We start from the raw sequence: 72,089 nt of genomic DNA on the forward strand, positions 1-72,089 counted from the left end.
ATGTTTACCCTACTATTCTAGGAGGGGTATTCCAATCATCATAGGAGAGTGGTGTTTGATTCCAATCCACATGTGAGTCTGATGATCTCAGTGTCATTATGTAGGTGCCACCATGAGTTTGGCATCACTGCCATTTTCCACTAGTGGTTGTCTAGACAAACTAAACCTATAGATTGACATTCCACTACATAGAAGAATGCACATTACCACTAGCGGAGAATGGCAGTAGGATAATGGCAAAAGTGCCAATGCACATGTGAGATTGGCACCATTGCCATTCTCCACTAGTGGCATTCTCCACAGAGATTGACACAATTCCATGTGATCTCTGCACATGTGAATTTAGGCTTCTCAATGCCATTTCTTAGGGCCTAATAAGAGATTGGCACCACTGCCATTCTCCACTTGTACAAATGTTTACCCTACTATTCTAGGAGGGGTATTCCAGTGATCATAGGAGAGTGGTGTCCTATTCCATTCCACATGTGAGTTTGATGATCTCAGTGTCATAGTGTAGTTGCAAGCATGAGATTGGCATCACTGCCATTCTCCGCTAGTGGTAATCTAGACAAACTGAACCTATAGATTGACATTCCACTACATTGAAGAATGCACATTACTACTAGCGGAGAATGGCAGTAGGATAATGGCAAAAGTGCTAATGCACATGTGAGTTTAGGATTCCTTGTGCATGTTTTCAGGTCATGGTATGAGATTGGCACCACTGCCATTCTCCTTTGGTGGCATCCTCCACAGAGATTGACACAAATCTATATGATCTCTACACAGTGGAGAGAGTGATCACTACATAGAAGAATGCACATTACCACTAGCGGAGAATGGCAGTAGGATAATGGAAAAAGTGCCAATGCACATGTGAGTTTAGGATTCCTTGTGCATGTTTTCAGGTCATGGTATGAGATTGGCACCACTACCATTCTCCACTGGTGGCATTCTCCACAGAGATTGGCACAATTCCATATGATCTCTGCACATGTGAGTTTAGGCTTCTCAATGACATTTCTTAGGCCTAATAAGAGATTGGCACCACTGCCATTCTTCACTTGTACAAATGTTTACCCTACTATTCTAGGAGGGGTATTCTCTGCACATGAGAGTTTAGGCTTGTCAATGCCATTTCTTAGGGCCTAATAAGAGATTGGCACCACTGCCATTCTCCACTTGTACAAATGTTTAGCCTACTATTCTAGGAGGGGTATTCCAGTGATCATAGGAGAGTGGTTTCCTATTCCATTCCACATGTGAGTTTGATGATCTCAGAGTCATTATGTAGTTGCAAGCATGAGATTGGCACCACTGCCATTCTCCGCTAGTAGTAGTCTAGACAAACTGAACCTATAGATTGACATTCCACTAATTTTATTGGCTGCAGTAGGATAATGGCAAAAGTGCCAATGCACATGTGAGTTTAGGATTCCTTGTGCATGTTTTCAGGTCATGGTATGAGATTGGCACCGCTGCCATTCTCCACTGGTGGCATTCTCCATAGAGATTGACACAATTCCATATGATCTCTACACAGCGGAGACAGTGATGACTACATAGAAGGATGCACATGTGAGTTTAGGCTTCTCAATGCCATTTCTTAGGCCCTAATAAGAGATTGGCACCACTGCTATTCTCCACTTGTACAAATGTTTACCCTTCTATTCTAGTAGGGGTATTCCAATCATCATAGGAGAGTGGTGTCCGATTCCAATCCACATGTGAGTCTGAGGATCTCAGTATCATTATGTAGGTGCCACCATGAGTTTGGGATCACTGCCATTCTCCACTAGTGGTTGTCTAGACAAACTAAATCTATAGATTGACATTCCAAGGCCTAATAAGAGATTGACACAATTCCATATGATCTCTACAGAGCGGAGACAGTGATCTCTACATAGAAGAATGCACATGTGATTTTAGGATTCCTTGTGCATGTTTGCAGGTCATGTTATGAGATTGGCACCACTACCATTCTCCATTGGTGGCATTCTCCACAGAGATTGACACAATTCCATATGATCTCTACACAACGGAGACAGTGATCACTACATAGAAGAATGCACATTACCACTAGCGGACAATGGTACTAGGATAATGGCGAAAGTGCCAATGCACATGTGAGTTTAGGATTCCTTGTGCATGTTTTCAGGTCATGGTATGAGATTGGCACCGCTACATAGAAGAATGCACATGTGAGTTTAGGATTCCTTGTGCATGTTTTCAGGTAATGGTATGATATTGGCACCACTGCAATTCTCCACTGGTGGCATTCTCCACAGAGATTGGCACAATTCCATATGATCTTTGCACATGTGAGTTTAGGCTTGTCAATGCCATTTCTTAGGGCCTAATAAGAGATTGGCACCACTGCCATTCTCCACATGTACAAATGTTTAGCCTACTATTCTAGGAGGGGTATTCCAGTGATCATAGGAGAGTGGTGTCCTATTCCATTCCATGTGTGAGTTTGATGATCTCAGTGTCATTATGTAGTTGCAAGCATGAGATTGGCACCACTGCCATTCTTCGCTAGTAGTAGTCTAGACAAACTGAACCTATAGATTGACATTCCACTAATTTTATTGGCTGCAGTAGGATAATGGCAAAAGTGCCAATGCACATGTGAGTTTAGGATTCCTTGTGCATGTTTTCAGGTCATGGTATGAGATTGGCACCACTGCCATTCTCCACTGGTGGTATTCTCCACAGAGATTGACACAATTCCATATGATCTCTACATAGCGGAGACAGTGATGACTACATAGAAGGATGCACATGTGAGTTTAGGCTTCTCAATGCCATTTCTTAGGCCCTAATAAGAGATTGGCACCACTGCTATTCTCCACTTGTACAAATGTTTACCCTACTATTCTAGGAGGGGTATTCCAATCATCATAGGAGAGTGGTGTTCGATTCCAATCCACATGTAAGTCTGATGATCTCAGTGTCATTATGTAGGTGCCACCATGAGTTTGGCAAAAGTGCCAATGCACATGTGAGATTGGCACCACTGCCATTCTCCACTGGTGGCATTCTCCACACAGATTGACACAATTCCATGTGATCTCTGCACATGTGAGTTTAGGCTTCTCAATGCCATTTCTTAGGGCCTAATAAGAGATTGGCACCACTGCCATTCTCTATTGAGATATCGAGCTCCACTCGCGATATGCCAGGGTGACTGTTGTGCATTTATGTCACCGACTTGTTAGCTGGAGATGCGGTTGGTACACCACCCACGAATAATAGCTGGATGACAGCTATCCTTATCTATTCTAGTTTGTGGCTCAGTTAGTATGCCACCTTAGTTAGTTGAGTTTGGTTTGAGACCCACATATAGGGTTCTTCTATTTCTTTGTACTAGAGTTCTTTTGGCTTTCACAACTAAGAAGAGGAAAACTGTTTTCAGCCTCCACCTTTGTGTGTACTCCCCCATTGTGCATGCGAGAAAGCCGCAAGTGAGACTCCTTCCCTCTCTCCCACTATCTTCACATGGTATCAGAGCCTTGTTCGTGGTAAGGAGCTCAAGAAAGCAAACCAAGTTCACAGTGTCCTGGTAAGAGGACCAGTGTTGCTTTCCTTTTTCGAGTTTGGGAGCAAATCTCTGTAGGTAGCACAGTTGGAAGTGCAAGAGTGCACTGTCTCAGATTGAGACGCCCTTCGCGGTGTGGCGAGAGGGCATTATATGTTGCAGGCGAGGGCGAGGCCCTCGGTGACTTTATTTTTCTGATTCGAGTCATTTCGGGGCCCATTTTGGAGGCGGAAGTTCTTCGCGGGCACTGAGAAAAAGGCCCTGTTTTTGCTGTGCGAGTGACTGTTCTGCAGGTCGGTGAAAAGTTGCTGCAGAAATTGCATCGTATGCCTGTGCGCAGAGATATTGGGAGTTGCAGATTCATGCTTGTTGCCTGTTGATGCAAAATCGTCACTAGGAAGTGACTGTGTGGTGAAATACCACTTTCGTCAGTTTTGCAGATCTGCCCGTGTGAGGCAAAAGCTGTGTTTTTTGCAGTGACTGAATATTTTGTAGTGTTCTGTAATGGCATCTGATTCTCTTTCACAGATTGTCACTGAAAAGCTTGATAAGAACAACTTCCAGGCATGGAAGTTTAGAATGATGAATTTCTTGATGGGAAAAGGCTTTGGGAGTTACAGGAAATGAAGAAGAACCTGTTCTTCCTAATGTTCCCAATCAACAGGAAATGCAGGCATTCAAAGGATGGCATGAGAGAGCCAAGAAAGTTATGTACTGGCTGTCTATCAGTATTTCGGACTCCATGATTGTGCATATTCAGGACGCAAGTATGCCAAAGGAGGCATGGGATACTTTGGCAAAAATGTACAACACAAATATGAAAGCCAGGAAAATGCAGCTCAAACAGGAGTTGCACAATGTGCAGAGAGAAAATTTGAGCATAAATGACTATCACATGAAGGTGAAGAAAATTGCAGATGCACTTGCTTCCATTGGGTCGCCAGTGGAAGATGATGATCTAGTTTCTGTGACCTTGAATGGTTTAGGAAAGGATTATGCACAGTTCCAGACATCCATTGCCGTCCGTGAAAAATTTACTGATTTTGAAGAGTTGTTTGCTCTTCTAATTTCTGAAGAGCAGAGAAATGGGGGTGCATCTTCTTCAGTAGGAACTTCAAAAGAAAGTGTCTTCTACTCAAATGCTAGCAGAGGTAGAGGCAGAGGTAGAGGAGGCTGATCTGCAGGCTGTGGTAGAAATCAGATTATGCAGTAAATTCAAGAAAACCAGTCCTATGCAGGAGGACATGGTAACTCTATAGGCAGGAGGAGCCAAAGAGGCCGTGGTGGATGGCAGAGAGGCCAAAATGCAAACAGCAATGTTGAATGCTACTATTGTAGCAAAATGGGTCATATGGCTAAGGACTACTATAGAAAGCAGAATGACATTATGAATGGAAAATTGCAGCAAGGCAATTATGCATCTTCTAGTAGGCAGGGTGATGACAGAAATGAGCATCTATTTATGGTGCAGCATATGACCAATTCTGTGACAAGTGTAGAAGAACGAAATGATGTGTGGTATGTTGACTCAGGTGCATCAAACCACATGAGGTCATGCAGAATGGATGCAAGATGCAAGGAAAATGGAAAAGCCAGGATTTGTGGAGACTGGTGATGATACTGCACATCCTATTGTGCAGATTGGTAAAATTCCTTTGTCTATGCAGGATGGGAAAAAGAAATACCTGTCCAATGTATTTCATGTCCCGAACATCACCAAGAACCTGGTTTTTGTTGGTCAAATGGTTGAGCAGGGCTTGCAGGTTAGATTTAATCCTCATGGATGCTTTGTTGAGGATATGAAAAATAACGGTCGCTTGATAGCAAAAGGAAAGAAGAAAGGCAGGATGTTTACGATGGATGCAGACATGCCTGAATTGAGTGCAGCAATGTTTGCACACGGGACCGGTGTAGTTGCAGATATTGATATCTGGCACAAACGCATTGGTCATGTTAATGTACAGCGACTTAAATCAATGCAGGCCCAAAATATTATTGCAGGATTGCCTAAATTCAAGGTTGCAGAAATGCACAAGGTTTGTGAAGCCTGTCAATTTGGGAAACAGGCAAGGAAACCTTTTCCTGGCATGTTCAAGAGAGTAAAAAGCCATTGGAATTAATCCACTCTGATGTGTGGACTACTAAAGCTGCATCTATTGGTGGCTGTCACTATTTTGTCACATTTATTGATGACTTCAGCAGAAAACTTTGGGTGTATTTTATGAAAAAGAAAAGTGAAGTGTTTGGGCACTTCAAAGCTTTCAAAGCTATGGTTAAAAAAGAAACAGGCCTGCAAATAAAATGCCTAAGGTCAGATGGAGGGGGAGAGTACCTCTCAAATGAGTTTGCAAGGTTCTTGCAGGAGCATGGTATAAAGTAGCAATATTCATGCAGTCATACCCCACAGCAAAATGGAATTGCAGAAAGGAAAAACAGGCATATTGGAGAGGTATCTCGGGCTATGCTAAATGAAAAAGATCTACCAGATTATTATTGGGTTGAAGCAGTTGCTACAACAGTGTATATAATGAACAGGACTCCCACTGCAGCAATACATGGCATGACGCGAGAGGAGATGTATACTGGTAGGAAACCAGATATTTCTCATTTGAAAATTTTTGGTTGCATTGCCTATGTCCATGTGCCAGATGAGTTGAGGTCCAAGTTGGATCCAAAAGCTAAGAAGTGCATCTTTATTGGTTATTCTCTGCAGTAGAAAGGGTATAGATGCTATAACCCTTCTACACGTAAGTTCACAGTGAGCAGAGATGTTGTTTTTGATGAGATGAGCAGCTGGTATAAACCAGTAAATGTGATGATTGATGTAGATGCACAAAATGGTAATGCTGCACAGAATTCACAGCAACAATCACAAAACATCAGTGGACCTGGAGTGTCCTCTAGCAGTGGTTCACATACTTTGCCATGGACAGGCAGATTGAGATCAAGAGAATCTCCTCAAAGCAATGCAGAGAGTGGTATGCAGGTATCACAAAAAGGAAAAGAGAAGGTAGATCAGCCCATGTTTGATGTGAATGAAGGTCACTCTTATGTGGATGGTGAATCCAGTGGCTCAGAACAAAGCATTGATGATGAGTTGGGTATTCCTTCTGTTGTTACACCTGGAGTAAGGAAGACCAGGGATGTTTTGAGAGCACCTAGAAGTGAGCCTATTTTGCGTAGGTCTACCAGGGTTAGGTATCCTATGGATAGGCTGAAATATGATGGATTTACAGCCATTCACTATGCCTATATGGTCAAAGTGATACAGGAACCAGAACCCACTTCTTTTGAGCAAGCCATGGGAAATGAAAAATGGGAGAAAGCCATGGATGAAGAAATGGATGCCTTGGATGCTAATGCTACATGGGAATTGGTGCCTTTGCTAAAGACAAGAATGCAATTGGCTGTAAGTGGGTTTATAAGATCAAGCACAATGCAGATGGTTCTGTGAATAGATACAAGGCAAGATTAGTTGTCAAGGGGTATGCACAGACATATGGCATTGATTATGAAGAAACTTTCAGTCCGGTTGCAAGGATGGCAACTGTAAGAGCTGCCATTGCTATGGCTGCATCAAAGGGATGGTCTTTACATCAGATGGATGTAAAGAATGCCTTCTTGCATGGTGATTTGCAAGAAGAGGTCTTTATGGAGCAGCCATCAGGTTATGTTCATGCTATTCATCCTGAGTTTGTTTGCAGGTTGAAGAAAGCCTTGTATGGCTTGAAGCAAGCACCTAGAGCATGGTCTGACAAGATAGGATAGTATCTTGTCACTATTGGCTTTCAGATTTCCAAGGCAGATTTCTCACTCTATGTGAGAAAAACAGAGAAAGGGATTATGCTGCTTGTCATTTATGTTGATGATTTGATCATCACAGGTGATAGCGATGAAGATATCCTTCATGTGAAAATGCTATTAAGGTAGAAGTTTGAGATGAAGGATTTGGGAGAGCTGCGTTATTTCTTGGGCATTGAGGTGATTAGATCACCAAGTGGGATACAGCTCTTGCAGAGGCTGTATGGACTGGACATGCTGTCCAAATATGGGATGACGGGCTGTAAGCCTATTTCAGTTCCTTTGGAGCAGAATGTGAAGATGAGCACAGATGCAGGTGAGCTTCCGGAAGACCCTACTATGTACAGACGCATAGTGGAAAGTTTGATTTACATGACTATTACCAGGCCAGATTTGAGCTATGCTGTTGGGTTGGTAAGTCAGTTTATGCACGCTCCAAGGATACCGCATTTGGATGCGGCTAGATGCATACTCAGGTATGTGAAGTCCACATTGCAGTATGGACTATTTTATGAGGCTGGGGTTCAGATACAGTTGCATGGATACACTGATGCTGATTGGGCTAGTAGTATTTCTGATAGACGATCTACCAGTGGATATGTGTTCTCTTTTGGGAGTGCTGCAGTCACTTGGAGCAGCAAGAAATAGCCTACAGTTGCCTTGTCGAGCATAGAGGCTGAGTACAGGGGTGCAGCAATGGCTGCATGTGAGGTAGCTTGGTTGCATAAGCTACTCTATGATATGCATCAGTCTACAGATGGGCCAGTTGTCATTTATTGTGACAACATGAGCAGCATATACACTTGGCAAAGAACCCAGTCTTTCATGCTAGAACAAAGCACATTGAGGTGCATTATCACTATGTGCGGGAGAAGGTTTTACTAGGTCTTATTGATCTAGTTCATGTCAGCACAGAGGATCAGGTAGCTGACATATTCACGAAATCATTGGGCATAGAGAAGCTGCGCAAATTCAGAGACCTGCTTGGTGTGCAGGAATTGGGATTGAGCTCGAGGGGGAGTGTTGAGATATCGAGCTCCACTCGCGATATGCCAGGGTGACTGTTGTGCATTTATGTCACCGACTTGTTAGCTGGAGATGCAGTTGGTTCACCGCCCACGAATAATAGCTAGATGACAGCTATCCTTATCTATTCTAGTTTGTGGCTCAATTAGTATGCCACCTTAGTTAGTTGAGTTTGGTTTGAGACCCACATATAGGGTTCTTCTATTTCTTTGTAGTAGAGTTCTTTTGGCTTTCACAACTAAGAAGAGGAAAACTGTTTTCAGCCTCCACCTTTGTGTGTATTCCCCCATTGTGCATGTGAGAAAGCCGCAAGTGAGACTCCTTCCCTCTCTCCCACCATCTTCACATTCTCCACTTATATAAATGTTTACCCTACTATTCTAGGAGGGGTATTCTAGTGATCATAGGAGAGTGGTGTCCTATTCCATTCCACATGTGAGTTGGGACTTTAGCAGACAGTGCTAGAGCAATGCTTAGTGAAAAGCATCTTCCGAATCAGTATTGGGCAGAAGCAATAGCTACAGCTAACTACTTGCTTAATCGGCTTCCTACCGAACCGATACAAGGTATGACTCCTTAAGAAGCATTCACTGGACACAAGCCACGCATTGGGCATCTCCGCATATTTGGTTGCATAGCATATGCCCACATACATGATGATCATCACAGGAAATTGGATGCAAAGTCACACAAATGCATCATGGTTGGCTACAGTGAAGAAAGCAAAGCATACAAATTGTATGATCCCATCAACCGCAAAGTCATTATCTCCAGAGATGTAATCTTCGATGAGTAATCAGAATGGAAAACCTCACCTACACAGGAGATAGAAGCATCGACTTCACAGTCACCTACAGACCAGGTTGATGAAGAAGAGCAAGAATTGCCAGCAACACCCCAAGCAGTGCCACAGCAACTCAGACGGTCTACTAGGGAAAGCAGACCACCAGCCAGATTGACATATGCTCAGAAAGGCAAAGCAATTCAGGTGGAAACCACCAACTATGCTCTTATGACTACCATCATGGCTACAGAAGAGCCAGTGTACTTCGAAGACGCAGTAGATAAGCCAGAATGGCAAACTGCTATGAATGAAGAAATGGATGCTTTGTATAAAAATAACACTTGGGAATTATGCGACCTTCCACCAGGAAAGAAGGCCATAGCCAACAAATGGGTATACAAAGTGAAGTACAATCCAGATGGCAGTATTCAGAGATACAAAGCCAGATTAGTTGCAAAAGGATTTGCACAACAATATGGTCAAGATTATGATGAGACTTATGCTCCAGTAGCAAAGATGGATTCCATACGGTTCTTGATATCACTAGCGACACTCAGTAAATGGAATGTGTATCAGCGCGATGTCAAGAATGCATTTCTCAATGGTTATCTAGACGAGGAAGTCTACATGCAACAACCAGCCGATTATGTTGAACCAGGACAAGAGAACAAGGTTTGCCATCTCAAGAAAAGTCTCTACGGCTTAAAGCAAGCACCCAGAAGTTGGTACAGCAGAATTGACAAGTATTTTGCTGATCTGGGATACATGAAGTCCAATGCAGATCATACTCTCTACTACAAAGTTCAAGGGGAAGATATTACTATTGCACTTTTGTACGTAGATGATCTCATTGTGACAGGAAGCAAGGATAGCTTCATCAGAAAGCTAAAACAAGACTTATCTGCAGAGTTCGACATGAAAGATCTTGGACTTATGCACTATTGTCTTGGAATTGAGTTCTGAAGAGATTCAGATAGCACATTCATGAGTCAGCTCAAATATGTTGACAGTCTCCTGAAGAAGTTTCATATGGCAGATTGCAAGATTGCAGCCACTCCCATGGAACAGAGTTTGAAACTTACTAAAGATTCAGAAAATCCTACAGTCAATGACAGATACTACAGGCAACTCATTGGATCTCTTATATATCTGACAATCACACGGCCAGATATTTGTTATGCAGTAAGCTCACTAGCACAGTTTATGTCAAATCCAAAACACTCTCACTAGAATGCAGCCAAAAGAGTCTTGAGATACATCAGAGGTACAAGACAATTTGGGATAGAATACAGAGGAAGTCATCCACGGTTGCATGGATACTGTGACAGTGACTATGCTGGAGATCATGAGACCAGGAGATCGACACAGGGATATGCATTTTTCCTTGGTCAAGGTGCTATATCACGATTGTCAAACAAACAGCCAACTGTTTCTTTGTCTTCGATAGAAGCAGAATATAGAGCACTCACTACAGGTGCATGTGAGGCTATATGGCTCAGAAGACTATTGTCAGAAACAGATTACTTTGATGAGTCAAAGCCAACAACAATATACTGTGATAATCAATCGGCTCAAGCATTGGCCAAAAATCCAGTATATCACTCCAGGACAAAGCACATTGATGTCAGAGAGCACTTCATCAGAGAAAGAGTGTTACTTGGTGACATCACACTGCAGCATTGTGATAGTAAAGAAAATGTTGCAGACATCTTTACCAAACCACTCGGTAAAGAGCTATTCGAGAAACACCGACAAGCTCTTGGTTTGATGCAGAGGAAGGACATTCCCATTAAAGGGGTGTGATGGAATGTAATGCTCAGTCCTTCTTCGATTCCCCAGAATCATCATCTTGAGGGAAGGCCTACTTCATGATGTTGATCTTGAGGGAAGGTGTTGAGAGTTCACGCTCAACATCATGTGATCATGTGTGCATAGCACCATCACGTGATCATATGTGCATAGCACTAACCTTATAGAGTGCTATAAAGGAAAGGGTTAGATCCCCTAACCCTAACCCTAAAAGGGTTTGTATATATTCTATTTTTTCAACTAATTCTAGTGTACAGTTATTCATTTGTGGTGTGCTCTGTAGCTGTGCCCTCTCTCCTCATCTCCACTCTTCTCCTCTCCCCTCTTCATATTTTGTCAGCGGTAACTAAAGAAGCTGCACCAAGTGATCCTGAGCGACCTTATGTTGAGGCAATGCCAGTTTCTTCATTGGAAACTGGCAATTACATTCGTGAATCTTGGAAAGAGAAAAAGGTTGTCTTATGGGATGAGAGCAAAACAAAGACCATGGGGGAAGGTGTGATCTTATATGTTTTCCCGGGAGACTCTATAAACTTTGACCTATTGGGTAACGATTGCATTGGTGTGGGTATTGAAAAGAAAGAGCAAATTAGAGGAAGTGACTCAGGGTCTTCTATGCAAGATGTCAGCTCTCTCAGCCTAGTAAAGTGGCCCATCAAGCAGATTACCTTACTTGAAGGAAGCCCATTGCAACAATATGTGCCCATGGACCACGTTGCTGGTATAGATGAGTTGGCCAATGATCAAATGTTGAAAAGGGATGATCCAACATCAAAGAAAAGAAGGTACACTTTCATTAACAGGGTGCCTAAACAAAGAGAGCCTCCAACAGCAATGTACAAAATGTCACTAGATTCGGTGCAACAGGTTTCTTCCATCGATTGTTGTGGGAGTAGGTGTTGCCAACATGCAGAGCGAGATCTCTTAATGAATCTAAGGAAAACCTTTTGGGGAAGCTCCTTGGAGTTCTCGTACAAACTTTATATACGATGTGTTGTCAACGGCTTGGCATCATGACTACACAGGGAGGATATGCTACAACTTCGGATAAACGGTCGGGATGTCTGTTGTAGAGCAATATGGTATGAGATGCATGGAATTCCAAGGACATCATTTTATCGATACAGGGAGCAATTTGAGAGTGGTGTGCAGCGATATGTGCATGGCAATTCAGGGATTATGAGGAGGAGCAGGGAGCACATAGGTATGGGAAGGGCTCTCATTCAACACTTTGTGGATAATAGCACAGAGCATATGCCTCACAAGAGTAGAACCATGCAGGATGGTTCTAGAGAGACACAACAAGTGATACCTGAAGTGTATAAGAAGATAGACATCCTACGTGAGGTCAACACTTCACTTAATCAACGTGGTTATCAGAGCCTATCCACATCCACATTTGGAAGGATTTGGAAATCAGACTTAAAAAATGTAGCCCTTGCTAAGACGAGCGAATTCTCTAAATGTAGCTTGTGCAGCCGGATCAAGGCTCAATTGGCAGCCACAAAAAGTCAAGATGAGCACAATTTGCTGATGGAAGAGAGAAAGATGCATATGATATAGCAACAAAGTTGTAGGAACTTATACTATGCATGGCGTAGGTACTCCAAGATGGATCCAAAAAAGTATGTATGCATAATCCGTGATAAGATGGACCAAAAAAAGACGGCAATTCCAAGACTTCGGGTGAGGTCCAAGGACACCGATTCTGCATGGCAATTACTGGTTTCACTCATTGGAATGATTACCCATGGGCATGGAAACGGTCATTATGGACACTTCACCCTCAATGGTTTGTGGCCATTTGATCCCAACCTGACGATTGGATCGCTCTCAATTTGTTTGCACAACCTCGAGAGGATGGATATGCATGACCTTGGAGACCTTGCTACCAATGGGATTCCTAGAAGCAATGCTCACCTTTTGAATGCTCTATGTTCAAGATACGCTTTGGACTCCCATTACAGTTCTAAAGGTGCACATGTTTCCACAAGTGGAGCTAGCTTGTCTGAAAATGTAGATGTCACGATCACAAATGCAAATCTAGAAACTGTATCGGAAAGTGACCCGAAGTCTATCACAGAGGCCATGACAACGTCCATTGCAAGGGCTACAGACACATGTGTGAATTTTTTTCCGTCAAATACAAGAGAAAACCCACCCTCTTTAGAGGGGAGTGTTGCTATTGAGCCACCATTCCAAAAGTTGCCAGAGAACTTGCTACTTCAACTAGATAATTGTGGTTCTGAGAACAAAAATAGATACTTGTTTGCATACCTTTCTCTTCTTGTAGCAAGGGGCATTTTCAAGACAGTTCAATTGGGCTTCTTGATGGTAGGGCACACACATGAGGACATCGATGCAATGTTCAGCAGGTTTTCTGAGAGCTTGCGGGTGGGACAAACATTCACTTTCCCGCATCTGATTGATGCATTCAAAAAATGTACATCATCTTCACCGGCACCATTTGTTCTTACATGGGTTCCTAACTTCAAGGATTATGTAGATGGCTACCTATGTGATGGGCAAGAAATGCTAGTTGGACATGCAAAGCCATTACAATTTCGATTTTACATGCAAGGTGACATACCAATGATGCAGTAAAAGGTGCATCCAAAATCACCGAATTGGATGCCCATTGAAGGGGGAATTGAGCTATGGAAGAAAGATAGTGAGGGTTGATCATTGTTACCAACAGGTTGTCCGGATATACTGCCAATGGCTGCATTTGTGAGAGATCACTTGCAAGTAATATCAGGGATAAAGGATTACATTAAGTTTTGGGAGAAATGTGCAAGTGGAAAGAATGCATCCTATGAGTCCTACATTAGGCCAGTGATAGACTATTGGAAAACCATGATCGGTGAGCTCGAACAGGAAAACATCTCAGAGATAGGAGTGTACAGAGAGTTTTGGCCAAGAACACAATCTCCTGATGAGGAGGATGATATAGATGCTTGCATTAATGATTTCCAAGGCTATGAGAAATGGAATGATCACTATTGTGGGCCTCTAAAAGGTAAGCCGAGGGAAGAGTTTAGACCAATGGTGGATGTTAAGCAAGGTGACTTCGTCTTGGTGAGGCCATCAGATCCTATATACCCCATATGGCTTGGGGTTGCCATATCAAGTGCTGAGATGGATGTTGCTTCTCCTAATTTCAAGAAATTATTAATTCAGTATTGGGCACCATCAGTTAAGAGAAAGGGGCTCATTAGTGCAGATGCCTATGTTGATTGCTGGAACAAGTATTGGGCAGAGAATAGGTTGGATCCACAGGTATGGGAGTGTATTGATGCAATTGTCTGGTCATGGACATCAAAATCCATAAATAGACCCAAGAAGATCAAGATTCCATAGAGCGTATGTATCAAAGCATAGGAGAGCTTGCTTGGTATCAGAGCATAGAAAATGGTGTCGAATTTCTCCCTCTTAATCTCCCAAACTTCCATTGTAAGGTGTGTTCTCATGTGATGTCTCTCAATTGTTGTTATCTTGTCAATGGGTATTTGCATATTATTAATATGACAATTTTCAGAAGCTCACCTTCACCAACAACTGCTTTGTTTCTAGTGGAACTCACTATGCATGGTGTTTGTTAACACCACCAACTGGCGTTTATTAACACCTCAAGTAAAATATACATGTTATCCCTAGACGGTGTTTATTAACACCACCAAATACATGATTTTCAAACTCTGCCACAAATGCTTTGTTTCGGTTTTTATACGCAATGAACTGTTTCACAACCAATGAAGTTTTTCATAATCATTGGAATTCCAAATATTAGCTTATTCAATATTGGTAAAATTCCCACAATCAATGGAAATTTTTCCAAATTTAATGAAGCCTTTCCCAATTTTAATGAAATCCACCCAATTTCGAAATTTCCAAAATGCAACTTTTGTCCCACTTTATCTAATACTGTGTTAGTGTGTTTTTTTACGGATGTGCATGACACTAGAGCAAAAATAGTATTTAATGCTCGATCGACCATGCAAAGGATATCTGATGGGCACAACACTTTTTGTACGCCTCAACCTAGGTGATATTGAAATGTTCTCAATGAGGCACACCCATCCGATAAGTACTTGGTCAGATAACACACCTAATGGCGTGTTTTTTTGCGGATGTCTATATCAGTAGGGAAAAAATGGTGTATAATGCGTGATCGACCATGCAAAGCATATCCGATGGTGGAAATACTTTGCACGCATCTCAACATAGTTGAAATGGACTTGGGTGCAAATTGGAGCCCCCATCTGATAAGTACTTATTTGAATAACACACCTACGGTCGTGTTTTTATATGGTTGTGCATGACACAAAGGCAAAAATGGAATTTTATGCTTGATCGACAATGCAAAGCATATCCGATGGGCACAATACTTTGCACACACCTTCAACTAGGTGGAATCAACTTACATGCAAAGTGGCATTCTCATCGCATAAGTACTTGATCGGATAACACACCTAGTAGCGAGTTTTTTTACGGATGTGCGTGACACTAAGGCAAAAATGGTATTTGATGCTCGATCGACCATGCAAATCATATACGATGGGCACAATACTTTTCCTACACCTTAACCTAGGTGGTGTTGAAATGTTATCAAAGAGGCATACCCATCCGATAAGTACTTGGTTAGATAACATACCTAAGGGCATGTTTTTTTACAGATGTGCATATCACTCGGGGAAAAACGTTGTATAATGCGTAATCGACCATGCAGAGCATATCCGATGGTGACAATACTTTGCACGCATCTCAACCTAGTTGAAATGGACTTGTAGGAAAGTTGGAGCCCCCATCCGATAAGTACTTGTTTGATTAACACACTTAGGACTGTGTTTTTTAATGGTTGTGCATGACACTAAGGCAAAAATGGTGTTTTATGCTTGATCGACAATGCAAAGCATATCCGATGGGCAAAATACTTTGCACACACCTTCAACTAGGTGGAATTGACTTACATGCAAAGTGGCACTCCCATCCCATAAGTGCTTGATCGGATAACATACCTAGTAGCGTGTTTTTTTACGGATGTGCATGACACTAGAGCAAAAATAGTATTTAATGCTCGATCGACCATGCAAAGGATTTTTGATGGGCACAACACTTTTTGTAGTTGAAACGGACTTGCGTGCAAAGTGGAGCCCCCATCCTATAAGTACTTGTTTGATTACCACACCTAGGACCGTGTTTTTTCATGGTTGTGCATGACACTAAGGCAAAAAGATTGTTTTATGCTTGATCGACAATGCAAAGCATATTTGATGGGGACAATACTTTTCACACACCTTCAACTAGGTGGAGTTTCTTACATGCAAAGTGGCACTCCCATCCCATAAGTGCTTGATCGGATAACATACCTAGCAGCATGTTTTTTTACGGATGTGCATGACACTAGAGCAAAAATAGTATTTATTGCTCGATCGATCATGCAAAGGATATCCGTGAAGGAACACAAATGGAGACAAAAAGTGAACACCAATGAATGGATGTGCTCACACAAGAAAGCTCCAATAGATGTTCAATAGATAAGAATACAAAGTACTTGGCATATATAGTGACCAAGTAGAACATAAAAATAAACCAAGTACTAGACTAGCCTACAAGGTCATATCTTTGTATATGTCTACAAATCCCCCCTCAAAGATATGACTGAACTACTCTATAAACGTCTCACAAGTACCTAGGGCACCTAAAGTACCATGGTTGCACAAATTCATCCATCAGGATATAGCAACCTAGTATGGGGTAACACATGAATAACAGTGTCATTTTATAACCCCCCCTGACATTGTTGTTGTATCTCGTATCCCCAAGCTGTGTGGGTGACGAGTAAAAAGTGGAGCTGACAGGCTTTTAGTGAAGATATCCGCCACATTATCCTCAGTAGGACAATAGATAAGATCAATGAAGCCATCTTGTATACAATCCCGAACATAATGATAATGATTCTCAATATGTTTCATGCGGGCATGAAAGACAGGATTTTTCCCAATGGCAATGCAACTCAAACTGTCACACAAAATGGAGGTGGCCTCACCCAGTTGTGCATGATGCAAATCAAACATAAGCTTCCTTAACCACATTGCTTTTGTAGTGGCTGCGTTTGTTGCTCTATACTCTGCTTCACTAGAGGAAAGAGAAACACGGTCTTGCTTTTTACTGAGCCAAGAAATGCAAGCTGAACCCAATGAAAAACAATAACCAGTGGTGGATTTTCTATCATCCATATCCCCTGACCAATCTGAGTCTGTGAAACCACTCAGAGAAATGTCACAATTTGCAGCATAGTGCAATCCATGAGTAAGAGTGCCCTGCAGATATCTGAGAACCCTCTTGGCTTCTTGCCAGTGTGTGACTATAGGACAATGCATAAACTGACTTAGCAACCCAGTGGCATGTGCAATATCAGCCCTGGTAGAACACAGATAGATAAGACTACACACCAACTGTCTGTAAAGTGTGCCATCAAACTTCTCTGCTGTGTCATGCTTTGAAAGCTTGAGTCCTTTGGTCAATGGAGTGGCCACAGGTTTGCAATTTTCCATCTTAAATTTCTGCAAGAGACTCTTTGCATACTTTGTTTGGGACATACATATCCCTTCCTGGGTTTGCCAAAACTCAATACCAAGACAATAGTGCAAGAGACCCAAATCTGTCATATCAAATGTCTGACACAATGCTGTTTTGATGGCTGCAATTTGCTGATTACTACTGCCTGTGAGTAGTATATCATCCACATAAAGAACTAAAATCAGCAAATCTGATTTTTCTTGCAGAACATAGAGGTTGGACTTTGTATGTGTGTTCACAAAGCCCTGGGACAGCAAATACTGATGTATCTTGTGATACCAAGCACGGGGTGCTTGTTTTAGCCCATACAATGCCTTGCGTAGCCTGCAAACCTTGTGTTCTTGTCCCGTAACTTCAAATCCTTGGGGTTGCTGCACATAAACTTCCTCTTGTGAATCACCGTTCAAGAAGGCAGTCTTGACATCCATCTGAAAGACGGGCCAGCCATAACTTGCAGCAAGAGAGATGACAGACCGAATGGTAGTCATCTTGGCTACCGGAGCAAATGTTTCCTCATAATCCACTCCCTCCTCTTGGGCATACCCCTTGCCAACTAGCAGGGCCTTGTGTTTTTCAATAGTGCCATCTGCATGGTACTTAACTTTATAGATCCATTTGGTACCAACCACATTCTTCCCAATGGGCTTATCAACCAAATCCCATGTGGCATTCCTTTCAATGGAACTAATTTCAGATTTCATGGCTTCCTGCCATGCGGGATGTTTCATGGCATCCTCAAATCTTTTAGGTTCAGTTTCAGCTGCCATAACTGAAGCCATTAAAGCATAATTCACCTGTGATGATGCATTCCTTGTGGCTGTCTTGGTCCTCCCTAAAGTTGGCTGAACATTAGCCTCTCTCAGGGTCAACCGTGCCCATTTTGGGACTGAATTTGCAGCACCACCACTAGCTGGACCACTGGTGGTATGGTGAGGTAAAGGATTCCAAACATGTGGCTGTCCTGCCCCACTAGCTGGCTGCCCTTCTGGAACATTTGAGGGAAATCCCCCCTCAACATATGGCACCAAATCTGAACTGGATGAGGAGGATAAAGATTCCATCTCATTACTATCAAACTGAACAATATCAAGAGGCACATCATCATATGGTGGCAAATCAACATTGACCGGTTGCATGGTTTCATTTTCAGCAAAGACAACATCTCTACTGATAATAATCCTCCGAGTAAAAGGATCATACAAAGAAAACCTTTACTCTCAATACTATACCCCACAAATATGCATTTGACACTCTTGTCATCAAGTTTAGTTCTATGTTGAGTAGGAATTAGAGCATAAGCAACCGACCCAAAAATTCTGAAGTGATTTACCTTGGGCTTGTACCCATAGTATGCCTCAAATGGTGTCCTGTTAACCAAAGCTTTTGTTGGGCATCTGTTCAAGATGTATGTGGCTGTAGTAATGGCTTCTCCCCAAAATCCTTTTGAGATTTTCTTGAATTTCAGCATGCATCTGGTCATTTCTACAAGAGTCCTATTCTTCCTTTCAGCAATAGGATTGTGCTGGGGTGTGTATGGCACAGTTAAATGATGTTTGATGCCATGTTCTTGCAAATAGCTTGCAAATACCTCTGAAGTATACTCTCCCCCTCTATCTGTGTTGAGTGTTTGTATCTTGGAATTAGTCTGATTCTCAGCCATAGCCTTGAATATCTTGAACCAATAAAACACTTCGGATTTGTTCTTCATGAGGAAGAGCCATGTAAATCTAGAGAAGTCATCAATGAAGGTAACAAAGTACCTTGCCCCTCTATGAGTAGTAACATTCATGGGGCCACAAACATCACTGTGCACTATTTGCAATGCTCTTATTGCTTTCACATCACCTTTCCCATCCTTTTTGAAAGGTAAGCGGTGCAATTTGCCAAGGGCACACCCTTCACATACTTCATTAACTGGCTGCTGTAATTTTGGCATTCCAATAACCATGTTGTTGTTAAACAAATAGGTCAAAGCCCTGTGATGGATATGGCCAAACCTGGCATGCCATAAATCACCTTGAGATACACATGATACAACCATAGCATGCTGATTATAAGGCTGAGCATCAAGCTTGTACAGCCCTTTTTCATAAGTGCTCGTAGCCACAATAGCATAACCCTTTTTAGGATCCTTAATCCTGCATTGGCTGCCTTGAAACTCTACCAACATATGTTGATCATGAGCAATGGAGGAAACTAAAATCATATTCTTCTTCAAATCTGGAACATACCAAACATCATGGATGTATTGTTTCTTTCCTGAACCATCCAAGAGAATAGGAACATGTCCCACTCCCGTGATATCCTGAGTGGCATCATTGGCAGAAACAACATGTCTGCCATGGACCGGTATAATGTCCTCAAACCAATCTCTGTGATGAGTCATATGCTTAGAAGCACCACTATCCAAGTACCAACGATCAGTGGTGGCCAAAGATGCATCAATACCCTCTGACACTGGCTCAATAAGACCATGAGCATGTGTAGCATGTGACATACTGGGCTCCCCCCCTGTGTCAATGATCTCATGATCCACAACACCAAAGGCAAAGTCCTTGTCATCCTGGGCATAATGTGCATGAGAAGAGGCATTTGAATTTTCAGTAGGTGCCACAAAATTACTGTTTGTAGTCCCCCTCTTCTTCTCATTAGCAATCCTCTTCTGACACTCGGCAATGTAATGACCAGGATTTTTGCAATAGTTACATTTACCCTTTTGCTTAGAGGCAGGACTTGCCTGAGAACTTGCATTTGCCTCACTTTTGGGCTGAAATCCATTGCTGTCTTTTTTGTGAAAGTATCCTCCTTTTTACTGAAATTTGCCCTTTCCTGCATAGCAAGAGGTTGCTCACCTTGGCGAGATGAATGAGCAAAATTAGAGGTTCTTTCCTCTTCTTGCAGGAGCAGCCCTACCAATTATCAAATGAGACAGGTGCAGCTCTAAGCATGATAGACAAAGAGGTAACAAAAGTGCCAAATGACGGAGCCAGGCTATTGAGAGTGATAGTGACCAACTTTTTGTCTTCTATCTCCTCATCAACGCCTGCTAATTGATCTCTAAGATCAGTAATCTTAGCAATATGCTCTGCAATTGTTTGCCCTTCTTCCATCTTCAACTCCTTGAGTTGATTTGTCAAAGCTAGCACTCTAGCTTCATTTTTGACCTGATACATAGATGCCAGTTTATCCCAAGCATCTTTAGCATACCTGCAGGACTTGATAGTAGACATAATGTGCCTCTTCACTGAGAGGGATATCAAAGATAAAGCCTGGGCATTTCTTCTATCAAACCTCCTTTGCTCCTCCAATAGAGCAGGAGTAGGAGCTGTGGATGTAGATGTGATGGATGAAGATGAACTAGTTGCAGCAGCAGCTGGCCTAGTTTCATCACCACTCACAATGTCCCACAAGCCCTTGCCAACCAAAATGTTGCGGAGCATAAATGACCACAAGGCATAGTTTGATCCTTCCAATTTATCCCCTTCAATGATAGTGCCAAAGCTTTCAGAAAGAGACATTTTTCCTTGACAAATAACTGACTGCAAATATAACCAAGCACTCAAGAGCAAACAAGCGAGCAAACAAGCTCTGTGCAAGTTGGAGTTCTTGTTCAGTGAGAACCTGTAGAGAGTAGCTTTCTTACCAAGAAGATTTGGGTGTCCAAGAAGCAGGAAAAGAGTGTTGAAGCAAATCGATTTGAAGTAGGAGCTTCTGAGGTGGATGTCAGTTTGATTCGAGGCTGGAAATTGCTGAGAAGAGCACCAATGTAGCAGTAGATGAACTCGTATTGAAGAAGATGGCTGCTGCTGCTGAGAAGAGCATCAATGCAACTATAGGAGACTGCTGTAGGTAGTAAAAACAGCAAGAGGAGATGCCAGAAAGTACTGGAAATCAGGGCGACCTGAAGTAGAAGCCCCCGGGCTCAAGGGCGACCTAATTTTTGGGTCAGGAGCAGGGAAAAATGATCAAAAAGAGGGGCGAAGTGAAGGCAACCTGATCTGAAGCTATTCGGGCTGAAGTCTGAGTGAAAACAAGCTGAAAATCAGTAGCATTAGTTGTCGACCAAGTCCTGGAGAGAGGCGACCTGAAGAAGACCTCCCGGGGTAGCAAAAAACTCAAGTTCTTCACGGCAACTGACTGAAAAACGAGCTGGAAACTGAAGTGGGCTAAATGTAGGATTGAGAGCAACACGAGGACACGAGAGAATTTGCCACAAGACAGAAGGCAAGGCTGAATCTCGGTTCAAGTGACTGAGGCTCTGATACCACTTGAAGGAACACAAATGGAGACAAAAAGTGAACAGCAGTGAATGGATCTGCTCACACAAGAAAGCTCCAACAGATGTTCAATAGATAAGAATACAAAGTACTTGGCATATATAGTGACCAAGTAGAACATAAAAATAAACCAAGTACTAGACTAGCCTACAAGGTCATATCTTTGTATATGTCTACAATCCGATGGGCACAACACTTTTCGTATGCCTCAACCTAGGTGGTATTGGAATGTTCTCAAAGAGGCACACCCATCCGATAAGTACTTGGTCAGATAACACACCTAAGGGCGTGTTTTTTTGCGGATGTGCATATCACTCGGGTAAAAATGGTGTATAATGCATGATCGACCATGCAAAGCATATTCGATGGTGACAATACTTTGCATGCGCCTCAACATAGTTGAAACGGACTTGCGTGCAAAGTGGAGCCCCCATCCGATAAGTACTTGTTTGAATAACACACCTAGGGCTGTGTTTTTATATGGTTGTGCATGACACTAAGGCAAAAACGGTGTTTTATGCTTGATCCACAATGCAAAGCATATCTGATGGGCACAATACTTTGCACACACCTTGAACTAGGTGTAATTGACTTACATGCAAAGTGGCATTCCCATCGCATAAGTACTTGATCGGATAACACACCTAGCAACGTGTTTTTTTTACGGATGTGCATGACACTAAGGCAAAAATGGTATTTAATGCTCGATAGACCATGCAAAGCATATAATATGGGAACAATACTTTTCCTACGCCTTGAAGTGCATAAATACAGATAACAATGCACGAGGAATGAAAACGGTCATCTATATGCATGAAGAGAAAGCGAATCTAGGAAGATCCACAAAAGCAACCAAAGAGGAAGAGAGTAATGAAGGAGGAGAACATGTTAAATGCATTGGGATATCTATGTTGCAAGCGAAGATGTATGCGCTTCATTGATCTTGCAGACATCAGGGAATGTAGTTGACACGTGTGGCAAAGAAGAGGAAGCGAAAGAAATGAATACCTTCTCACAAGTCTCTCTTGCTTTCTTTAGAATGGCAATAAAAGGCTAAGTTCAAGACAAAAGGTAAAACCTCTCGTAAATGGAAAAAGGATTTGCAATAAGGCATATCGCAATATTACTAGATTATCCCATGGTACATATTGGGATTTAGTCACCAAGGCAAAGGGCGGCAACAAATTTAGCATTCACGGTAATAGAGGAAGGTCCAAATCAAGAATCTCAACTGTCAGGGCAGCAGCAATTTTGCAAGACTTCATACATGAAAATGCTTTACCTCAACCCCATATATCTACCAAACTTCCTAACGGTGACACGATCACTCAAATGCACCTTCCAATGGGCTTGACAAAGCTCGAAGTATTTGACTCTATTGCAAAAAAGCAAAGGCAAAGAGGGGATGCTGTAGCTTCTTCTCATACTTTGTATACTCTTTGGAAGAAGAACTTTGGACATGTTAAAATCCCAAGGAGGCAAAAAATGTCAAAGTGCAATGTCTGTGATGATTTAAAGCGAGCGATTGAGAGTGCAACATGTCCAAATCAAAGGGAATTATACAAAAAAAATCAAAAATCTCATCATGACCTTATTCGACATTCTAGACAAAAATATGCATTTTGGAAGGAGCAAGCTATTTTGCATCCCGATGACTACATGTGCCTTATTGTAGATGGCATGGATCAGAATACAACAACATTGCCTCGTTTTGTTGCCACTCCACCTAAATTACAAGGAAAGAACTTTCTAAAGACACATCTATGTGGAGTGTTAGTGCATGAAATTAAGTTCTTTGTAGATATATGGCTTGATTCCTTGCATCTACATGATAGCAATCAAGTTGTAACATCTATTATGAAGGCAATTCACAATGTACACGCAGAAAAAGGTCGCCTACCACCGACTTTGAGAATACAAGCTGATAATTGCTAGCAAGAAAATAAGAATGTACTCATGTTTGCATTCTGCTCCATGCTAGTTGCTCATCGAATCTTAAATGAGGTCGAATGTGGATTTTTGTATGTTGGGCATACACATGAGGATATCGATCAGGTTTTTAGCACAGTCTCAAGGGAGCTTAAATGCAAGGATGTGGAGACAATAGATGACTTGGTAAGAAGATGTGGCAGGCAAGTTGGTGGTCGCAAGGAAAGTACAGTATGTGAGAGGCTCAAAAGAATGTATGATTGGAAGAGCTTCATTCTACCTTTCATACAAACGGGTGGTGATGCATTGACAGGTCATACCAATCCACACTACTTTCTTTTTTTTTTAAGAGATGAAAAACTTGTAATGCAATGGCAACAGTATTCTCATGATACAAAATGGGAACCTGAAGAACCTTATAGTCTCTTAACTTTAATTCCCAGCAAGGAAAGGTATCCAACATGGGCTCCTATACAAGAATTCAATGAGAGGTCTAACTGTGAAATAGAAGGATTAAAAGCATTTATTACATACAAAGAGGAAATGCTTCGGAGATATCCTGATTCGAAGCCTACTTGGAGAGAACACACTACCACTGTAACTAACAAGACACGAAATTTAATAAAGGACCTTGAGAGAATGCGAGGCTCAAAGGATGTCAAGGAAGAATGCAATATGTTTTGGCCAAATGCTCATAACGATTTGCGCCCAACTCCAGTCTTTGAAAATGAATTTGTATCATTACTCCCACATCCATAATGTGGACCAAAGAAGAGAGAGTTTATGCTACAAGTAGATATAGAGGTCGATTGTTTTGTTGTGGTTTGGCCATCGGATGGTGAATATGAGAATGTGAAGTTTTGGGTTGCAAAAGTAGTTGATGTGCAAAGAGATGACCAAGGGAGAGCTACAACATTTACAACGGTATGGTATGAGCCAAATGGCAGGAAGGAGAATATGGATAATAACACATTGTATACTAATTGTATAATGAAGGAGTGTTGGGATATGAGGTAGAAGGAAAAATAAAAATACCACAACAAACTATTTTGCATATACACGAATTTTTAAGGATGCTCGCCATGGAGGAAGTAGAAGGAGACAGCACAAATGAAGAATGTCCATGATTAAAGCATTGTATTGAAGTCCATTGAAGGATTTTATTTGGGTACTAGGCAAGAAGCCAATCCAAGACAATTATAATCAGAGTCATCACCTCCTATGTCAAATGAGAGTCAAAATATGCACTAGATGTCACCCAAGAGTCAAGGCTTGCCAAGACAATAGAGAGTTAATGCAGATGGCACCTGGCAAGGGACTATCACATTGAGCAATAAGACAATGGGGAGTCAATGCACCCAAGGGGCAAGGCTTGGCAAGATAACTTGTGGGAGTTAATGCAGATGGCACCTGTATTTTGCACTGGATGTCACCCAAGGGTTAAGGCTTGGCAAGACAATAGGGAGTTAATGCAGATGGCACCTAGCAAGGGACTATCACATTGAGCAATAAGACAATGGGGAGTCAATGCACCCAAGGGGCAAGGCTTGGCAAGACAAGTGGGAGTCAAATTATGCAGATGGCACCTGGCAAGGGACTGTCATGACATTGTCAAGCAATAAGACAATGGGGAGTCAAATTATGCAGATGGCACGAATTGAGGCTCTTTAAGAGCAACAATTTAAATTGTAAAAATATGTTCAATCTATATCATTTGGATATAAAGACTCTAGCTGAGAGCAACGTCTCTCAATGTAATCATATAATAATAGCTATAATTGCTATTATACCTCTTTGGTTCAATACAAAACTTGGGTCTTATGGCATCATGTTTTTTTTCTATTTATTAAAAGTTTTAAAAATTTTGTGCATATTGCGAGTGACAATGTTATTTTCATGAAATATTTAAGTCTCCTTTCATGGATTTATAAATTTATCACGTCAAGGAAAAATATTAAAAATAATTAAATTAACAAATAACTTAGATATAGCTAGAATTTCTAATATAGGATTATTTCAAATTCTTGCATGTTGGTGCAAAAGTATAGATTGAAAAAACTATATTTTTATGTGAATATGATAGTGCCACAAAGTGAACTTTTGATTCGGGAAGAATATTTTCAGAAAGTAAAATTTTGATTTGGGAAGGATATTTTCACAAAGTAAAGTTTTCATTTGGGAAGGATTTTTGGGCTTCATCCAAAAACAACACAAAAAGTCCAAAATTAATGAAATAGGTGTTATGTGTCATTGGTTCCTATGATGTGGAATACGAAAAACATTTTGTCAAATGCACATTTTTGAAAAGAAATCCTAACATGTATGCCATCGTCCATATGAGGTTAATAAGGAGAACTATATGATGTTATCTAAGTAATGTCTAGTGCCATTCATAGGGATTATTGGAAAAGAACTAATGATATTGTATGTAACCCCACATGAGGTTATCTAAGTAAGGTCTAGTGCCATTCATAAGGATTATTGGAAAAGAATTAATGATATTGTATGTAACCCCATTGGGGATTAGTATGACTAGTGGCATTTTCCATGATGAGAGGATGATACTAATGTATTAACCACATGGGGAGAATGATACCTTCATTATATTTCCAATATGTAGTAGCATTCTCCCTATGGGCCCTGGGGTTGTGTAGAATAGCACCAGTGGCATTCTTCCTATGATGTGAATGAGAATGGCACTAGTGCCATTCTCCCTATCAGGTCAAGGAGATTTGTATGAAGCACTCTTGGGGGGTGGAAGGGGGGATTTTTCTCATATATATGTGTAAGTGTAGCATGTGGGTCCAACGGGAGTTTTTAAAATCCCATTTTAACACATTTTTCACACACATAAGGGTATCATTAAAGGGGTAATTCACGGATTGAATATAACAAGGGTTTGTTTCATTCATAATAAATTGACACATAAGGGGTTTTACAAATAGGCCTCATGATACAAATAGGCTAGCTACAAGTCACATTCCCAATCTGCAATTGATGTAATACATGGGAGATTTTCAAGTTCATGTGGTGGCACAAGAGGCAAGGGACCAATGACCTCACCATCTACATGTGGATTAGGTACTTGCAATTGTAACAATTCAATAGTTGCTTGGACTCTCTTCTTAATGATGGCCCAAATCTAGATTAATGGATTGTTTGATGCCAAATTTAAACTATGGACTTGACATCTCTGGCTTGTTGATTTATCATTACCAATACAACCACTCCTCTCAGGGACACCAATGCATGCCTTGACATAGCTCCTTTGGTTAAGTAATCAACAATATATTGATCTTCCCTACAAAAGTACATGATGCAATATTTGATGATATTGCCTTTACATTTTTCTTTTGCATCCCCCATCTCTTGACCCTCAAGATTAATAAAGTTCCAAGCATCTCAAAATATAGTACATAAGACTTGAATAATTCCAACACATTCTCATATCCTACAAAGCCATCCTCTATGCTCATAAATGTTAGGATGTAGAAGGTCTCATAGGGAAAATCTCATCTCGATGGATGACACACAAACATTTGAATCCAAAATGAATCCTCAATTGACCATATCCCACACATTCAATAAGGATGCCAATATAAACTGTGATGGATATACTGTGGTCTACATCACACCCCTGATCGACGTCCAACTACATCCTTATCCTACAAAGCCACCCTCTATGCTCACGAATGTTAGGATGTAAAAGGTATTGTGACATGAAGTTGGGGGTAATGAAACTTCACGCACCTCTTAGCTTCCTGCTCTTCCCTTATCTTAATAATAGAAACTTTTATCACTTGCAAAGAGAGATGAAGAAAATATTTTCATGCAAAGAAAACCACAACATATCTTTCTCCTTGCTTCCCTTAGAGGAGAATGAATATGGTAACATCCCAAGTGACGTTGTAGTCTAGCATCGAGAGAAGAAAAGGATCCGCAGAGGCCATTATCTCACCAAGCTGGTCGGCACCAAAGAGAAGAGTGATGCATTGTTGGAAGAAGATCTTTCGGCTCAACATGACATAAACTGATGTATATGTAGGGGCTTGAACGGGATGATTTGGCTGGATGGGTAAATTCTGAGGAAACATGGCACCTCCTTCATAGAAGCCTCTAGAAATGGCTCAAAATCATTCTACAAACTGCTAGAAAACACAGAGGTCTATAACTTCCACCACAAAATTGATATAAAAAATTAGAGTACATATATGGATGTGCCTTAAAGTGAGCTTCGTAATGGTATAAGTTTCGCTGAAAATAGATAATTGGTTGAAGAGATATGGATAGTTTACTAAAAGGGGGTAAAAACTATCATGAAAACAGACTATCAAACATAGAGACTCATAAATTTTTATAGTAGTATTTGATTCAAGATATAATTACATAGAAACATGCATCTTGAAGAGAGCTTTGTCTTAATATAAGTTTCATTAAAAACAGATAACCGATTGAAGAGATATGGATTGTTTACTAAAAGGGAGTGAAAACTATCATGAAAATAGACTGTCAAACATAGAGACTCGTCACAATTTACAGTAGTACCTAGTTCAAAATTTAATTACATAAAAACATGCGCCTTGACCAGAGCTTCGTGCTGATATAAGTTTCATCAAAATCGGACTATTGAGCAAAAAACTAATAGGGGGTCAAATTGTCATAAAAACTGCCCTCCACCCATGCCAATTTCACCTGAGCAAACTATTCCCTCAAGGCTCCACAATTATCAACGATCCAATACCCCTAGAATTCACCTAAAAGAGAGGAAGAAGCTTGCATGTGTCTCTGGACCATGTGTGCATAGTGAGCGGCCGGACAAGAACTACTTTAGAGACTTGAATAGAGAGAGAAAAGAACGTAGGAATGGAGGAAAAGAATGGAGACTCAAGGAAAATGACAAGAAGTGGCTTTTATTGCCATGAGAGTAATACGTACTCCACTCAATGACACTCAAAATACTACAAACACAAGGGAGAAGAAGAGGTTTCATACATATAAGAGGGAGCGGAAGCTCCAAGACTACTCATAGAGAGAGAATAAACTAGAGAGAGATGGACTCAAGAGTCTACATAAGAGAATATCTACAAGAGGGAGAGAAGGCTCCTGGAAGAGGCTTCAGGAGACTAGAGCTACAACAACATTAGGCTTAATGGTGGGAGAGATTGATGAACAAGGGAGAGGAGGGCTGCTTTTATAGAGATTTTGTCATTCTCCTTCACCCATTTACAATTGCTGCCTGTAGATTCTTTTCCCCATCAATCACATAAGCCCGTATGTCACCATCCATGTCATTTTTGGCTACTCTTTCCATGCGTCCCATCAAAAGATGCTCAAGACTCTTAAAATATTGAGAAAGTCAAGAGTCTCCCCTCATGGAGCCCATAGGGACCTTCTCTTTTCCATATGTCCACATCCTCCTTATTCCACATGGGAATTCTAGAAGGATTCCTCTTGACTCCACACTCCTCCACATGCCTTCCACATGCTTGGCATGTGGCCCCTCTTATCTTATTGGAACACATGGACATGAGCCCACCTCTTTATATGACTTACTCTTCCTATTTTCTAAAAACCCCATAATATTCCATACACAAATAACTCTCATCCCATACCAAGGTATTTATAATTCATACCTATACTATTTACAATGATCCATTCCACTCGTTCTCTCAATCCCATACAACATCTTAGAAAATAGAAATAAGTGAGCACCGCTAGGCTATCACTTGATACCTAAACTCTTATAAAACATAGAAGAAAACAATACCAATGCCAAATAAAAAATATCAATTTTTGGCATCACATCTTTCCCCCCCCAGCAGATCCTCTCTAGTGACAGAGAGGGTCTGTTGGCCCTCAAGGTGGTCAAGCATAGAAGAATTTAAGGCGATACTTATTGGTGCGTCCGGGTATCACCATGCCATCAACGTCCTCAAGCTGATAGGTTCCATTCATGAACTTCTTTTTAACTCGATATCATCCCTTCCATCGACCGATAAACTTTTTGTCTAGCCGCTTGTCTAGACGGCTATCAAATCTCATGACCAAATCTCCTTCTGTAATATCTTTCTTCTTCCGTAATTTGGTGTCAAAACGGGCCTTGCATCTTTTTTGAGAAGCTTACAAGTTTTGTAAGGCTTGTAATCTACATTCATCCAAGGCTTCTAGCTGTACCAAGCATTGAGCATAGGCATCCTCTTGTCCTTTTCTTGCAACAGCAGTGCGAAGACTATGTATCTCCAATTCAATGGGTAAAATGGCTTCTATTCCATACACTAGTTGCAATGGTGTAAACCCAATAGCTAGCTTGTGTGTGGTTTTGTAAGCTCATAAAACTTCTGCCAAGTGTCTATCCCAATGTCTTTTCTTGGTGTCTACAAGCTTTTCCATTGAATTGCACAACAATCCATTTGTTTTCTCAGCCAAGCCATTACATTGGGGATAGTATCGCATGGACATGCTATGATTTATCTTTAGCTTATGCACCACATCTTCAATTAGTTCATTTCTAAAAGAGTTTCCTCCATCAATGAGAATTTCCAAAGGACAACCAAAGCGTGAACAAATTTGATCAAAGAGAAATTTTGCAACTATGATTGCCTTACTATTGACTGTGACCTTGGCCTCTGCCCATCGAGTCACATAATCTGTGGCCACCAATAAATAATGCTTGCCCTGAGATGAGCAAGGGAGTGGTCCCACAAAGTCCAACCCCCACCTCTCAAATGGTCCATATGCTAGAATAGGCTTCAAGGGCCCAGGAATCAACTGTCACCTTCTAAACTTTTGCATACTTTACAACTTTGACACCATTCATATACATCCTTATGGAGGCATGGCCAAAAGTAACTTGCATTAAGAATTCTCCTAGCTGTGCTCATTGAAGCAAAATGACCGGAGGATTCATGACACATTTCTAGGATTCTCCTAGTCTCCATGGGATGGACCACCCAATGGAGCACCTTATCTTTTCCCAATTTATAAAGAATGTCATCAACAATAGTATAGGGACAAGCCTTCCTTACCAATCTTTGCTTCTGTTGTGGAGTTTTAACCTCAAGGAAACATGCCTTCTTCCACATATTATTGCACATCTTGCAATTTTGGCCATCCAGTGTCTACCAAAGAAACCACCCCCTAGTCTTGTACTACAATGGCTTGAGTAGCTTAAGAGTGCTCTCAACGGAAGCAAGAATGGAAGAGGGAGAGAGAGAAACAAAGAGCCACACAAGTTTTGGTGGGTGCAGAACCACCCTAATCTTCTTTTTCATTCATTTATATATGTGTTTGAGTATTGTACATAACCGGGGTAAGGTAGTTAGTACTCCATTGCCTCCATATGTGAAACTGTGTTGGAGGGGGGGAAGGCAGTTAGTACTCCATTGCCTCCATATGTGAAACTGAGTCATACAGATAGTCCCAAATCAGATGAGGAGAGGGCCATGATGGCCAAGGTTCCTTATGCATCAACAGTTGGGAATCTTATGTATGCTATGATAGCTACTAGACCAAACATTGCATTTGCAGTGGGAGTTGTTGGCCAGTATATGGCTAATCCAGGAAAGAGGCATTGGGAGGCAGTTAAGTACATCATGAGGTACATGACGGGTACCAAGGAGATGTGCATCTACTTTGGTAGAGGAGACATGCATGTACTTGGGTACACAGATTCAGACTATGCAGGGCATGTGGATAGTAGGAGATCCACTTTTGGTTATGTGTTCATCTTTGCATGTAGTGCAGTGTCGTGGATGTCTCGCACACAAAAGTGCATTGCTTTGTCTACCACAGAGGTTGAGTATGTTGCAGCCACAAAGGGTTGCAAGGAGGCTATATGGCTTGATTGGCTAGTGGGAGATTTGGGGATTCATACAGGTGTACCGATATTGCATAGTGATTCCATGAGTGCTATTCAGCTAGCATGGAATCTGGTCTTTCATGCAAAGACCAAATACATTGAGGTCAGGTACCATTTCATTAGGGAGGTACTTGAGGACAAGCGCATAGAGCTTGTCAAGGTTCATACAGATGATAACCCTGTAGATATGCTGACAAAGAGTCTACCTAGTCAGCAGTTTGAGTATTGTCGTGTATTCATGGGCATTGGATGGTATGCTCATTGGTTGTTCTCCCTTAGAGGCACATTGTCCTTTAAGTGGGAGGTTGTGGGGGTTAAAGGTCACTGTGCCTTTATCCCGGTTATGTACAATACTCAAACACATATATAAATGAATGAAAAAGAAGATTAGGTTGGTTCTGCACCCACCAAAACTTGTGTGGCTCTCTGTTTCTCCCTCTCCCTCTTCCATTCTTGCTTCCATTGAAACGCTGCAATACGTAACATACTCCTTCTGTGAAAGCCAAAGGAGTTTCCTACTCCGATCACGCGTGATGCGCATACCAAGAATATGACTTGCAAGTCCCAAATCCTTCATATCAAAGGCCTCATGCAACTTGGCCTTTAATGCATCTAGCTCATAAGTATTCTTGCTAGCCAATAGCATATCATCCACATATAGTGCCAGGATTATCAGGCTATTATCCTTAGCCCTTTTAGTGTAGAGGCATGATCAATTTCACTCCTTCTAAAACCCTGGGACTGAATGTAAGCATCAAAATTTTGATACCATTCTCTAGGTGCTTGCTTGAGACCATAGAGACTCTTCTTCAGCTTACAAACTAAATGCTCTTTTCCCTTTTCTTCAAAGCCTTCCAGCTGCACCATGTAAATTTCCTCATGTAGATCCCCATGTAAGAAAGCTATCTTGACATCCATCTGCATAAGCTCCATATCCTCTACTGCGACTAGTCCAAGCATGCATCTAAGTGTGGTCATCTTCACAACTGGAGAGAATATCTCATCAAAGTCCACACCCTTCTCTTGCTTGAACCCTTTAGCGACCAAACGGTCATTGTACCTAGGCACATCATCACCTGTGGCCTTCATTTTGTAGACCCATTTACATGGCAATGCTTTCTTTCCATGTGGCAAAGAAACCAAGTCCCAAGTCTTATTCTTCATAAGTGAACTCATCTCTGATTCCATAGCATACTTCCACTTGCGTTGATCCTCACGCATCATAGCCTCTCTGTATCAAGAAGGCTCCCCGCAATCAGTAAGCATCACATAGTCTACCCCTAGAACAAACCTATCAGGAAGTCTAGACACTCTAAATGATCTTCTCAAGGGCATTTTAGCTTGTTGTCCCACCTACATATCAGCCACATTTGGCTCATCAGTTCCACTAATAGATTATCCATCATCTACCCTTGATTGTATACCTGTGGGAGTACTTGGTGGTACCATTTCTTGCACATTTGGTGCATGGACATCTTGCTGTCTATCAACATATGTAGGTCGATTCACATCCTAGAAAGTGATTCTCCTCATTTCCACATCCCTCATGGGTTCTTTATGCATGTTCTTCTCATTAAAGACTACATCATGGCTGCATATGATCTTCTTTGCTTTTGAATCCCAGAGACAATAGCCCATGTCTCCACTTTCACCATAACCCACAAAGATACATTTCCTAGACTTAGGATCTAGCTTCTTTAGAAGCTCTTTTAGCACATGTGCATATGCCTCACACCCAAATATACACAAATGAGAGTAAGAGGGCTTCTTGCCACTCCATGCCTCTTCAGGAATACCACCATCCAAACTCTTACTAGGTGATCTATTGATCACATGCACTGCAGTCTTCATTGCCTCAACCCAAAAACCACCAGAAAGACTTGCATTGGAAAGCATGCATTGCAACCTTTCTTGAATGGTATGGTTCATCTTTTTGTAGCTGGATTTTGCTCTGGAGTACGAGGGGATGTGAGCTCCCTCTTAATCCCACGTGTATCATAGAAATGCTAAAAGTCATGAGAGAGATACTCTCCACCATTGTCAGTCTGTAGGCATTTAAGCGTTCTACTTGACTGATTCTCAACCAAGGCCAGCCATTTCTGAAATACTTGGAACACATCACTCTTTTGAGCTATAGCATAAGCCCACACTTTCCTAGTTGCATCATCAATGAATGTCACATAGTATTCAACCCCGCCTAATGACCGTGTAGGCATGGGACCACATAAGTCTGAATGCACCAAATCAAGCTTTTCAAACTCTTTCTTTTCCCTTCTTTTATGGGCTGATTTAGTCTGCTTCCCATAGAGACAGTGCTCACAAAATTCAAAATCAGAGAAACTCAAATGCGGTACATAACCCAAATGGCATAAGAGTTTCATTCCATTCTGGCTCATGTGCCCCAACCTGCAATGCCACAAAGAAGTGCTTGGCTACTCGGTTATTGCAACAACATGATCAAATACCCCTGATACATGTAAGGGATACAAAGTCCCACACTTGGCACCCCTGGCCAAAAGCATAGAGCCCTTCTGAAATTTCCAACTTTGAAAGCCAAAAGTGGTGTGAAAACCAACATCATCTAGCTGACCCACTGAAATAAGACTCTTGGTCAACTTAGGCACATGTCTCACATGTTTCAAAATAAATGCAGACCCATTTGCAAAAGAAAACTTTATGTCACCTACTCCCACTATGTTACATGCATAGTCATTTCCAAGATGCATACAGCCTGTCTTTCCATTGTTATATGTGGAGAACCATTCTCTATGGGGAGTAACATGGAATTAAGCACCAGAATCCAAAATCCAATCCTGGGAATATGCATCATCTGAAGTGGTTAGCAATTCTGCAGATAAACTAGACATGAAGAGAAACGTCATTGTCACTATCATGTGTGACTGCATTGATCTCCTTGATCTTCACTTTTCCTTTGTCCTCCCTTGGACTCTCTTCCTTTGTATTTGCACCCCAATTTGCATTCTTTTTCTTATCCTTTTGCTCTCTTTTCAGCTTGTAGCAATCCTTTTTCATATGGCCCTTCTTGCCACAGTGGTAACACTCAATGTTCCGTGCCCTAGATTTGCTACGAGACTTTCCTCTTTCTTGGGACTTCCCTCTAAATTGTGATCTGCCCGTTTGCACATTTAAGGCTACATCCTACTTGTTGCCATCCATAGACTTCCATCTAATCTCCTTGGCCAACAAGCTACCCACAACATCATCAAATTTCAGTACTCCACCAGGTGCAGAGTTATTGACGGCTGTACGGAAAGTATCCCATGAGGATGGCAATGAACATAAGAGAAATATTGCCTTAGTCTCCACATCAAAATTCATCTTCTGAGCCTGAAGCTGTCTGAAAATAATATTGAATTCATTCAAGTGAGAAGCAATGGAGACCCCTTCCTTCATCTGCAGCCCTCTTCATGAGGTAAACTTTATTAGAGGCAGTTTCCTTCTCATAAGTGGCACACAGTTTCTTCCACAAATCTTTCGTAGTTTTCTCATTTACTATTGTGAAATAAACTGACTCTGCAAGATGAAGTCTAATAGTAGACTTTGCTAATGCATCCAACTGATTCCAATTATCCTCAAACATATTTGCAGGCTTAGCTTCAATCCCTACAAAGGGTTTAATCTGCTTCTTTTGAATAAGCACATCCCTTATTTGTTCTTTCCACAAAGAAAAGTTTGTCCCATCAAACCTTTTTAATGTTGAAAAACTCCTTTTCAAACATGGAAGAGGGTGCCATAATGCAAATAAAGCAAAATCCCAAATGCTAGTGCCTATAAGAGAGAATCACACCAAATACTAGGTGCACCCAAATGTGTATGCCACAATAGAGTGAAATATCACCAAACTCATGTCTCAAAGCATTTGACTCATGTGCATATACTATGCATCCATATGAGCAAATCTGGCCCAAAAGAAAATGCCAACTGCAATGGCAATCCAAGATGCCAATAAGTGCCAAATCACTCAAGCATAAACACCATCCACTGGCATATGCATTAATAATATCTCATCCAAGAGAGCATAGCACTATCAATGCATCACCTGCAATGTGTCAAAGCTGTCCCTCAGCATAAAATAGCATCCATGTGCAAAGCGTCCATAAAAAATAGCATCCCACAAGGCAATTTGGGCCTATCAACACATCCAATAAGGACCACAATGCATCCAAATGGCCTATAAATCATCCACTACAACCCAATGCACACCACGAATGAGCACACACTGCTCAAACTGCAACCAGAGTGATCTGCATAAGGTATGCTCAAGAAATCATAGTCCCAAGGTAATGACCGCTACTGAAAATAGAACCTGAGATGCCTCAAAACATGGGTGCCATTGCATAATCGGACTCAGCAAGAAAATCTGCAAATATCTCTCTTCTGCCAAAACTCCAAAGTCCAACCGATGAGTGAGAAATGGGAGTCAACACTTATCCATTGCCATGTGGCATAAATCTAAGGTTTCAAAACCTTAGAATGAAAAATGCATAACAGAGAGACGAAATCGAATACACAGAGATCTATAACTCTGAAAATACTCCACCGAATTACGCAAGAACTGATAGGTAGGGGTTTTTGGGCGTCTGGAACACAATGGGACATACGGTTTTGGAAACCATGGTCTCAATCATTGGGTCCAACACACGAGCTGAAAAACGTTTTTGGAAACAGAGCTGTTTGTAAACTCCACCGGAGTGCGAATGATGAGCACCAACACCCGGGTAAAAAAACGCAGAAACTGACACAATGAGTCAGAAATCCAATGAAATGATCCTAGATTCAAGAATGAAGGTGTTTCCAAGCTCCTGAAGTGAAGTGGACACCAAAAGCAAGCAATAGTTGCATCTACAAATCAATACGGAGTCTCTGTCATAGAACGGAACAGGGAAAAGCTCAAAAAACGACTTTTTCTTTGAAAACACTTAACAGGCTCTCAAAACCACTTCGCAAAAGCAAAGTGACTTTTCCAAAGGTTCCTCCAAGGTCTCTACATACTCGGATGCAAGTAAAGTCACCCACAAAGCTTCCCACAGAGCTTCTCCTTCCTCCCACAGAGCTGCTGAGCTTCAAGCATTCACGCATGCTCAACTAGATCACCCGGGCTCTGATACCGATTGAGAGTGCTCTCAACGAAAGCAAGAATGGAAGAGGAAGAGAGAGGAACAGAGAGCCACACAAGTTTTGGTGGGTGCAGAACCACCCTAACCTTCTTTTTCATTCATTTATAAATGTGTTTGAGTATTGTACATAACCAGGGTAAAGGCACAGTGACCTTTAACCCCCACATAGCTAACTCATTTGCCCTTTGATTTTCTTTTTTGTTTATATGAATAAACTTGCAAAAATCAAACTGACTACATAGTGCCATAGCATTCTGATTAAGCTCCTTCAAATGAGGACTTCTTGTCGTGTAATGCCCTTGCATTTGCTTTATAATAAGTTGAGAATCTTCTTTTACTTCCAATTATTTAACTTGACTTTGAAGACAACCCTCCAAACCAAGGATCAAAGCATTATACTCAGTTGCATTGTTAGTTGTGATATCTGGAAGCTCTTGCCCTCTTGCCCACACCTCTTGACCTTCAGAATTGATCAAGACTATCCCCCCGACTCCTTATTGGCATGGACTAAAAGCCCCATCAAAATAAAAGACAAAAGCTATTGGTGGTGTCTCCCTTTCATCATTAATGTCCTCCTTATATTTCTTTTCTTCTCTTAGATCCTCCCGTCCTGTGAGTAAATCTGCCATAGTGGACCTAGTGGTATTTTCAGTGACAAAAGAGAAAGAGAACTCTTGAAGCTCTGACAAACATTTTGCAAATCTCCCCCTAGGATTAGGCTTGCGAACTACATATGCTAATACAGACTGAGAGGTAAGGAAGAAAAATGGTCTAGGTAATAAATAGGAGCGAAAATTTCTGACTGAAAACACCAAAGAGAGAGCTTGCTGCTCCATTTCTTCATACCTTATTTCTGCCTCTATAAGCTATCGGCTGGCATAATAGATGGATTGCATTCTGCCTGCCTCACAATACAACACCAACTAAATGCAAAGATACACTTGGATTTACATAAAGTCTTGAGACCAGTTAGGGGGCTTTAATATTGGGCCCTTACTCATGGCCTCCTTAAGTTGCTGAAAAGACTCTTATTGCTCCACACCCCATTGGAAAGAAACTCCTTTGCTTGTCAACAAGTTCATGGGATGCACTATCTCTGTGAAATCATCACAAAAGCATTGATAATACTTACTTTTTCTTAGAATTCTACGAACACCAGTGACACTCTCAAGACTTGGCAATGCCATGATTGCTTGAACCTTGTCAAGATCCATTTACAGGACTTCTTCAGACACAATATGTCCCAACAAGACTACTTTTGTTTGAGCCAAATGACACTTGCTAGGATTTAGACACCCTTTTGCTTCATCAATCCTAGCGAGTACGTACATAGTCCGAGCAAAAACTTTTGAGCGTGATTTTCGAGTGGTGTTTTTATCAAGTATCTAGAATTATAGTTTCTTCAAGAAATAACTAACCAAGTCCAAAATTAGACTTTAAATGCAAAAATAGGACACACTTTTTAAGGCCCACTTGTTAAAGAAAGTATTTAGCAAACAAATCAATAAACAAATAGAGTAAGCATATAGAAAACCTCTAGGTGGTTTTATTGGAAAACTATACAAGAGGGTAAGTGGATTCTCAATTATAGAAAACTCTTATGTAATAATTTTAATCAAATTTCTTTTAAAAATCCGACCAATATATAGAGAAAAATCCTAAATCTATACTCATTCTCATTCTATTCTACTTAAAATCACAAAAAGCTCTTCAATATATCCTAATTTTCAACATTTAACACTTCCAAAGTCAACATTTAACACTTCCAAAGTGCTCAAATATGGCTTTCTCTTCGATTTGAGTGGCTACGTGACTACTTTTGGATCTTGGAGCTGAAAGTTACAAGTTTTTGAAAATGCTGCCTACGTAGTTTTGCCAGCAAAACTAGGTTGTAAAGCCTGTCTCTAAGGTAGTTTCGCCAGTGAAACTAGGTTATAAAGCATGTCTCTAAGGTAGTTTCTATGGAGAAAGAATTACCCTTGGAAGCTATCCCCAAGGTAGAAACTACCTTGGGAGCTATCTTTAACATTTTTTAAAGCTTTATAAGGCTATTATACTAGAGGAATTATGAAAAAAACTTCATGATAAATAATATTATCTTGATTAGAGAAATTTCAAGAAATGGAAAACAATTCAACAAAAGTAAAAATATAAGTGCTTTTGTAGTGAGAATTGATGCATCAAAAGTGTTTTTTTGAGAAACTATATGATTTTGATAATTGAATTATCATAAAGTAATTTACAATCACTCGAATGCTCGAAAGTTTTTGCTCAAAAAATGCTCGTCCCTAATCCTAGCTAAGGTCATATTTAACTTCTCCATGTGATCTATGCACCAAGAATAAATGCAAAAATCATCCAAAAACACCCTTATGAACTTTCCCAAGTAAGGCTCGAGCACTTGACTCATGAACCTTTGAAATGTAGCTGGTGCATTGGTCAACCCAAAAGGCATCACTCTGTAAGCAAAAACTCCCCAAGGTGTGATAAATGATTTTTTCTTTTGATCTTCCTCCCGAATACAAATTTGAAAGTACCCAGAATACCCATCACATACAGAATACATCTCATGCCCTACTACTTGGTCTAGTATTTCATCCTGGAATGGCAAAGGAAAATGATCCCTCTTAGTGCATGCATTCAAAGGACAAAAGTCCATACAAATCCACCACTTATTTCCTTTCTTTGGTGTGACAACTACAGGAGATATCCATTTTGAATCATCAACAGGAAAGTTGAATCCTGCCTCAAGTAGTTTTGTTACCTCTTTCTTTAGTGCCTCAGCTTGGATCACCCCCAAGCACCTTAAGCATTGCACAACTGGCTTGCTTTCTGGTTTCAACTCAATCTTGCGCTCCACAAGAGAGATTGGTTGAACCTGTCAATAGCTTGTTGCAAACAAACATGGAAAATCATCTAACATATCCAAGTACTGGAGCTTCTCACTACCTGATAGAGAATCACCAAGAAGCTCTTCATTGCATTGGCGTCGTTTAGTGTGCTCCACATCCTCCACATGGTGTCTCTATAGGGTCTTCTTGCACCACCACTTTGTTCGTTCTTGACTCATCCCGATTAGCACCAAGACAAAGACCAAAGGCCACTCCTTCCATCTCACCCTCTAAGCTGGACTCCTTGGAGCTACATCCTGTCTCTTTTTCTTCATCGGCGGTTAAGTCAGAGTTTGAGCTCTCTGATTTTGAAGACTCCTCCTTGACAACTTGCTTTTTGCGACTTCTGATGTTGTAGCGCACCTTCTTATCATTTCCTTGCAAAATCAATTCTCCAGTATCCCACTTTTGAATAGCCTTCACCTTGTGTAGCCAAGGCCTTCCCAAAATCAATGGATAGGCATGTGCATTTGGCTTGGTAGGGATCACTTGAAAAGTAGTCGGCACAGAAATTCCACATACATCCACTTCTAGAGTCTTCACAACTCCCAAGGTCTTTACCCTAGTGTTGTTATCCAATTTGATGCAATAAGGAGAGGTAGTACTAGAGTATTTTGAATCAACATCTATCATGGTCTTCTCACTCGACAATAATCGATGCACCTCCATCAATGTACACATTAGAAATCATTTGACCATCAATGATCACATCAACCACAGGTACATCATCACCAACATCTATATCTACCTTTTAAACAACAGGAATGGAATTTCTCTTCTTAGTCACTCGTGCTTGCTAGCTTTCCCCATTCTTTCCGTAGTTTTGGAGACAAAGCAAGTAATTGACTAAAGGTGATATGAGCTTCCTTTTCTTTAAGGTCGAACAACAAGTCATAGCTTCCAATTCCTTGTCCTAAAGGAAAGTCTAACTGGCTAATTCTCCTTCTAGATGCCTTCTTTTTCTTACTATGTTGTTCCTCTTCTTGATGTTCCTCATCTACTTCTTCCTTGGTTTCTTCTTCTTCTTTTGCTTTACCACGCCCGCGTTTAGCCATCATTACCTCTCTTTCCTCATCCCCTGAAGAAGCTTCTAACAAGAATACTTGTTTTTCTTCTTTCTCTCTCAATCTAGGACACTCAAGGTGATAGTGACCTTTTTCATTACATTCATAGCAAGTGACCCCACTCTTATGTCGAGGCCTATCGTCACTCTTTGGTGCTCTAGGTTGTCGTGCATTAACCAAATGCAATTTCAAATCAGCAAACTCTACCATCAATTGGGAGATATTATGATCTAACTTAGAGGAATTTGGTACCTGAGGAGTGCCCATTACCTCTACCTTGGAAGTTGAAGTTGTTGAAGATACAAAAGAGGATTTGATCTTTAGAGAAGCTTCTTTCTTGGTCACAATACAAAGTGCCTCCATATATGTTGTTGGATCTTTACTCATTACTTTTGAGTGAAGATGAGGCTCCAAAGCCATAACAAATTTGCTCATCTTTAAGTGCTCCATCCCTATGAGACTTTGAGGGGTTGATGATGCAGATGCCACAGCTCGCAAAGCTGCCTTTTCATACTTTGTCCATAAAGTTTCATATTGGATTGCCAACACAGAGACCATCTGACCCTCTCCTTGATAGAACCGGTCCAACTGCAACATCAAAGCATTTGGCGACTCAACTGCCCCAAATCTCTACTTCATTTCAGCCACCACTTGGTCCCAGTACTCCTTGGTAGAGTGTGGCAAGGCCTCATGCCAACTCAAGGCTACATCTTTAAGAAAATTAGGCAAAATCTCAGCCCAATCCTTCATGGACCATCCAAAAAGCCAGCATCCTTGAATAAAATCTTGAAGATAAGACTCCAGGTCTTCCCCTTGGGTCCCTCGAAACACTATAATCTTCACCATGATGAAACACAAAAAGAAAACACCAAGATCCAAATAATATCCCAAACAAGATCCAAACAAGATCCCACAGAGCCTTAGTATACCAAGACCAACTTATTATGCATAACCACTTGTTGAAAACCCTCCACAATGTGATCCTCAACAAAATCTTCAAAAATAAGTTACCAACTAGCACCATGAAAACATTGTGTATACATGCATTCAAGAATCACCCTTCTCACAATTGGAAGTGCACATAATAGCTTCAAGATATTGTACTCTTCATCATTTGCATAGCAAAAGAATTTGAAAGCATTGAGAATCACCACTCCACTATTATAGTTAAAAACTACCCAAAGACTCAACTCTTCTTCACACTAAGCTACCAGTGCATGAAACAATCCCCAATCCATCATTGTACCTATTGCCGGCATTGTTGATTCACCAACATATTCAAGAGTGCAAACATAAAGGATATGATCATAATGATCGTGCAAATAGCTTGAGCATCACCTTCACAATCTTCTAGTTCTCTTAAATGGGCTGCAATCTCTTCTAACGGAGTTCTTCCAAGCATCTTCTTTATCACATCAAAAAACACATGCCTATACTAGGCATAACATGAAATCAAGTACACCTAAGACCGTTTAGTAAGGTGGGATGAATCCAATACCAAACGTACCCGATGTCTCCACCAAAAGATGTGACATGAAGTTGGGGGTAATGAAACTTCACGCACATCTTAGCTTCCTGCTCTTCCCAATCTTAATAATAGAGACCCTTATCACTTGCAAAGAGAGACGAAGAAAATATTTTCATGCAAAGAAAACCACAATATATCTTTCTCCTTACTTCCTATAGAGAGAATGAATATGGTAACATCCTGCAAGTGACGTTGTAGTCCAGCATCGGGAGAAGAAAAGGATCCGCAGAGGTCATTATCTCACCAAGCCGGTCGGTGCCAAAGAGAAGAGCGATGCATTGTTGGAAGAAGATCTTTCAGCTCAACATGACATAAACTGATATATATCTAGGAGCTTGAAGGGGCTGATTTGGCTGGATGGGTAAAATCCAGGGAAACATGGCACCTCCTTCATAGAAGTCTCTAAAAATGGCTCAAAATCATTCTACAAACTGCTAGAAAACACAAAGGTCTATAACTTCCACTACAAAACTGATATTAGAAATTAAAGTACATACACGGATGTGCCTTGAAGTGGGCTTCGTATTGATATAAGTTTCGTTGAAAACAAATAACCAGTTGAAGCGATATAAGTTATGAGCAAAACACTAATAGGGGGTCAAATTGTCATAAAAACTATCCTCCACCCACGCTAATTTTGCGTGAGCAAACTACTTTCTCAAGCATCATTGATATCTTTTTGATGGGTGTCAAAACTTAAACAGTTTGATCGATCTTTCATGGATGTCAAATGCCTCATAAGTTACCATATGGGTGTCCTTGGTGGTGAAGATGGATCACATAGATACAAATTATTTATTAAAGAAATCATATTAGATTAATCAAGACATGCAATAGCCAATTTCAACTCCATTCTCCCTAGACTAATAAGAGCTTTTGGAGATGCCATTCTCCACAACCTCATATGAGGTTATGGAGAATGACACTAGTGCCATTTTTCCTATGAGGTTGTGGAGAATGGACTCGGGGGGGTCACTATGTATAAACCCTCTATATCACGTGCGTTCAAGGCCTATATTTAAAATCCCTTATTTGTAAATTTTTTCATTAATAAAATGTACCCCTTTTCTTTACAAATCTGTAAATTTTTTCCAAAACTATTTTAAATGGTCCCTTATGTATATTTATTTTTGTAAATTTTAGAAATAAAAAATATCCTTTTGTTGAACTCACGTGATAGGGTTACATATGATGAGTGACCCCCCCGAGAGAATGGAACTAGTGCCATTATCCATACGAAGTGAGAAATCATACTCTAAATAGAACATGGAAAACATAAGTGAAAACTTTAGCATTACAATAGAAGGTAGAATTTATTACTCACATCCAAGTTTTGGTGATCTTTATGTCCTTTTACAAGGCCATGAATTGGTTTCTTTGGTCTTCCAAACATAGCCCATTGTACCCTTAGATGTTGCAAGATGTCAATCTATGGATGATTCTTTAAAATAGTTTGAGCCTCCATGTTAGCCATCGGTGATATTTTGCAACTTGCATCTTTACAGGCATTTCCCACAATGCGTGCCTTCCTCCTTGTGAAAATGTGTTTCACAGTGCTAAACCAATGATAAGATTTGTTACGTATATATTAATTATTTCCAACAAGAATCCAACTCCCATAACTTATCGGCTGATACCTCTTCCCTCTGCATTTGAGTATTTATGCCTTCGTAAAATGGCATGAGATAGGCACATGTAGCTTTTATAACAACATACTCTAGCATGATATGAATTTGTTCCTCAATGGATGTTGGGATGATATTCTGAGATGGTTTCTTATATATAACATCATTAGGAGAGGTTTGGAAAAATAAGGGCCCTTTAAGAATGTTGATTGGGGAGATAATCCATTTTGATTAAGTTTCTAAGCAAAGTTTAACTAGTGTACTTTTTAAGAATATTTTATTGCACTAAAATCCAAGAAGATCTTATCAACTAGGACTCCCTCCAAAATTTGAGTTAGAATCTCTTCTCTCTCTTCCCCCTCTCCCGGCCTCATCTCTCCATTCCACCACCCTCTCTCCTCCTCCCCACCACCCACCAGGGATGTTTTTATTGAAGCTATGCTTATATATTAATATAAAATCTTGACGAAAATTTTCAAGATAAAATTTTTAGTTTCACAATATTAGTAGAATGTAGTACTTGTTTATATATTTTCTTTTGAATTTTGAAGGAAAAAATGCAAATCCTAGCGAAAGTTTAAATTTCTTTACATAAAAGTTTCAAATCATGGCGAATGTTTCAAGCATTTATTTTTATTAGGACATACAAACTTTCGATGCCAATATAAAAGTTTAGCTTTTTAACGAAAGTGACTTGAAAAAATCATCCATGCCACCCACCTCCTCCTCCAACACCACCACCACCTTCTCCTCTTCCTCCTACCCTTCCATCAACTTCTCCCTTCCCTGCCACCTCCTACCCTCCCCTACACCTCACTCCCCCACCTCCTCCTACCTCCCCCCATCTCCACATCCTCCTCCTACACTCCCTTACACCCCTACCTCATCCTCCCTTTCCTAGCCCCTCCTACCCATCTTCCCCTCCTCCACTATCTCTCCCATCATCCTCATTTCCCCCTTCCTACCAGCATTTTACTCTCTTTATCCTGTCCAGTACCAAGATTTGCATCATGTCCCCTCCTCCATTTTAACTCCCTTCTTCCAAAGTTTCAAATTCTCTCATCCATTCCTTCTTTCTTTCCATTCTTAGGTGTAGATAGAATATGTGTGCTCTAAGTTTTTCAGTGAGAAGTGAAGAAGATGGATTTAGGGAAAGGGAAATGAAAGGGGTGCATACAAATGGTGTAGGGAAGTGTGATAGAATCAGGGGATGGAAAATGAAGTGAGTGTGTAGGGGAATGCTTGAAAATTTTGGGGGAAGGCAGCCTCCTAGTGAAAGAAGAGGGGAGAGAAGAGGGTGTCCCTCCAAAGGAAGAGAGGGAGAGAGAATGTGTACTTTTTGGAGAGAGAGAATCCCCCTCAGTGAAGAGAGAGAGTGTCACTTTTTTGACATTTTGGACTTCTTTTGGACTTTAGTGGGCTTGCTTAGCCCTTAATTCATTTTCCTAATCCATTCCTTATGAGGCCCTTTTTGAGTCCAAATCTCCCCGAATGGACCATGGATGGAATTGCTTATTGAGTATGATTTTGAGATTAAGTACATTGAAGGGAAAGAAAATAAAGTGGATGATGCTATAATTCGACAACTGATAGAGACTGCTTTGACTGATGCTTCTTTGATTGATGATGATGCTTTGATTGCTCATGCTTTGTCTTATAATGTTTTAAATATTGATACTTTGACTGTGGATGAAATAAACTAAAGAACTGCATCATGTAATAGACTTTATGTGAATTCTTTGACTGTTTCCGTTTAGATCTTATGGCTAAAATAAAATCTAAAATTGAAAAATATCCCTTTTACATGGCCATTCTAGAAAAGGTAAAGAATGTTGTTATGAACAAAGAGGATGGGAAGTATCATTTAGTAAATGGCAATCTGTATTTTAGTGATAGGCTTTGTTTACCAAAAGAATCTCCTTTTAAGTCTTACATATTACATGATTGTCATAATGCTCCTTTTTCCGGACATGGTGGATACAATAAGACATACATGGAAGTTCGAAAGTCTTATTTCTGGCCTAATCTGAAACATGATGTGAAACGCTATGTTAAAAAATGCTTGCATTGTCAACAAGTAAAAGTTGAACGACTACAAACACATGGACTGATGCAACCATTAGATATCCGTCTTAGAATTGTCAATCAATTTCAATGGATTTTATTACTAAATTACCCACAACTAGGGGGGATACGACACGATTTTTGTGGTTGTTGATCGTCTTACTAAAATGGCTCATTTTTATCCTATGAAGAAGACTCATGGTGCTCTTGAAGTTGCTGAATTATTTGTGAAAGAGATTTTCCGACTGCATAAGAAGCATTGTTTCTGATAGGGCTTCGAAGTTCACTTCTAACTTCTGGCAGGCCACGTTTAAATAGGAACTGAATTGTAAATGAGCACTGCTTTTCATCCTCAGACGGATGGTGAGATAGAATTTGTCAATCGTTTGTTAGAGGATATTCTACATGCTCAGCATGGCTTGAATGGCATTCATGTTTTATACACTATCGTTGATGCACCATGTGTCACGCGATGCGTAATAGAGAAAAACGAGAATTCGAGGCACTATTAACACGAAACCAGAGAAGCCTTCTTTATTGAAAAGAGAAATCCTTTACAGCAGCTTTTGAGCAGCATATTCCATAATCAGAGCTCAACCTCCCGACCTCCCCCGAGCAGATCTCACTAATCTCATGATCGCACTCTCACTCTCAAAATCCCGAAGGAGAAAGATACATGACTTTTCATTCGAAATCTCACTCTGGTTTAGTGTCTTGGATCTCGTGCAGGCTTATGAACTTCGTTTCCAGTTCGAAATCGTCCTGAAGCTTTGTCATGCCTTGAAAAGTGGGCATTTTCCAAAAACGGTCAAATCTATCTAATCTGAGCGGCCATCTCAATCCACGTGCCTTACCTTCCACATCGCATCACATCTTGATCTGTGTTCTTTTTTTGTTTTGTACAAGTACCCGAAATCTGCAATCACAGAAAATCAACTTCGACTAAAATGTTCCTCATCAGAAATCACAAAACACTCATGGAAAGTTTTTCCAAAATCATCCTTTAAAGTACTGAAAACTCAACTGCAAAAACATGCTCGACTCAAAAATGTTCATTTCGAACTTTCCTTGTGCAACATAAAACTTTTCCAAAATGTTCAAAACATAAAATCAAGCCATTCTGAGAAATTTCTACAACATGCAGTTCCAAAATTTGCATATATAAGAATGTAACGTCACATTCTCCCCTCATTAAAAAAATTCTGCCCGCAAAATTTAAAGGACGGGAATTTCACAACTAAGGCATCCAGGTCAACTCATGACATATCATCAATGGGGTAGACATCCCATTTTACTAATACTTCTACTATATTTATGTTTCTGAGTTGGCGTGTCTTTCTATCTAGAATCATCTTGGGTTCCACCTTTAAACTCGCATCCTCCTTGATTCTAGAGTTGTCCTACAAAATGTGTAAAGGATTAGTGACATAAGGTTTCAACAAACTAACATGAAAAATTTGAGGAACTTTGATATGTGCAAGAAGGTCTAGCTGGTAGGCGAGTTGGAAGGCAAGCGTTCCCACCCTCTTTCGAACATTGAATGGACCTGCAAAACGGGGCGAAAGCCTACGATCTTTGAGAAAAACCAAATCGCCTTCTTTAAATTCACGAAATGAATGCTTCTTATCATAATAGTGCTTTAGCCTATCTTGTGCATGCTTAATACAATCTTGAATTTCTTTTCTTGTTCATCCATTTTCCCTAGCATATCCTTAAACACTTTTACTTTATTTTCAACATCAAAGAAAGTACCCGGTGTATCACAGTTTTGACCATAGACCACTTCAAATGGAGACATACCTATCGAGCTATGCCAAGAAATGTTATACGCATTCAACCAAATATGAAAAGTCTATCCAATTAGTATCCTTTTCATTTTTTTCATTTACGCACATGTGCAACATGGGTTCAAAAGAGCTAAAGTTGAAATGGTAATGGGACTCCTTCCATAGGTTCTCATATGGAATGATGAGCCAAGGTTCCAAAGTGTAACCTCCATCAGCCACAATGTACTCATGGATGTAAAAATCCCTCCACAATGTACCTCGAGGGGTGCACAATTAAGAAACCCTATGTATCACGTGCGTTCAAGGGGTATTTAAAAAACCCCTCAACTAATTTTTTTTTCCCAGTAAAATCACCCCTATGAACTAACATATTGTTTTATAAAGTTGAATTGAAAAACCCATCTTGTTCTTGTAAACCTGTTAAAATTTCTCCAAAAGATGAATTAAAATACTCCCCCTTTTGAATGCACGTGGTACATTAAATTTTTTAGAGGTGAACCCCCCAAGCAATGTACTCATGAACGTGAAAATCCCCTTCACTACAAGGCACAGGCCCTTTTCCGATATAAATACTGACCTTTTTTACACTAAAAAGTTTTTTTTGGACGGGTGCAAAGGTCGGTATTTACGTCGCTCTAAGCATCGAAAAAGAACGATCGCTATATAAGTGTCGCTATATAGTGACACTAGTAAACGTCACTATATAGCGACACTAGTAAACGTCGCTATATAGCGACACTTGTGAACGTTGCTATATAAAGACAATGGTAAATGGCGCTTTATAGCAATGATTAATAGAAGCTTTAAAAAAATATTAACAGAAGCCCCACCAATGTTTTTTTTATAGTAGTTACAAACGAATGTTTTTTATTACAAAAATTCCCTTGTGAAAAGGCTGATACAAAATCGCTCAAACGAGCCGCGCAATAGAAGCATACACATGTCGAAGATATACAACATTGTTTGTTACAAAATCACCCTTTCGAAAAGGGTGATACAAAATTGCTCAAACGAGCCAACATACAAAAGCATATACATGGCGAAGTATATGCAAACTACTACTACTACTGCTTATCTGAATCGTCGTCCTCGTCCTCATCCTCCTCCTTGTCGCGCTGGCCTTGTCCATGGCCCTCATGAGCTGATCCCTGGCCCTCGTCGAAGCCGTGTAAGCCTAATCCCTCATCATCACCGCTCAGCACCGCTGATGGGACGTTAGAGCTTTGACTCTAAGAGTGAAACCATATTTATTAAAAATTAGATTGGAACTTAAAGAATAAAATAGTTTAAAAAGTGAGATTTCAAGTAGGAGTAGACTTATACCGTGCGAGCAACCACCTCAGCCCAATCAACCATCGCTCTTAGCGCCTCTTGCTCAATAAACCACAGCTTTGTTCCTATGCAAAGCGTGCATCTCGTCTCTACGTCTCTAGGAAGGTGACCCATCACAGCTTACTATGGGCCCAATTTACGAGAGTTAGATAAAGTGCATGCAATATGTAGTAAAACAAATATAACAATACATTAAATGAGAAGAAGTAGACTTACCACGGTTGCCTCAAACGCCAACCATCCTCTTGGACCAAAGTGCGAAGTACCTACGGAGTCCAGCCATCTCCTCGCAGCCCTCCTCAGACCCTCGAACAGTTCGGGATGGTCCCTGTATTGCTTCTTGAAAAACTTCCAGTTAGCTTTGTTTGCCCAGCTAGGTTTAGCGTTCCCCTTTGCGATAGAAGTACGCAAGGTTGACCTACGATGCTTCAAGAGGACCCCCATGTGCTCTTTCATGTAATCCAAATTGAACTCCCAATTTGGAGGGTTAGGATATTGTCTTTTCAATTCATTGATGACTGCCTGCTTCTTTCCCTCATCTTGGTACCACCAGTCAATAGCTATGCCACTCTGAAGTGGTGGCTCATAAACCGCCTCATGGTGGCCATCACTGTTGAGCCCTTTTTATTTTCTATCATCTCTCTAGCAACAGTGATTTCATAGGACAGGTCCTCGATCGGGTAAGAAGGACTCATGGTAGTGGCAAAGTCAGAGCAAGTGTGTTAGTGCGAGTGCTTATAGAGCGAGGAGTAGCAGTGGGAGTAGGAGAGGGCAAGGGACCTGACTGGTACTGGGTCTCGGGACCAAGTGGAGACTTGTAGGGATGTGAGTGTTTTGACTCGTCTATATCTCCCGAGTCAGCACAACATAAGCGAACCTTCCTACTCTTCCTTCCCTTACGATGGGCATGCCCAGGTAATGACCCCTCACTCGAAGGGCTTAGAGGGGACAGCTGGATAGACGTAGGTCCAGCCATCGGTGTAGGAGAGGGATTTACTAAGGTCCTCTGGGATAGCAGAGAGAAGACCTTGCTACCTCCACATCGGTCATCTGTGCGACAAACTTGTCGAGACTCCCAACAAAGCAATGGGTTGCTAGCAAAGGAGTTCCCCGAGGGGTAGTCATAGTGCTATGTCCGAGACGAGTCGGGCTAGGGGTAGTCATAGGGGTAGGCCCCTCAGGTGTCGCCTGAGTGGAATCAAAGTCCTCTGGAGAGTAGAGATTCTGATGTCTCCTCCTACGAGGGTTTTCATACTCGTCGGACGTGCGACGTGATCCCATGTCTAATTTGGGAGGATTGGACAAACGTAGACACAAATAGGAAAACAAAAAACAAAAAACAAGAACGGGTAAGAAGCAAAAAGACAATTAATTACTTGAGACAATTATGATAGCATAAGCATAAGAGGATAAAAGAGATCGAAAGAGGGGAAAAGAGATCGAAAGAGGGGGAAAAGAAGAGGGCAAAAGAAGAGAAGGAAGAGGGGAAAAAGAAGAGAGGAAAAGAGCATAAGCATAAGAGAAAAAGAAAGAAAGAATATGCTTATGCATGAGCATATGAGGATAAGAGAAAAAGAGAGAAAGCATATGCTTGTGCTTATGCATAAGCATACGAGCATATGCTCATGCATAAGCATAATCTTATGCTCTTGCATAAGCATAAGCATATGCTCATGCATAAGCATAAGCATAGGCAAATATATATGCTTATGAAAAGAGGAGAAAAAAAGAGGGAAAAAGAAGATAAGGAAAGGAGAAGGAGAAGGAGAAGGAGACATATGCTTATGCATAAGCATAAGCATAAGAGAAGAAAAAACACATGCAAAAGAGAAAAAGAGAGAAAGCATATGTTTGAAAGAGGGGAAAAGAGATTGAAAGAGGGGAAAAAGAAGAGGGAAAAAGAAGATAAGGAAAGGAGAAGGAGAAGGAGAAGGAGACATATGCTTATGCATAAGCATAAGCATAAGCATAGGCAAATATATATGCTTATGAAAAGAGGAGAAAAAAAGAGGGAAAAAGAAGATAAGGAAAGGAGAAGGAGAAGGAGAAGGAGACATATGCTTATGCATAAGCATAAGCATAAGAGAAGAAAAAACACATGCATAAGAGAAAAAGAGAGAAAGCATATGTTTGAAAGAGGGGAAAAGAGATTGAAAGAGGGGAAAAAGAAGAGGGGAAAAGAGCATAAGCATAAGAGAAGGAAGAGGGGAAAAGAAATCTAAAGAGGGGAAGAAGAACAGAGGAAAAGAGCATAAGAATAAGAGAAAAAGAAAGAAAGCATATGCTTATGCTTATGCATGAGCATATGACATAAGAGAAAAAGAGAGAAAGTATATGCTTGTGCTTATGCATAAGCATATGAGCATATGCTCATGCATAAACATAAGCATAGGCAAATACATATGCTTATGAAAAGAGGAGAAAAAGAGAGGGAAAAAGAAGAGAAGGAAAGGAGAAGGAGAAGGAGAAGGAGACATATGCTCATGCATAAGCATAAGCATTCCTATTAGTGACCTGTTTTTTTTGCTCAGCCACTCCATTATGCTTAGGAAGAGAAGAAAAAGCATATGCATAAGAGAAAAAGAGAGAAAGCATATGTTTGAAAGAGGGGAAAAGAGATTGAAAGAGGGGAAAAAGAAGAGAGGAAAAGAAGAGAAGAAAGAGGGGAAAAGAGAAGCATAAGAGGGGAAAAGAGATCGAAAGAGGGGAAAAAGAAGAGAGGAAAAGAGCATAAGCATAAGAGAAGAAAGAGGGAAAAAGAGCATAAGCATAAGAGAAAAAGAAGGAAAGCATATACATAAGCATAAGCATAGGCATAGGAATATGCTTATAAAAAGAAGAGAAAAAGAGACATGGTAGAGGGATGGCTTGTGCAAGAGTCATTAGTATATATCATAGAGTTTCTTGCATCCACAAATCTCGATATGCCGCAGGCTTGGCATAACAAGGATGATCATCGCATCGTTGGCGAGGTTTCCTAAGGAAAAGGGATTGAAAGAAAGATGAGCGAAGAGCAAAAGGAGAAATTTAATAAGTTTTGTATCCTCAATAGCAAGGAGATGCAGAAGTGGATTGAGAGATATGAAGTGGCCAAAGTAGAAAGAATAGTTGCAAGGAAGAGATTTAGAGTAATTTACAAGCGATCGCAACCATATCCATGGGATCTTGCCCTTCTCTCCACTCACATGTCACTTGATTGGCTACAACTGGCTCTATGTAAAGCCAAACGCGATGGAGAGATAATAAATGAGCACGAGCAAGAGTTATCATCTGGATGTATGATGCATGTAAGTCTCTTATCTCTTGACGTAATTAAGTAATTATTTGTGGCAATATATGCTATAAAATAGATGAATCGTTTCGGGTTACACTCGACATCTTGGTTGACATGGCCCATAGTCTTGGTGAATTACAATATCCCACCATGGCTAACAATAAAGAAGGGAGACCTCATGCTTGCACTACTTGTGCCAGGGAAGTACAAGGCCAAAAATATGGATGTGTACATGGCACCTTTGATAGAGGAGATACAGATCTTATGGAGAGGAGTGCGGGTCTTTGATATTTCCAGAGCTCCTAGATATACCAAATGATATTTTGGTTAGGGGTATCTTGATGTGGACCATGCATGACTACCTAGGATATGGAGAGTGCACAGGTACGTGGTTGTGTCTTTAAATGTTTAATATAGGATTATGCTTTTATGACTCTCTTTCGCATGCATGTCTTATACTAACACATTCATGCATGCGTGCAAGACTTGTTACAAGTGGGTACCATGTTTGTCCTATTTGTGGACCGGGTTTGAAATCGCTTGCATGATACTCCAAACATATGAGGAAAAATGTTTATGAAGGTCATGCTCGATACCTTCCACTGGACCATCTCGCGCATGGAGATCAGCTTGATCCACCACTACCATATTTGAAGGCAAGTGAATGGATTCAGGCTTGGAAGGCGAATGGAGAGGAACCTCCTCGTGGTATGAAGAGGCCATTGATCTTTTAGGAACTTCCTTGTTGGAGTCAGTTACAAATCAATCATCTCTTGGATCCCATGCATATCTTCAAGAATGTGGGGGCTACTATTTGGGCACACTTGGTTGGTTCCAAAGACTTGATAGGAGTGCAAGAAGACTTGCGTACTATGAATAGGATGTCTCGTTTGTGGCCCCAAGTGCATGCTTTGGGAAAAGTTGTCCTCCCGAAGGCAACATGGATCGTCTCCATGAGAGAGGAGGCAGCAGTCAAGGTGGACATTACCTATTTTCAAACACCCACACGGTACATGCATTGCTTGAAAGGAGCATTTTCAAAGGAAAATAAGCTTAGCGGGCTCAAGTCCCATGATTGGCACAAGATCTTACAGGTATTCTAAGCTATAGGATTAGTGTATCGATAATCGTGATGTGTTAGTGTAGTTATGACTATGTTATATTATTGACATGACTTCTTTAATGCTTTGATATTTCATCCTCACAATTATAGTAAAAGGGTGCTTACAAGAAGATGTTTGAAATGCTATATTCAAGATCAGTGGTATTGTGAGGTATGCTTACTATCAAACCGCATTGATTGCATTTTCTTCAATTTAAGCAGAATAATCTGTAGACTGATTATGAATATATCTAACATGGGCATGTGAAATAGGTGGATATCTCAAAAGGATTTCTCCATATTTAGCATGGAGAAGGCTAGGGTGGAATCCATCGAAGCCATATGCTTGCTTGAGAAGCACTTTCCCTCGAGCATTATGACAACTCAAGTGCACTTGCTTGTGCACATAGTTGATGAGGTGGCCATTGCAGGTACTGTTCATAGTCGGTGGATGTTTTTTCTCGAGCGGTTTATGAAAACTTTGAAGGGATTTGTAAGACAAAGAGCAAGACCAAAAGCAAGCATGGTAGAGGGATGGCTTGTGCAAGAGTCATTAGTATATATCATAGAGTTTCTTGCATCCACAAATCTCGATATGCCGCAGGCTTGGCATAACAAGGATGATCATCGCATCGTTGGCGAGGTTTCCTAAGGAAAAGGGATTGAAAGAAAGATGAGCGAAGAGCAAAAGGAGAAATTTAATAAGTTTTGTATCCTCAATAGCAAGGAGATGCAGAAGTGGATTGAGAGATATGAAGTGGCCAAAGTAGAAAGAATAGTTGCAAGGAAGAGATTTAGAGTAAATTAATTTACAAGCGATCGCAACCATATCCATGGGATCTTGCCCTTCTCTCCACTCACATGTCACTTGATTGGCTACAACTGGCTCTATGTAAAGCCAAACGCGATGGAGAGATAATAAATGAGCACGAGCAAGAGTTATTATTTGGATGTATGATGCATGTAAGTCTCTTATCTCTTGACGTAATTAAGTAATTATTTGTGGCAATATATGCTATAAAATAGATGCATCTTCATTTTTTTAATGATGCTCTTTTTCAGTACAAAAAGTACAATGCATTATGGTCATATGGACGACATTTTCACGTGGAACGCATCGATTCAAAGAGAGTCATGTATGATTGTGGAGTCATGGCTAACTTCACACAAGATAGCCGAGCAAGTGCTTCAGATACCAATCTTCTCTCCTCACAATTGGATTATTGTGGAACCATACGCAAAATCTATGAAATTGATTTCAGACGATTTAGTATTTTCATTCTTGATGTAAAATGGTTTAGAAATATTTACAACGGTCCTCATGCGACAGTGAGAAAAGACAGTAGTGGTTTCTTTGCAATAGACTCCACCAAACTTTGGACTAATGAAAGTGATACTTTTGTTTTTCCGAGCATTGTGAGCAGGTGCATACTAATGATTTAATTAATCGAAGCTTTCATTTTTAAAGATCCATTGATACATGTACTTAAGCATAATTTCATATATATAATTGATGGCATTTGGCACCCATCTTTAATCTAGGTGGTTATTGTTCTGATCCAAGATGGTGGTACATGATCCAAGTTGCACCACGAAGTAAGCAAATTTTTGAAGATAGAGATGTGGATATGGAAATGCCACTACCAATGCCGGATCCAATTGATCTAGATGCCACTACCAATGCCGGATCCAATTGATCTAGATGGATCTAGTGAAGAAGATGAAGATCACAATATGAGCCAAGAGGAAGATGTGCATAATGACATCATACGGGAGGAAGATGGAGATCACGATATTGAGGAAGAAGATGATGATCATCAAGAATCACCACACTTTATTGAAGAAGATGATCAATTCTGAGGTGAACGTACGATGATAGAGTATGATGATGATATAGGAGATCAACTCGGTATAGAGTTAGAGATAGACTTGTTTGGCACGTTAGACTTGAAGCCATTGGTGTAAATGCTCTTCATTGATTTTTTTCATCTCAAACTTAAACATGAATATATGAGCTTCAAACTTGACGTACATTCTCTTCTACTTTTATTCTCTCAAAGGATCAAACATGTATGAAAAGAAAAAAAAATATGTCATTGGAAAAAACTATTTTTTAGGGTCGGTATGGGAAAAAACACTCTGTAAAACATTGCTATAGGAAACTGTCTCAATGTTGCTATATAATGACCATTCACAAGTCTAATAAATGTCGCTATATAGCGACACTTGTCTAAAGTCACTATATAGCAATAGTTAATGCTTCCTACTTTGATTACCGATGATTAGCACCCTGCGCACACTAAACATTGATGGTTAAGCATCAGAATAGGGCCAGTGTGTATGTCTTGCTCAATGGTGTGATTGAAGGAAAGAGTTCTTATGGTCATTGCAAGAACTAGGCACAATGAGAAATTGCATATTACTATCAACAATGGAGTGAAGACACCTGAAGTTCATCTTACTGTAGTTATAATGGGCTCATGACTTTTGTATGAGGGCAATCCATCTTCCCATGTGTGATGTCAATAACATCACAACCATTTAGGAAGCCTTAGAACCCTTTCTTGACATGAGCAATGGCATTACATGTTAGGCCTTGTAATGAACTGAGATTAATGTGCAATGAGAGTTGCAATAGTTGATCCTAGTTTACTTAGCCCAAGGTGGTCACTAAACTCCACAGCATGTGTCCTACTTGCAAAACAAAGAAATTCCATGACAACTTACTTCTCAATAGAGATAACATGGCAGTAATGGAAGAAAGTGGTGTAGGAATGCTTGATTTTATAGAGTGGGAGCAAGGTCTTACAATAAATGAAAGGAAGACAAAAGATCTCATCTCTCCACATGTGAAGGTAATGAATGGAGTGGTTCCACCACTCCAAGGACCTAAGCATAATGTAGAACCTAGAGTTGGATGTTGGGAAACAACAATGTCGATGAGTTGGACCCTCATTTTCTTGTGAATGGAGAGGGATGTGAGCATGATATGTCCTTAGTCAGTGGGCATTATTAGGAGTGAGATGCAGTGAAGGAATGTGCAAGGAAGCTAGGGCTTGATGGTGAGGATTGAATGCGAGATAGGGAGGATGGCCAAAAAGAGTGCCATAAACATTCTTGTGGAAGGGTGAGCCATGCTCTTTAAAAGTTATCGATATGCAGAGACTGTGGTCTTTGCTCAAATGGATGGGCATCAAATCGGTTTTAAAAAACACTTTCTCCTTGTTGGTGTGCCTCTAGGGTCTATATCAAGGTGAGATACATTCAGGAGGCCTTCCCTAGACTTATATTTATTTTTGTGTAAAGAAGGGAGTGGTCGGACCAGTAAACGAAGTTTGTTCCAAAGGAAGTGTGATATTTAATGTTGTTAGCCCAAATGTTGTCGATGGTCAATCCATTGTTGGTTGTTCAATTAATTGTGTGAAGCTGTGTTGTTCCATGAACTTTGTTAGTGGTTTGTTTACACTTTTAGTTTTGTCATAGTTGATATTGAAATCTCCAATGATTGTTGTTGATGTTCCTTCTTTTATTTGCTACAAGATTTGAGTAAGGGCAGCCAAGAGCATTGTCACTTTTGCGGTAGGGGACTTGTAGACATTTACTATTGTGAAGGTTTGAGATTTGTTTGTCTTGAAATTTGTCAGCAAGCACTGGCTTCCATCTTTTTGAACATAATGGTGGCTCAAAAATTGGACATCTTTTTTGAAACATGTAGCTGTTCCTACGCCATCAGTTTTAAAATGCATGTGAATGTGGGTAGAGTCAATGTTTTTTTTTTTTGTAATGTAACTCCTGAAGGCAAATGATTATTGCCCCTAGTAGACTATTGTCATGTAGTATGTCTAGGATATGACATTGTAGGGCATGTGTGTTGAGAGATTGGATTGTGTAGGTGAATGTTATCATTTGATGAGAGGTTTTGTTGTTGTATAATCCATTTTCTTTCAGTTCTTAGTTGATCTATTTCTTTTAGAACGTTGGCATCCACATTGATGTGTTTTGGTTGAATCGGATGTAACAAGAAAAGGTGTTCATGGTTTCGTATATGTGAGAGGGCAATGCATGTTAGGCCATGTGATTTGATAAAAGATGGATCAAAAGCTAGTGAATCCATGGAGAGTCCTTGGGATCGATGGATTGTTCTTGCTGCTACGTTGTATAGGGAATTGTTGTCGAGTTATGGAATTGAAGTTGTTTTTCCCAACTTGAAATTCTCTTGTTATTTGATGTATATATGTCCATGTACGTGGGATGTCATTTGTGTACAATGATCAGTTAATGAAGCATGCTTTCTTGCCTATAATGTCATCAAGGATGATTTGTTCGCATTAGTTTTGTTAATAAGCAAAAGTTTTATATGGCTTATGAAAGTTTATATGCTTTTATAAAAATAAAAGCTTAGTATTTCGCCACAATTTGAAACTAGAATTAAAAAAAGAGCGAGGTTTAGCCTTTAAGATTATAAAATTATAAATAAAGTCCATGAAAACTCGCCAAAGTTTTATATAATAAATAAATATATTTGGAAACTTTTGCCAACATATTATATATACAATTTAAAATTATGGCTAGATCTATAGAATTAAGCACCAAAAGAAGACTTGTGCCCTTATATCCAATGTACATTTGGCTAACTTAAGCCTATGGTAGGCCCATCATTAGTAATATGTCTACCCCTCATCAAGTCATATAGTAGCGATATATCTCTTCATGCTTCTATCTTCAACAAGAACATGGAAGGACACTACATACATAGGTAAACAGAAACAACAAGTAGATTCTTAGCAAGAAGAATCAAATGATTAAAATGACACAAAATTAAAGAATGAAATTTTCTATAATGGCCTAGTAGAAGGTGTCTTGTTAGATATTTTAAGTATTTCTTTAGTTGCAGTTTATGATCACGAAAAGTAAAGAAGGGTGAAGGGGGGTGGAGTGGTAGACACAAGGGCACTATGAAGGAAACAAGAGAACACCCAAAACACTCTCTTGGAAGAGAAGAGGGAGCTTGTATTCAAGTTGGTGCAAACAACAATGAAGACCAAAGTCAACCATTTGGCCTTTTATACAAGTCACCTTTTGAAGGGAGGGCCAACCCTTTTTAGCACTCTCCCTCTCTTTACAACCAAAGAATCTTGGGCCCATAGGGTGCCAAGGCATACTGCCATTCTTTCCATCTCTCTCTACTAGCAGAAATTACACTTGTGTTACCCATATTAGAGCGCTTGGGACAAGCCTAGCATTAGGAGGTGTTCCTAACTAGCTCCCAAATAGCACTTCTGTTAGCCTCGCGCCTCCTAGGCTTAGGTGATTTGGGGCTCAAACTCCCTGAGTGCCCTCACACCTTAAACCATTTGTGGTTCGAACCCCATGAATGCGGCTCAAAACATGGAGTGGCGAGGGTTAAATTCCACGAGACACCCCATGAAAATTGCACATTTCCTAGAATCCTTTGCTTCGAAATATTTGGGGATCAAACTTCCTTCATGGCTATTTTCATGGACATAGACTTGAAGTGTGCACATTGCTTGCACTCTTTGGTCTTGATGTTAGCTAGAACATACAACCTTTGCCGGGAATCCTTGAATCCTTGAACTTTGGAGTGGACTTTGGAAATTTGGGGATCAAACTCCCTAAGTTTGAGCTATACTCCTTCCGTGTGCACATTGCTTATAATCACTGGCCTTGGGATATTTGGGGGTCAAACTCCCTGAGCTTGTCCGTTGAAGTAGATCATGTGGCCTAGTCACCTTTAATCACTAATTACCTTGCATTTGGTGGCTGTACTTTGTGGATGTTAACATGACCCCTTTCCTATTGTTGATCCATCCCCAGGTCAGCCGCACTAGAGGAGGTTGGTGGTGAGGACTGTCTATAGGATCACATAGAGGTCCAGCTGTCATGATGTGAGGTGAGTGAGGTACGGGTGGTACTTTCAAAAATGGGTGGCATGCATATATCCTTGTATGTGCGGAGGTGATGTTCGTGGAGATTGTGGACACGGAGGTAGAGGCAGAGGTTGAAGACAATTTGGTTGTTTAGATTGTGGAGGTGGTTGTCAATGGGGCGACTATGTGCAAAAGATCATGGAGTAAAAGGAGGAGGCAATTGCAATGTACCATTGCAACGACGGCAGGAACTAGCACTGAGCCGTATGTGTCATTGAATGGTTGGAGGCGGAAGCAAAATCCCTCTTGAGCCATCTATTTGGGGAAGTTGTACTTGGTAAAGTTGTACAACACATTTGGGTCCTTCTGTTGGAGGTCTCAAAATGTGGCCTAAGTTCATCATCATTCCATGGGCATGTAGAGTGAGTGGACTCAATGATCAATGGGTACACTGTAGTAGTAGCACCAAAATTTCTCTAGCTTTAAGAAGGGGAGCCACCATTATTGCTGCAAACCGACATCAACATCCATCGTGGGGACTGGGGCATATGTATCCTCCTCTAATGCACTTTGGATGCGCATGGTGCCAATCGTCAACAAAGGACTATGTGATGAACTATGTGAGGGCCGCACCTCAAGAATTTCATAGAGGTGGAGGTGTGAGCCAGGCTGGCGCTTCCAATGGTGCATTAGCACGCTGTCCGGCCTAAAAGGACTGTAAGTCCAAGCACTAGTGGACATCGTCAGGGGGGGAAACTGGCAGGGATGGCGGAGCATCATCATTTGCAAGTGGCATGGGCTCCGGCTCCGTTGTGCCTACAAGCATTGATGTGTCAGCTCTTTGTACAAAATTGGTTGCCATAAGCAGTGATCAGGTGGGAGAAATCGATGGTGATTCTCATAGATGACCTTATTCAATGTGTGTGCCTGTGAGGCAACTAGCGAAGGACCACAAACAGGACATGCATGGTAACCCGATGTCGTGAGACCTGAACAATAGATGCAATTAATAGTTGAAGGTGGGTTTAGGATGCCACATCCTTTGCCTATTCATAATTAGAAGTGCAATGCTTACCTGAACACTCGCCATAGCCTGAGAAGTCATGCATCATCCACATCAAGACTGCTTTGCAATTGAAGTCTTGTGATGAGGGAGGCCTGCTCACATCATGCACCTCGATACCTCTCCAAAGTATCTCTAGCTCATCAAGCAAAGGCTCCAAATAAACATCAGGGTTTTTGACTTTATGTTTCCTTGGAATTAGAAGGGACAGCATAACATGTCCTTTCTTAATAGCCATAGAGGGTGGAAGATTATAATTCACCAATATCACTGGCCATACACTGTAAGACGTGCTTTTGAGACCCAATGGGTTCACACCATCCATACCCAATCCAAGTCTCAAGCTCCTAGGTTCTTCCTTGAGGCTTGGCCATGTGTCTTCAATATGCTTCCACGCAGGAGAGTCCGCGGAAGTTCTCCACTTGCCATCGATTGATCGATGGGAGGAATGCCATGACATGAGCTCTGTAATAGATTTGCACTTGAACATATGTTGGATGTGAGGGATTATCGGAAAATGTCGCAGAACCTTACGAGGCATGTCCAAAGTTTTGAGATATGCTCTATATCTTGCCTCTCCACAAGTAGGACACTCTCTTGCATCCTTATGTAGTCCACGAAACAAAACGCAATCGTTGACACGCATGGATGTGCTTGTAATCTAATCCTCCAAGAGAGGTCACATGTTGCCTTGCCATATCTCTTGAGGTCGGTAATTTATTCTCCCTTGGAAGCATTTTACACAATAGCCTGCACGTGAAGACCATAAATGAGGAAAAGCATTCGAGTAATTGACCCACTAGCATAATTCACCATGTTTGCAAAATAGACTTTAAAGCTTACTTGAGTAATGTATTCAAACTTGCATTGCTCCATCCATAGATGGTTTGCAAGTTTAGTACCGCACGTAGAACAGAGAATGTGCACCCCTCAAATAGTGGAGTCGATGCTGCAGTAAAAAGATCATCCTGCTCCATGCTATCATCCCTCCCTTGATGGACATAAAAATCCTGCACCATATCATCAAACACCTCCTCCTCCACGGCTTCATGAGGTAATGGCGGAGGGCTACTATCACCATCACTCCATGCATCCGTAATGGTCCCTCTTGAAGATCCCACCTCATATCGCCGATGCTTCGCTTCCTCACGGCGAGCATAGGGCAACATATGTGGGTGTGGCACTACATCCTATATCAAATTAAAACGGGATCATAATTGAAACATATGAACACCCATAGGTATCTCAATCAACCTTAACTTACAAACCCTTACCCTGTTTACGGTCACATCCCATTCTTCATACTTTGAGATGTGATTGAGTGTAATCCTGCATGCACGATACATGTTTCCTCGACATCGATCACACATACATTTGATTTTTTGCTCCAACCACATTTTGCGATGGTGGATACGGAGGGATTCATCCTCACTGGAGCTACTTGTTGAAGATGAAGACATGCTATAAACAAACAACCCAAAAAAAATTGCTCTTCTTCAAATGTTTAATTTTAAACTTTGTGGTGCATCTAAAGGCACGTCTAAAAGCGCATCTATTTGTTTTGTGGACGCGTCTAAAAGCACGTCTAAAACCACGTCTACTCTGTGTATTAAGACACGCCAATAGACGCGCCTATAGATGCGGCTTTTAAACCTGCTTTTAGTGCACTCGCTTCGCTTTTCTTCACATTACTTATACTTCACGCGGCATGCTTGCTTCCTTATTAGCAGATCCACAGTTTCGATGCTTAAGAGGAAGGCACCCACACTTACTTCTAAGCTTACACTTAAGAGGAAGGCACCCACACTTACTTCTAAGCTTACACTTAAGAGAAAGGCACCCACACTTACTTCCAAGCTTAAAGGAGAGGAGGGCGAGCAAGGAGGAGAAGCAACTTTGAAAAAGGAGAAGAACCTTCCATACCTCTATCCAAGGTAAGTCTTTTTGCAGTTGATCTTTTTTGGAAGTTTGCTCTCTTTGGATTTGTACTTTCTCGTATCCAAAAAACGCATGATCTGGGTATCAACACATGATTTGGGTATTAGTGTCATGTTTGTGTGTCGGGCGCAATGTCCTTTTCTACTTTTTAAAAAAGTCAGTCTGTCGGAGCACATCTATATGTGCGTCTCAGAATGCATCTAAAACTGCGTCTATAGGCACGTCTAGTCTGTTTGTAAACACAGACAGCCGCATCTATAGACGCGCTGTTATATGCAAAAATAGATCCGCTAATCAGACGCATCTATGGACATGCTCTGATAGTAATCCTTCCCCTTTCTTCTTAGCTCATCAGTAATAGATTTTTTTTCTTTTTTCCAGTTCATCATGTGGCCAGGAAGCGCTTCCAACTCACTTGATCCCTGGGAGTCTATTTTTAGGGACTTATATAACCTTTTAGGGCACCCTCCTAGTCCTGCGGAGTTATACGGGTATATGACGAGTACTCTAAACACCCCCTAGGAGTCGGCATTACAGACTCCAAACCACCCCACACCAGCTGAGATCACCCCAACGGAGTCAGCACAGCCCAGCTGGCTACATAGCCGAGGCCCATCTCCCATGCCATCTTATGCCCCTTCCCCTATGCCATCTTATGCCCCTTCTACCATGCCGTCTTATGCCCCTTCCCCCATGCCGTCAGAAGGTCCTTTTGTCTTGCAGAGCCATCGACGTACTCCTGTGCAGTCGAGACTCGGTTCCCCAGCTATGAGTGGTCAGCGTAGTCCCGTGCAGTCTCCAACTACGAGTGGCCAGTGTACGAGCTCGACACGACACGGTAGCAGGCATAGTAGCAGGGAGAGCGGTGGGGGATGGCAATGGGGATGATGATGATTCAGATGATTTAGACGTGCCTCTGGGTGATGGTACGATATTCTATGACATCACTGAGACAGGAGGCATCTTGATGGATGCATGGGGGAAGGATATCATGGCCTTCATGCGCTCTGTAATTGCTAACAATTACAGAGATTGCTTTATCCACTTCAAAGACCAGCCAAAGAGGTTGGCTAATGAGACCCTCGCTGCTGTTTGCTCTAGGTATCCTAACCCCCCCAATTGCCAGTTCACAGATAAATGGGCCAAGTCAAAGATTGTTACGATACTTGGCAATAAAGGATCTTCACTTAAGAGGCAGGCAGTAGCAGAGCTTGCCAGGCTCGAGGAAGGTCAACCACCAAGGGGCCCGCCCCACACTATTCACAAGCATGAGTGGAAGAAAGCAATGAAGTCAGCGAGGGAGGACCCCAGTCTGCATCACGTGGAGGCACGAAGGATCCAGATGGAGGAATATGGAAGCGCACATTTTGGAGCAGGGGGTGTTGAATCATGGGAGTCCCAATTTGTAAGTATCGATCTCAAATTATATTTCTTATGTAGTTTATTAGGAGGTTGTTTCTTTGTACTAATCCCTCCGCAAATTGTGTCATCTTGCAGCTTGAGATCGTGGGCAGATACCCTACTCCTATGGAGATAGCCTACCACCGCCACCATCACAGAGGAGATACATGGAGGCACTTCTATGATGACGGGTTGATTATTGAAGAGCAGTATATCCGGGCTACTGGAGCGGCCCCTGAGGTATTTGAAAGTAACTAAATAATGCCAATATTATAAGTAAAGATTTGATTTTTCATACATTGATATATGTTGTCCCTTGTTTATAGGCCCGTGCACAAGATGACGAGGAAGACAAGGAAGGAGGCGCAGAAGGGAGCATGGAAGGCAGTGAGGATTAGTCATAGAAGTAGTGCTAACTACTCTTTTTCGTACTTAAAGCCACTGGCTTGGCTTCGTGCCTCTTGTATATACACTCCTCTTATTTTTTGTACTTGAAGCCACATGATGTGGCTTAGCTTCGTGCTATATGTACATACAAGCACTTTTTGAGCTTTCAATTTTATTGCGTTTTGGAGTTGTAATGTTTTATTTGGAATTGTAATTAAAATGCGGTTGGCTGTAAGAATTGAATTACACAATGTGGAAATGGGATTCTTGTAACTATATAGCATACACAACATACATAGCATTCTGTAAATTAAAAAATATATATTATAAGGCACGTCTATCAATGCGTCTATAAATGCGTTTATATATGCATCTGTCTATCGACAAGCGTCTATTTTTGCATCTACAAATACGTTTATATGAGCGTCTATTTAAGCGTCTACATGTGCATCTATATGCGCGTGTGTGTCCTATATAGACGCGCTGTTAGATGCAGGTCTCCAGACGTGAAAATAGATGCGCTCGTAAGTTTTTTATTTAGTTCAATAAATGAGTTTGTGTGCACATCTATGGGTGCTTTGTCTTGTTGTGCATGGACACTGACAACGGTGCTTTTTCCCAAGGTCTACACTTTTATGAAAAACAAAAGGAAGACTATACTTAGCAAGCAAAGCAACACTTATGTCGTCATCAGTGCCCAAGCATAAGCAACTATATACTGGGTTTCTAAAGACCCGCAGAGTCTCTTGGGCAAACCTAGTGCTTACTAAAATATGTGAAATAAACAAAAGAGAAAGAAAACAAGAAAGGAAGAAGGTGACTAAGAAAAAATAAACAAGCAAGTCGAGAAACAAAAAACAAAATCTTTCAAAAAACTAGAATTAACTCTCTCTCTCTCTCTTTCTCTTATTTAAAACATAAAAAGCTAAAAGGAGCCTTTACCCTTATGTATCACTTTCTACAAAGACGCAAAATTACATTCCTAACTTAGAAAGCACAAGCATAATCAATCAAACTCTCTTTTGAAACTAAAAGAAAAACGGGCTATTAAGCTCCCTGCTTTTTGTTTTCAGCTTATGTTCAATCATTCTAAACATACCTAAGGCCGATACACCATAGATAAAAGACTTCATATCTAAGATTTTGCGTACGTTTTTCATTATTTTCCTTGGATTATACCTCTTGTGTAATAGTATAGTGATCAAATTACTACATTGAGTGATAAAAGACTCCTTAGCTATACAAAGGCACGAAAATCTATGGAATGGGGAAGAAATGACTTCATATTTTGCCAAATCAAAAATGTTTGAGTCAATATGAGGCATTTTTATAATGTGTAAACCACTATATTCAGGTTGTTCATGTTTATTGTAAATATCAACCTCTAATCCTATGGTAGATTGAGAAAGTCTAAGATCTACGAAAACACAAGAACCCACCCTTGAAGTGCAATTCAGTTCACAAGAGTCATGAGGATAGATTCCTTCTCCAAAAGCACAAGCATCTTTGTACATAAATACTTGAAAGTTAGGAACATCTGGTACAAATAAATCATCTATAAAATGCCTAACTTGGCTAAGCTTATTTAAAATGATAGGGCAAGTATTGATAGAAAGATGACATTGTATAAACTCAAATTCATAAGTGGAAAGATAAAAGTTTGCTAAAAAGATGGCACAATTACTGCCCATGGGAATTCCTTTAAGTTGTTGAAACAAAGACTCACCTATTGTGATGTAAAGATTATCTAAAAGAAAATCTATCCAAGAGCAAACATATTCCACACTTACTACCTTTTTGTATCTTTTCTTTTTAGAACCGATGTCATGATCTTTATTTTTTAGCCACAAAAAGTCAAAGCATAAGGCTGTTTTCTCAACTTTTAGCACTTCGCATCTGTCTTTGTCCAATCTCAGCCTGAAAACTTCTACCACTAGCTTTTTTATTCTAAACTTCACGTCTTCTAGCTCAATCTTTGTGTAAAGCATGTAAAATCATACGTTTGAAGGAGAATAGGAGACTCTTTTTCCTAAATGCTTTGAGAAGAATTAAAAAATTTTACAACACAAATCACTCCTAAAGAGTCATTTAAAATCCAGCTTGAGTGCGAGGGGACATTTATCTCCTTTAATAAGTCCCTCCAAAGTTCATGGACACTAGGCAACATGGCTTTGAAGCAGTAGCTTAGCCATTTAGCAACATCCATCAAAGTAGTCTCACAAGCGGCTGCAATAAATTTTGGCTTTTTTTGAGCTTTGTGAAACTTCCAAGTAGCACAAAGAAAAGGGCTTGGATTGCAAACAAACCCACAAGACTTGCAAAAACTCTCAGGTGTCAAGATCAAATCCTTTTGAAAAACTAAGGCAAGGGCATAAGTTTTGGCATACAAGTTCACTTCTCTCAAAAGACATTCTAAGTAATACTTTTTGCAAATAAAAACAAAGTTATTGGAACATTTGTCCATATAAGAAATGACAAAATTCCTATGAAATTTTCAAAGAAGAGTTTCATCTTCTTTAAAAAGATGGTTACTTTGCTTTGAGCAATTAACCGAAGAGACTTCTAGTTTCAAAGCAACTTTCTTCAAAATCTTTCCTTTCTGTTCTATTAAGATATTTTGAACTCCTAAACATTCTTCTAATTGCAAAGCAAACTTTGAGATTCCCTTATCGTAGCTTTTACAAGGCAAGACTCTTTAAAAGAGTTCAATCGAAATTTCGTGCGTGTCATGAAAAGGTGTCTTAAGTTACTAGAAAGCCAAATTGAGGTATCATTTGTGACTACATGTCCTAAAACAGCATCAATAAAGCTATGGAATCTCTTACTTTTACAACCACAAGGTGTCTAAGGATAGAAGATTTTGAATGCTTTGAAAGCCTTTTACCTGTCTCTCCATAGTTGAAAGCCTTTTGTAAACAAAATATAGTTCATTTTCCTATTTCTCTTTATTTTTCACAGAAAAAGGCTATAATTTCTCCCAAGACTATCATTTTCAGACATGGAATTTTCTTAAAATATCTAATATGGTGTTCGCTTACCTAGAACTACCACCATCAACACTTCCTTGCATAAAATTATAACACAATAACACAAAGCAACTATAGACATGCTTGGTAGATGCGCAAAATAGCGGGCGCGTCTATAGGCGTTGCTTGAGTAGAGGAATTACGAGCGTGTCCAATAGCACGTCTAACAACCTGTCTATTTGCGCATGTATTAACACGTCTATTTGTGCATTTAAATTGAGAAAATATGGGCCCGTCTAACATTTCGTTTATCAGTGCGTCTATGTGCGCATGTATTAACACGTCTATTTGTGCATCTAAACTGAGAAAATATTGGCCTATCTAACATTGCATTTATCAGCGCATCTATTTGTGCGTGTATTACCGCGTTTACACTGGGAATTAGATGCATATTTAGCCGTACGCGTATTTAGATGCAAACCAGAGAATACAGAAAGTGAGATTTTGGTGTATATCATTGCTTTCCAAACATTGGCCATGATTACCAAAGCACATTGTTTTAACAAAAACATCAATGCTTTTTTGCAAGCCCACATATACAAGAATTAAGTGAGGTGAGGAGAATGAGACAATATGTAAAATAGTTTTGCCAATATCAATGATGGGCTACGGTTCAATCTCATCCTCAATGAGATCAACCCTTGCCAAACTATCTACTTCAAAATCCAAGCAAGTGTTTAGATCTACAAATACATTCAACCCACTACTACTTGTGCTACTCATGTGCTCATTGAAATCAGCATCACCAATGGTAGGCTCATCCTCATGGGTAATGGCCCCAATATCTGTATCTCCTATCTCATGATCATCCTCCTCTCTCGTATCATGGTCATCATCACGTCCATGGCCATGATCATCCTCCATATGCTCCATATTAGTAAATGTACTATACATCACTTTGGAACATGGCATAATAGGTATGACATGCCACCATCTATTATTATCCACCATTGGTTGATAGACAACCTAACTCAAACACAAATACAATCATGTTATTTTTCTTGCATCAAATATTTAAAAGCGAGTATTTTTGTATGTGTGCACAGTACCTGTTCACATTGTTGCAGTAGTACTAGTGTGTCCTTCCTACTTTGCCAAAACTTTGTGGAGTCAATAGTTATAAAGCCACTTGCATGGCATTTGATTGTTGCATTAGGGCCTCTTTCCACCACGTCCTTAAACCACTTTACATCCAAAACATACACAAAGAAGCATCGAAAGTCAAGCTTAATAATATCTTGGATTATGCCACAATAATCATCCATGGCTCCATTGGCTCCCTCAAAGCTAGTAATGACGCCGCAATCTTGTGTGTTTCTCTTATCATCAATCCATTGTGTTCAAAAATGCTTGCCCTCACACCATATAGCATTGAACATAGTGTACTACACCAAAAAAAATTAATTAAATAAGCAATCTAAATTATTGAAAGCTCCTAACTTACGCATAACATTTTATATACCAACCTTGCTCATGCATCCCCTAGCATACTCCCATTCTTCCATTGTGATATGCATCCCCTTGTCTTTCTCTTCTTTCTCCATTTCATCAAGTAGCCAATCCACATGAATATCCTTTGGAAGTGCTCTAAGATACTGAGGGTATGGCACACGAGATCCATAGTGTGTACGAAAGAGGGCCCTTTCTTCTTGTCTTCTTGCCTTTGCATCCTCGTATCTTGTCACCCATCTTTTCATCACATCACTATTAAGCACGCAATAGAGGTTGATACTATTATGCAACTCCGTGTCTATTACTTTGTTGCGTCCTTTCCCTTAAGGCATAATAGAGGTCATCCTTAGGTCTTCATCATCTCTCCATAGTTGTGGGAGAGAGCTATCCACATCAACAAGAAACTCAGAAATATATACAAGTGACTCTTGTACCAACCAACCCTCGGCCATGCTACCTTCGGGTCTTGCATTTTGTCTTACGAAGCCCTTCAAGGTCTTCATGAAGCGCTCGAGGAAGAACAACCATCGTGCATGTATAGTACTGCATGTAGCAATCTTATCCACCAAATGCACTATAAGATGTAGTTGGCTTGTGAGAATAGAATGTGGAAATGTCTCTTCCACTAAACAAACCACCTCCATTGACATAACTCAAGCATTCTCAAGCATGGTGGGATCTATTTCCTTTGAGCTCACATACCTAGAAATGAAAAAGTACACCATATTAGCAATATGCATTCAAACTTGCATGGAGCATTGATACGCATCATATTTTGTATCATGTAAAGTACCTCACAAGCTTGCCCATCTTGTAAATACAATCTTTCACGTCCTTCAATGCACTACGTGAAATGCTAATAGGTAGTATGAATTGAACCCACGAGGAGGTGATTGATTAGTTGCTTATAATTATTCACTCACAAATTTGAAAGGAAAAAGACATTATGCACATAAAATACTTACTTGGAGCATCTTGTGCCAATCATGAGATTTCAAGCCATATAATTGCTCTACACCTCTTTCCTTGCTCTTTGTGAAGGCTCCCTTCAAACACCTCATGCATCTAGTGGGAGTACGAATTATAGTAATAGGGCGCTTCACCATCGCCATCTCTAGCTTTGATAACATCCACGGTGCATGAGGTAAAAAGACACACCCATTTGGTCTCTCTTGTGGCCAAGCTTCATGCATCCTCCCTGTGGTACATAGATCCTCCCTTATGCTTGCGAATCTCGTGTCCCATTCAAATGCTCCCAAATGGTAGATGCCACATTCTTGAAGATATGCATGGGATCAAGCAGGTGATTGATCTTAAGGTGGGACCAATATGGTAAACGATAAAAGATGGAGTATCTAAACAAAAGTTGGTGTTAGCGGGCAATCTTTATTTACAGCCAATATAGCACACAATAGTTACAAACCCTTACCAACTCATGCCAAGTGGTGGAGGAGTCGTGGAGCCATCCCAAATTCTCATCCAATCTCCCGCGGTGAGTGATTGTGGGAGGACCTCATCCCAAGGGGAAACATATCTAGGATGATCAGGTGGGAGAAATCGATGGTGATTCTCATAGATGACCTTATTCAATGCATCTGCTCGTGAGGCAACTAGCGAAGGACCACAAACAGGACATGCATAGTAACCCGATGTAGTGAGACCTGAACAATAGATGCAATTAAGAGTTGAAGGTGGGTTTAGGGTGCCACATCCTTTGCCTATTCACAATTAGAAGTACAATGCTTACCTGAACACTCGCCATAGCCTGTGAAGTCATGCATCGTCCACATCAAGACTGCTTTGCAGTTGAAGTCTCGTGATGAGGGAGGCCTGCTCACATCATGCACCTCGATACCTCTCCAAAGTATCTCTAGCTCATCAAGCAAAGGCTCCAAATAAACATCAGGATTTTTGACTTTATGTTTCCCTGGAATTAGAAGGGACAACATAACATGTTCTTTCTTAATAGCCATAGAGGGTGGAAGATTATAATTCACCAATATCACTGGCCATACACTGTAAGAGGTGCTTTTGAGACCAAATGGGTTCACACCATCCCTACCCAATCCAAGTCTCAAGCTCCTAGGTTCTTCCTTGAGGCTTGGCCATGTGTCTTCAATATGCTTTCACGCAGGAGAGTCTGGGGGAGTTCTCCACATGCCATCGGTTGATCGATGGGAGGAATGTCATGACATGAGCTCTGCAATAGATTTGCACTTGAACATCTATTGGATGTGAGGGATTATGGGAAAATGTCACAGAACCTTACGAGGCACGTCCAAAGTTTTGAGATCTGCTCTATATCTTGCCTCTCCACAAGTAGGACACTCTCTTGTATCCTTATATAGTCCACGAAACAAAACGCAATCGTTGACACATGCATGGATGCGCTTGTAATCTAATCCTCCAAGAGAGGTCACATGTTGCCTTGCCATATCTCTTGAGGTCAGTAATTTATTCTCCCTTGGAAGCATTTTACACAATAGCCTGCATGTGAAGACCATAAATGAGGAAAAGCATTCGAGTAATTGTCCCACTACCACAATTCACCATGTTTGCAAATTAGACATTAAAGCTTACTTGAGTAATGCATTCAAACTTACATTGCTCCATCCATAGATGGTTTGCAAGTTTAGTAACTCAAGGGAGGCATGTAGAATAGAGAATGTGCACCCTTCAAACAGTGGAGTCGATGCTGCAGTAAAAAGATCATCCTGCTCCATGCTATCATCCCTCCCTTGATGGACATATAAATCCCGCACCATATCATCAAACACCTCCTCCTCCACGGCTTCATGAGGTAATGGCAGAGGGCTACTATCACCATCACTCCATGCATCCGTAATGGTCCCTCCTGAAGATCCCACCTCATATCGCCGATGCTTTGCCTCCTCACGACGAGCATAGGGCAACATATGCGGGTGTGGCACTGCATCCTGTATCAAATTAAAACGGGATCATAACTCAAACATATGAACACCCATAGGTATCTCAATCAACCTTAACTTACAAACCCTTACCATGTTTGATCATACATACATTTGATTTTTTGCTCCAACCACATTTCGCGATGGTGGATACGGAGGGATTCATTCTCACTGGAGCTACTTGTTAAAGATGAAGACATCCTACAAACAAACAACCCAAAAAAATTTGCTTTTCTTCAAATATTTAATTTTAAACTCTATGGTGTATCTAAAGGCACGTCTAAAACTGCATCTGTCTGTTCTGTGGTGCGTGTCTACAAGCGCATCTAAAACTGCATCTGTTTGTTCTGTGGTGCGCGTCTACAAGTGCGTCTAAAACCGCATCTGATCTGTGTAATTAGACGTGCTATTAGACGCGTCTATAGATGCGGCTTTTAAACCTGCTTTTAGCACGCTCGCTTTGCTTTTCTTCACATTACTTATACTTGGCGTAGCTTGCTTGCTTTGTTATTAGTAAATCCACAGTTTTGATGCTTAAGAGGAAGGCATCCACACTTACTTTCAAGCTTACACTAAAGAGGAAGGCACCCACACT

This window comes from Dipteris shenzhenensis, chromosome 16 (genome assembly GCF_047967505.1).
Source record: "Dipteris shenzhenensis isolate YYH24624 ecotype China chromosome 16, Dip_SZ_1.0, whole genome shotgun sequence".
In the NCBI taxonomy this organism is placed as follows: Eukaryota; Viridiplantae; Streptophyta; class Polypodiopsida; order Gleicheniales; family Dipteridaceae; genus Dipteris; species Dipteris shenzhenensis.